The following is a 72,089-nucleotide window of genomic DNA, read 5'->3' as shown; positions in this document are numbered from 1 at the left end:
GTACCTTTTTATTCGTTTTGTTGTCATTCAAGTGTTTTCCAGTGATTGAAGTACATATACTTGTTGTCAGGTGAAAATATCGCATACTGGGGTATTTCCACGAATTCGAACATAGGTTGGTGAATGTACATGTCATTGAGTTCTTTTAAACAAAACATTTAGTCTATATCTGCTAGACCTCGGATGTTCTTCCGATAGAATACGACACACGACCGAACATCGCTATCGAGGATGGAAAGCCCTCACTGCGAACTTCGTTCACTTATAGTATCGAAAGAAAGCCCGAACGTCTAGCAGAAAGACTACCAAACATTATGCACGCGCGAAAATTATCGTTGTTGACGTCTACAGGACCCGTTATCAACTCTGCGTGCCTCAGAATCACGTGTCATTTCACTGATTGAGTGCATGTTACTGAAGCTCCTTTGTTTCGAAACTTAAATAATTCCAAGACATTTCACAGGGTTAATGAAAATTAATCTTCTGGGTTAGCTACACATAAAGATATACAGCTAAGATATAATATTTTAGATGATACAATCATGAAACATATGGATTTAAAAATGTACCTTGTGACACTTATGACATAAGATATTACCTCCATGTACTGGAAAATTCTCGTCTGGTCCCCCAACTTCCAGCGTTTGAGTATTTTTTCTCCTTTGCCTTAAACGGTCCATGTAATAAATCGTTGTCTTTATCATCGTCACAGCTTCCGCAGAATCCAGCATTCTCAAATTTGTAATCTTCACTGCCATAGGAAAAGTATACACTCAGATAATTCGTTCCATATATGGTAACATATGCGCCATTTGGCAAGTGTACCTGGGTAATAAAATCAAACATTATTGGTGAACTTTGAAAAAAAATTTAAAAAAATATGACAGATGGGAAGAAGTAAAGACTTTGCTCTTCTGAAAATGGCAATGAAAGGACGGTAACTACAGATTAGACAACATCTTAGGGAATCCTTTTTTATTGCTAATTATAAGTCATATCAATTTAGATCTCTTCGGAGAACTGTACAAACTGCTTTACTATGTGTTTAAGCTCTCTCGCTCAGGTTCTCTGTTTGTCTGCCTCTGTACCTTTCTGTGTCTGTGTCTGTGTCTGTCTGTCTCTACCCCTGTCTGTCTGTCTGTCTCTCTCTCTGTCTCTCTCTCTGTCTCTGTCTCTCTCCCTGTCTCTCTGTCTCTGTCTCTCTCTGTCTCTCTCTCTCTCTCTGTCTCTCTCTCTCTCTCTCTCTCTCTCTCTCTCTCTCTCTCTCTCTCTCTCTCTCTCTCTCTCTCTCTCTCTCTCTCCACCCATCTCTCGCTCTCTGCTGTTGCGCTTGCAGAAAAAAATAGTTGAAGTTCCTATTTATCTGTAAGAATCCATTGTCTGTTAGCCGCAAGCGATTTTTCCTTGAGTTGCTGTCATGTATTGCAAGAAACTGTGTTCATTAAATCTTCATCTTAAAGATTAACATATTCTTATTGGTGTCAGTGTGGTTGTATCGAACACAGCCGGTGAGATAGGTAGATTGTTTTCTTTTCTTTTTTACAACTTGATCATACATTACCTCATGCATATAACCTCTGTAGTGTCTGGTAAGACGAAATCCTGGTGTCAGTTCTCCAGTTGTCAACACTTTTATCTGGAGAGTGGACGTCGAGTAATAATATTCATATCTCTCTCCTCTCCAGTACCAAACATATATTTTTGGTGTTACTTTGCATCTATCAAAAATAATGATATCGTCTTCAACCCTAACAGCGACACCACAATTACAGGCCACAGTACCACAAGCCGTTAGACGTGTTTGGACCTGTGACAACAAATTGAAAACAGTTTAAAATGCTGAATGTCTCCATCTAATGACCTGAAATACAACCTAGTATTAGCAGTAGACATAGATTTGGTGAAATGTCAATAAAGGTACGTAAGTGGCACAAGAACAGTAGCAAATAGTCGCATGGCATAATATTCGCTGATTTCAAGTTTAAAATTTATTTATTTTCTAAAGCGCCTTTTCTATTCATTAATATTCAAAAGCGCTGTACATAAACCAGATTTAAAAGCATGATAACACAATAAGACAAATAGAACTAAAACATCAAACTGTTTACAATAATTACAAAACTGACAACTTAGTTAAAGATACGTGGTAATTATCGTAATACACCAATACAGTTTATGATATTGTTTAAACAGATGTGTCTTTAGTTCACCTTTAGAACATCAGTGATCAGCTTTAGTTCTACACAGGTATTGAGTTCAATAGCTTTGGTCCGCAAATGACAATCGCTCTGTCATTTACTGTATTATATGATTGAGGTACAAGATTTTGACTATAGTCAAAATCAGTTTAATTAATTAATTAGGTTGGTTTCGTTTCCTGTGATTTGATTTTACTTTATGTGTGTGATTTTATATTACTTGTCCTGACCTGACCTCATTTTATCTGATCTCGCGATCTTATATTATCTTATTTCACTTGATTTCTCGTCTCATCCGTCTCATTTCGTGTTATCTTATCTCGCCTCATCTCGTTGAGTTGAGTTGAGTTGAGTTGAGTTGAGTTTCGTCCTGTCTCATCACCTCTCGTTTCGCCGTGTCCGGTCACCTCTCGTTTCGCCGTGTCTCGTCACCTCTCGTCTCGTCCTACCTCATTCCATCCCATCTCCTCTCAACTCATCTTATCTTCTCTCCTCTCCTCCTTTTCGTGAGGGTCGAGTTATTATTATCCCTAGCAAAGTCTTAAATCTATACCAGGTTCCCAATCATACAGCTGGATTGACTGGAGCACAATCGTATTTCAAATCTTGCCCAAGGACTTTAGCCATTCACAAACAAGCGACTGGGCTCAAACCTGCAACCTGCAGATCCCAAGCCGGCCACCATAACCATTAGCCAATCATGACTCAATAGGTTAGACTCGACATGGCCGGTTGTGTGTTTACAAGATTACTCAGAGTCTCCTTACATTCAGTTATTATAATATGCTGTTTCCCCCCCCCCCCCTTCTAAGCAAATCTCAATAAATACCTACCTCATAGGGATACTTTTCGTGTTTGTAGAAAATGAATTCCCCTCTTATGTATACGTCATAGTATCTAGAAGATAATTGTATGAATATTAAAAGGTTTAGTCCTATTGTGAGAAGTTTGCATTACACCCGACGATAACACAAGTGCTGAAATGACATTATGACGATTCTTTCGCAGGTAGTTGTCTCCTTTCTCATCTTACCTATTTGGCTATGGGCTATTAATATATTTTTGATTTGTCGAATATGTATTAGAATGAGAGAGAGAGAGAGAGAGAGAGAGAGAGAGAGAGAGAGAGAGAGAGAGAGAGAGAGAGAGAGAGAGAGAGGAGGGAGTGGGAGGGAGGGGGGATTTTAATATGTATCATGTTAGGAGAACTAAAAATATGTTCATGGATGATATAATGATGAGTCTGTGGTATTAATAATGTGTTACAAGAAGAATAAAACTAAAGCATGTGTTAAGTTGGACGGAAAAAACAACAACATACAAACAATTATATTTACTTACGCCCCATCACATGTGTGGTAGTGTGGGTCTCCAGAACCGCCACATTGCCTAAATATTTTATCTTTGTCCACTGTTTTTAACTGTATTACAATAAACAAAGTAAACGAAGTAGGTAATTTGGTGTTTAATATTTCTGTTTACTTGACTTCACCTGAATACGATGATGACAAGAGAATGTGTCTTTCCATCGATATCCGATCTTAATGTTCGAAGTGGTAAAACTGTCCTGATATGGGCCTTAGGGATATCGGTAAGGATACATATAAAACTTGACATTCTCTCTGGCCCGGATGCTTCGTTATTAGTATATTGTGTTAGTCACACAGTGAGATACATGGTATCATTCCGCCCTCATCGGCAGGCAGATGGCCATGACGAATTATATATCCTACAGTGGAGAAATTCAGGGGCCAGTAAAAAGCCAAACATGCTTGGACCTCATTTAGTTTGTACTGACTACAGACTTATTAAGTAGAAATAAAATGCAATATAACTGATCTGTCTTGGCAAGACTATAATTACCTTGATCAGATGCAAGAAATGATAGCCAGTCCACAAAGGTACGGGTGAGTACTGTACTGGAAGGAAACCAAGGAACACGGCCCCGTCACCATCACTGAAAAAGTCTCTGCGTGCCTTGACAGATAAGGTGATTTTGTTTCCGGGAGCGGTGTTGTTTGGTGTCACAACAGCGCCACACTTTTCAGTTACCACTGCATCTGCATATTTGCCAAAATAACCTTCTCGATCGGTAATGAATAAAGGTATGACAACTTCACACGATGGACATAATAACGGTACTGTTGATTCAAGTTGAATTTCCACACTAGGTGCACTTTCTTCTAGTACCACCTCCCCCAAAATTGGAGTATTTGCCTGTTGAATAGACAAATATGTGTTAAAACAATGTTCAACGAGTATAACCTATTGATGAATGGATGCTTGCATGCATGCATGGATGGATGGACGGAGGAAGAGAGGGAGGGAGAGCAAAGGAGGAGGCAACAGAAGGGAGGGATGGATGGATAGATATAGACGGACAGACAGACAGTGAGATACACACATATATACATACATATAGATAGATAGATAGATGGATGGATGGATGGATGGATGGATGGATGGATGGATGGATGGATGGATGGATGGATGGATGGATGGATAGATAGATAGATAGATAGATAGATAGATAGATAGATAGATAGATAGATAGATAGATAGATAGATAGATAGATAGATAGATAGATAGATAGATAGATAGATAGATTTCTTATCACGAACTAGCTAGAACCAATGGTAATGTACTTACTTTAATTCCAGCAAAGTAACCGACACTCCTCTTTGTACCAGTCACACTATCACCAACCAAAATATCAACTTGACATCGTATCTGAATAATAAATGAAAATAATTTATTTCATGTTATGATTTATCAAAATATCCAATAGAAAAAAATACAGTTCTGAAAAGTGCTCCTGCAGGGTAATGAGTATGAGTTTGGCATGTATAACCGTCAAACAGTGAGCTCATAGATATCGTATCACCACCGTTTTAAAGATTTCTATTTTTAAAAAATGGAGATTTACAACATTTGGATACTAAGCAACTTCTGAATACAACTCAATTTGAAGTGAATGCCTCCCGTAAGGTACTTTTTTATTACCGTTGTAAAGAGCACCGTAAACGTCGACTATTTCATTTTTACACGGCCATCAACCACTAATTTGCATAGATATCGTCCAAGAAATTACTCAGGCCTTGGTTTACCATAAGGAAAAATAATTATATGAACTACATTTTTTATTTGAATTGAGCAAGCTATTTTTTGAGAAAATGGTGACAGACAGACAGACAGACAGACAGACAGACAGACAGACGGACGGACGGACGGACGGACGGACGGACGGACGGACGGACGGACGGACGGACGGACGGACGGACGGACAGACAGACAGACAGACAGACAGACAGACAGACAGACAGACAGACAGACAGACAGACAGACAGACAGACAGACAGACAGACAGACAGATACTGAGACACAGAAACATACAGGAAACATACCCAGAAACCCTTCCCCTACGGAAGGCAAAATTATGTATATCAAGTCTGCCTCATGCATCGCAGGTATGCACGTCATGTAAGCACTAAACAAGTGGTAAATCATTCACCATAGTTGGCGTACTATGCTACCTGTGCAACTAAGTAGGAGAGTGCTGGCAAAATAGGTATTATACCTAAAGTCGTATAGATTTATTACTTAAACCAGTCAGGCTTGGATATATTTCACAATAAGGGGTCAGCATTTGCACGTGCAAACGAAACAATCGAATTGATACATGATTGATCGTTGATCAGAGTTGTTCAGGTCAAAGATCTAGAGCAAAGGTCAAGGGTCATAGACAAAAGATGTAAATGAATAGTCATGACAATTGTTGACATCATTAGATATGGTCTGTGCACTTACGTCAATTCTTTTTACAAAAATATTTCCTATTGTTTGTCGGTTGCCTTATTCACCATATTGTCAGATTACAGCCTGCACTGTCTCTTATTACTAGTTTTATTACTACTATGGAAACCAAGGTATACGCAAAATAACACCCACACACACACACACACACACACACACACACACACACACACACACACACAGATGGACGGACAGACAGACAGACAGACAAGTAACAAACTTGTCTGTGACACTCACTACTACTATTGACACTCAGTATTTATATAGAGTATGCATGGACGTCATAACAATCGCACTCACAATATTGCTCTCAATTAAATGGTTCGACTTTCACCCCTATCATTGTTTATACTTTCTTGATTACAGGGTGATCATATTCAAACAACGAATGCATCGCGTTGTGTAATTTTCCACATAGCGACAATAGTTTAAGTTCTAGAAGTGTTCCAGGCAGTTTGCCTACAGCTTTCTTTCCCTAGTAGTAAATCTCACTCAAGTGCTGGCTAGATTTTACGCCATAACACTTAAGAGCCCAAATCGAGTCGAGTATTGATCCAAAGTATTATCTACCAAACATAATACAAAGAATAAAAACCGTGGGTGAATAAATATCTGTCATTAAAATGTATGTACACATTCAAAATCAGTTCAAGTACTCTCATCATAATGCTTGAAGTAAACGTATAAACAGAAAGAATTTAAACACTTTGCATTGTCTTACGGTTGAAACAGGGGGGGGGGGGGTGTTTTCACTGCCTATCGTAAGTAGGCAGACTTATATTGACTTCAATTTCCAATTTGATTACACGAGTATCACATCAAGGAGTTCTAAGTACTTGGTTAATTCACAGGAATGGACTAGATTGCAGTCAAACTACGGCTAATCCACTTTTCCAAGACACCCTGTATTCAATGATAATGACCCCATCTATCTATATATCTGTTTTTTTCTGTCTATCTGTCTTTCTTTCTATCTATCTATCTATCTGTCTGTCTGTCTGTCTGTCTGTCTGTCTGTCTGTCTGTCTGTCTGTCTTTATATCTGTCTGTCTGTCTATCTATCTGTCTGTCTTTCTATCTATCTATCTATCTGTCTGTCTGTCTGTCTGTCTGTCTGTCTGTCAGACATTACCTACAAAGGACATTCAATTTTTTGATGAATTTTATTAAGCAAACTGGCAAGGAACGTTAACAGAGCAAGTACTAGTATTCTGGCCATAAACAAAACCCTTGGTATTGACAATCACTTGACTTGCCACCACAGCATAATTCTTCAAAATTATCTTAAAGAATAATTATACCAGTAGTAAACTAAAGCCACGTGATAAATCACACAAAAATTAATACACCAACCTGGCTTCCCATTTTTCCAAGCCATGAGGTCTGGTACAATGTAGATACGGTCGATGTCAGAGTCTCTGTGAAGATTTCATCGTCGTTAGCATACCAGGTAAAGGTGAATGTCTTATCAGAGGTGTCTGTCTCTCCTGTCAGTGTACACTCAAAATTTACATCCGTGTCTGTTGTCACCATTTTTATCCCCAGATCTGTTTGAAAAAAAAAATTGTTCAAATGTATTACTAGTGATCAGACGAAAAAAATGTGAAGAAGTGTGTGTTTCCGATAACTTGACTCGGCTAACTCTATACTAGTTTAACCCGCCGACCCAAAACATTTTTTAAACATTTAAAACAAAAAGATTGGAAATTCGTTGTCGTCTTGACCTTCATGTACGTCTGTTTTCTTTCCCCAGTGATGCCTTTATCATACTATCACAGAATTCGAGGATGTATTCTGATCGGCATTTTGTTTGGTTTTGGGACGAAGCAATATTTTTCAAAAAAATAAAAAAATAAAAAATAAAGTAAAATAACATCCCTACCTACCTACTCTATCTGTTCGTCTTTTTTAGTGATTGGTGAAACGTTAGAACTTATACAGAAACTATAAAGCTTGCCTAGGTACCGGGTGAAGGATTAACTTTCCTAAAATTGCCACATGCAAGCTTGTTCATTGTCCCTTTGAAACGATTTAAAGAAATTTGGTTTATTTGCCATAAAATTAATATGGTATTCTGTCCGCAGCCATACTGAACTCTAAGATGAAGAACAGTATCAATTTGACCTCTAACTCGGAAATTTGTACTTCAGCTAGGTTAACCCAGGCAAGATGCTTTGAGAACTTATTTTGGTATATGCTTTAACCTAGCTACAATAATTGTAACGTTTGTTGTGATTTTGAGGGTTTTAATTCTCTCTTTTTGTGCTTTTTTTTCGTTCCGATATTTAACTTGAAGCAAACGCCACAATTCCTTCTTGGCAAACGCAAATAGATGAGATCAAGCTAAAATGTGAGCGAGATGTCAGCGTACTACCGTTTCAAACTGCTGCTTTTGCCAATTTTGACGGGATTGTGGTACCTTTGAACATTTCTTGGGTCTCAAAGGCTCCGTAATTAATGTCGGAGTTAGGTAAGACGTAATTTAGCAGAAAAATTCCACCCAACTTTGCAATTCACATCTGAATCGCTTCCGTCTATTTGTTACAGAAATTGTAGCGTTTGCGTCCAGGTAAACATTTGAACGGAATAAAAAGCACACACAAAAACCCACTCAAAATCACAACAAACGCTACAATTATTGCAGCTAGCTTCAACCTTTGTTAGATCTATCTTTTGAAGTATTACTGTAAACTTTACCTGTGTCTGCTGGCAACTCGCAACATGGTCCTGTGTAGTCTGATGTGCAGTCACAATAAGTAGTTTGGATCGTTCCACCATTTAGGCAAGTTTCCACACCACATGGCTCTATATCAGTGTAGATTTGATTATTGTACGTGCAAGTCCGAACCTTTTTTGCAAACGGCCCACAAGTAGCACTACAAGTTGACCAAGATCCCCAGGAACAACCAGGTGGCGTGCCAGATGTATCTGTAGGCCCATCTTTAGGCCATTCTGTTGTCGTCTGGCTCTTCGTTACAACTACCAGTAAACTGACAAAGATCAGGCTGGTGACGCAATGCAAAACTTTCATTCTGTTTCGAATCATACTCCCCGTCAAACCGTACAACTGTGCTCGGTTAATCAGACGAACTACACTCTATGCGCCAAATTCGATGTTTTGGCAACCTATTTTCAGATAATAGTTTGGGTTGATCGCGGCTGCAAAAAGTATTAATCGGGAATCACCTTAGTGGTACCGAGCGATCGCCTCCTGTACTACCAGGCTTCAAAAGGATGTACAGGTGTATATATGGTAGAGTGCATTTAGGTGCAGTGACGAAATACCATATATTTGGTCCCTGGCTCTCTTCCAAAAAAAAAACGGTGTTGTTCACGCTTCTTGAACTGGAAACCATAAATTACTTGGTTTTTATTAGTAAAGTAGAGGGTGTGTGTTTCCAGGTTTTCCTAAAGACCTTATCGTGTGGCTGTGGTCCGATTGTCGTCAGAGTGTCAACTTGTATAAATACTTTCAAGACCCTCTGACACTCTCTTTACTGACACTGTCAATTTAGTGTAGTCTAATCGTCACAGTCTATTTCTCATACCAGTATTTTTGAATTGCCATATCATGTTTATGAAACATATACATACTTTATTTCTCGCGCATTTTGTACGAAAATTCGACTTGACATTGAACAATTGCATTTTGTAGCAGACGACACTAACTAGTTGAGACGGTGTGCCTGCAGTGCACGTCATAGAAGTATCTACTTCACTATTTGATCGATTCGTCGGTTCCCTTGACAATAGCAAACAAAACGATATAGAACTAGTTTAATTATTTCACCGAGGTGAAAAGTGTCAACAGTGTTGAAAGTTAGCCTAACTACCTTAACTATGATACCATAGTAACTGTGTCGTCAGTTAACATTTCAAAATAATTTACTAGCTCAATCCACGTGCCAGTGGTAACGGTGTCTTAGATTAAAACATGTAAAACAATTTACTTGTTATACTAACTTCACTGTACCACGTGGTTATGGGATAGGCGTGGTCAGTTAAAGCACAGACAAGTAACACAAGTTACTTGTTTGCCGTTAAAGTATTTCATGATAATTTACGAGCTCAACTCAAGATGCCTGTGATTACAATGTCGTCAGATAGTAATTTTAGATTTGTCATTCACAGTGTAAGTGGTAAGGTAGGCGTCAGAGCATAAAGACCAAATTATATACTCTGGAAACTTTCTCCTGGAGTAGACGTGCGCCCTCATTTGGCAATCCGATTGAAGGTGGTAGTGTAGTACATACATACATACATACATACATACATACATACATACATACATACATACATACATACACACACATACACACATACACACACACACACACACACACACACACATACGCAGTTATGTAATGGAATGGCGTAACTCTGACAATTCTTTCGATTTTTTTTGCTTGTCTTTCTTTTCCCCTTTTCATGACTGTGGTCGAATGAGAAAGAACATTATATTCTTGTTACCATACTATATCTACCTCTGAACGACTGAAGTGGTTAAACATGCATTCATAGTTGCATGACAACTAATTTTCGTCTCCCTGTAGTTAGTGTGTTTCAATGTTATATATTTTATTCCAAGTGATGTGTTTAAGATAAATATCTTGAATATATCTCTCGTAATAAAGTATATAAAAATACAACATATATGGAGTCGTCACTTTAATAAACAGAATGTAGGGACGTTGAAATTAAATGTTGATTGAGTGGGAGAAATTGTCACACACTCATTTACCGTAAAGGTTTTCAACCTCTTGCCCCTTTATTACACGTTTTGTCTAACTCCTCTGTGCAAAAAATCATTTGGTCTACATTGTAATGAATCTGCAGTCATGGCATACCTTACGAACAATTGATCCACTGGTGTCGTTGATGAAGAATAGTGGTTTGTAATCCTGACACTACAAACGAATCTTAGCATTTCATTTGTCATTCTGCTTGATTTCTCAAGTGTAACGTACGTTCATTTCAATGTTGTGGGTTTCAGTAGGACAATGGATGGGCTCGTCGCTTTAAATTGTATTCACTTTTCTCAAACAGAAAAGCCAGAGAGAGCCATTGTCGTAATCAATGAGCCATACAGGGTAATTCCATTATGTGTTAAGTCTAACTGCGACAAATAAACGTATTGTTGGTATTGATGTTTCTTTAGTATTCTTCTAAATAAAAAAAACGTACTATGATGCTATACAGATATAAAAACGGTTCATTCAATTAGGACTTGAGCTCTTCGTAGCACAAACCACAAAATATAATTTCTTCAATCAACAATGACCTTAAATATCAAACCCCTCTAATATTCGATGACTGAGTAACGATAAAAAAAGGGGGAGGAGGGGAGGGCGTCATGGCTTGTCCACAATAAGTAATGAGATTCAACCTGTTTTGGTATTAACAGAGAAGGGGGTGTGGGGTGTCAGAGACTTTTGTCGGCTCGATGGAAAAATCCACCAACCCACCCCATCCCAACTCCAGGCCGCTCACGCTCACGCTCAATTTTAGAATAGGTGGGGTAAGTAGATATTTTATATTATTTTATTATATTTTCTTTTCTGTATTAATGTCTAGTTCAAGTTTTGCAATGTTTTCCAAATGGCCTCTGTGTTGTTTATTTCATCCTATCAGATGTAAAGCCATTACAGATTGGAAGAACATTATTAGGGTGTCTTTTTCCACATTCATTATTTTCGTGAGACTTCACAATTTTTGCGATTTTATTGGGGTTTTTTTCGATACGTAAAACAAGTTTTGGGTTGGCAGTGAAGCTAGGTGGGGTCGGGTAACCGGAACCACACACTTATTTTTTAGGCCTTAGCTTAAGTCTAATAAAAGTATTTTAATTGTAAAATTCCCAGTGTTGCTTTTGTCGGGTTGATTAATTGTAATCACTCTTAATCGAGACCCACAAAAGCCATATTTAAGCAACAAAGATTAAAATTAACAGGGCTACATCTGTACGTGTGTGCAGAGTTTAGATTTGAGTGTCAATTTGAGACGCTACTATTACATTACAAATTTAGAAGCAGAGTGTATTTTCTGGAAAAGGTTAATTCTGAAGAATTAACACAAATATTTTTACACCCAGCTTGCGAAGTAGCAGACTTATCAGTAATCAGTGTTTGCTTGTTTTGTACACATTAGTATGCTACTGGCGTGTCCAAGGTGGTAAATTCATCAAGAATCATGGCCCACCTACGTCGTTGTACTACATCTACCAATCAAGTCTTCAAGATCATTTAGCAAGGGCGCCGCCATGCCGTGTGGTGTCATTAGCCACTGAATGCATTGTTCAGTAACACCTACTAAATAGTGCAAAATATAGATACATAGTAGTACTGCAGAAGTACCTCCAGCTAACGCAATGTTCCCTGTACGTCGTCCCTGCATCCGACTGTTTTCAAGTCCATGGTTAATTGTGCTAAATGTCATGCTTCAAGGTATACTTAGTCGGGGTACTGAAACAGAAAGACCGGTTCTCAATATAGGTGGATTTTTTATTTCCGAATTGGGTAATACTCCGTATAAAGGGTATAACGGAACTATTCAGGCTGCTTACACAGCATTGCAACATATTAATAACCACCCGGATAATGAAGAAATACTGCAGGGATATGAACTACACATGACTTGGCAACCATCACAGGTAAGTGACGTTTACAGATATTCTTACAGCTACAATTTGGAAGTGGGTAGTCCAGCCAATCTCTCTTGAGTGAAACAAATGCGTGCCCTTTAATCATGGCAATTGTTTCAGACCTTGTCGCTACCTATCTTCTTTGCCACAGCTATAGTAAAACGTAATATTTTTATGTCTATATTATTACATAGATATGTACAGTATTTTATAGTATCTTATCTCCCTTGCTAACAAGCTACCATTTACAACAGAAGCAATTAATTGTGAAATTTATACCGTTAAGTGTTTCTATGTGGATTGGATATATCAGCATTTGACATAGAGAGTGAACAACAAGAGGTGAAATACAACAACATTAGTGCTAGTTTGAATAAAATATCAGAGATTGTTATGGGTGCTATTAACGATGTCTCTCCTTATCAAACCCGAGGTATTCTCTTCACAACCTTGAGACATACTTTACAGTTTCGCTGTAACCGTGGTAACTTGGTGTACATATAGGTGTCTATAGTAGAGGCAAGCATTTGCTAAAACTAGATAAACATGCTACAGAATTCGCATCTTGGCAATACTCTTTTTTCAACAATGTTACGTAACGGTTGTGGATATGTTTATAATTGTGATACGATATGTGACTAAAGGTATAATGGGTGACGGAAGATTAGCAAAACAATTGGTCCTACAAAGAATCAGATGGTTTCGTACTCTAAATCCACATCCAGTTCGTACACTAGTGATTTATTGTGAATTGAATTGAACATTTGCATATTTTTATTAACCTGATAAGCCAAATGTCGTCAGCACTAACTCAGACTTAATTTGGTAGACATAAGCTATATTTTGAGGTGTGTCCTAGAGGTATGATTGCTGTGACATCATTTATTAATTTTCGTAGTTCATTATTATTACACATAGGGTGATATATCATCAAATTCCGAATGAAGCTCACAATATTACTGAGTTAACAGGATAGACTGGTGTTATGTCTACAGATGACTTAATCATATGCACATAACAAACCATTTTTTTATTATTGTAACCGAACCTAATCTAATCTAATAGTTTATTGATAACTAAGTGGTCATATTGAATTATGCAAAATTCTTTTAAATGCTAAATATTCTGTATTGAAGGCTTTCTTATAATAGTAATTAGTCTGGCGAACGTTTGCTAAATAAATGCATAAAATACAATTATATAATGACAAAAGCAAATAAATTAGACTGAAAGTAATTGCAAATAAACGTCACGCGCGGCTTACATAAGCGTTTTGGCACGTGTATAAAAGCTATGTTTTTTCTCTGATAATACACAGAACACTTTCATTTTTTGTATAATTTTTTCAACCTAGTACCACACTTAATTCTGTAACATGTCCTGTCTATGATAATTGTTTAGATGTTGTTTTAAAGTGAGCTGTCTGTCTGTATGTCTGTCTGTCTGTTTGTCTGTCTGTCTGTCTGTCTGTCTGTCTGTCTGTCTGTCTGTGTCTGTCAGTCTGTCTGTCTGTCTGTCTGTCTCTTTCTTATGATATACATGATAAATGATATTTTATTATGTTATGAGCACAGTAATATCATTTATTGTATCACATATCTTTTCCATGATGTCTTAAGAGACTTATGTTATGAGTTCGTCTTCTATGATAATATATAAACACATAGCATTTTATTATCTTTCAACCGATTAGGCCTACAAAATATTAGTTGGTTACCCGACCATAAATATTTCCTTCTCGAAAACAACAAGAAAATCGCCAGTGTGAAGTCTCGCCAGAAATAGTCAATGCGGAAACTGACATCAACTTAAAAAGACAATATAAAACTGGCTGTACATCTGATGGGAAGAAACCAATAACACAGAGACCATATGGAAAACAACGGAAAACATTAACTACCTGAATTGACACTCACATATGAAAAACAAACAAAACAATATATCTACCCCACCTTTTCTAAAATTGAGACGTAATTAGAACCACGTAATGTTTCACATTAGGCCTTAGTATATCAACCTCTATTTAAGAATTGTTATGGATCTAGGATTCGTGACTTACTGTAATATATATTACGAAAGTAGAAAAATAATAAATTCCCGATATTTGTAAAAGGAAACTCCTGCTAACATCACGAATGGACAGTGAAAGTTAATTGAATATCGTGGATACATTTAGATTTAAAAAGAAAAAAATGTAAGAAGAATTTGTTTGTAATTATGCTCCTAAGTGAACTATATAGATTTACAGAAAACGTATACACTGTAATTTCTGACAAGGTGAGTGTAGTTACATAGTCTATATGGATATTAACTGTTTCTTATAAGGACTTTGCCAGGGGTATTTTTTAATTTTTGGCGTTAGAACTATTCACTATCCGTACGTTACAATCTAATTAACTAAATGCAGACTAGAGTGCCAGAAACATTGCATTGATATGCAACAAACGTGCCATACAGGGATGTTGCCATAGTAATGAAAATAGGCGTCCAGTGCACGTAATGTAACCCATGAAATAACACCAGTGTACTTGTTTGTGGCAATCAGGCATGATACAAAAGTGTATGCAAAGACATCCACTGTAATTTGCGTCGATAACTTCTCATAACATAAACCACCACGACATCCCGAATCCACTACACTGAAATGAAAGTAAGCTGTCCACCAACGTAGTACGGGGTACCATGAACGCAGTCCTAGAGTTCCGGAGTCCTGCACCCGGAGAACACGGTGCTGAAAGGTTGTACTAATATAGCGCTCACCCTAGGTTCAGTTCCTTGGGAAATCAAGAAACACATTGTAAACAGCACTTCAATAACTGCATGTTGTGAATGAAATTACGTTTATCTTGAGTGAAGTCGCATGAATCGGCAAATCTCGGCTTGTTGTACCCTACTTGGCTGTACAGTACTTTACTGTCTTCCCGTCCGTCCGTCTGTCTGTCCGTCCGTCCGTCCTCCCACCCATCCATCCATCCATCCATCCATCCATCCATCTAAACTGTTACTCACTAGCTTTAATCCATTGGTATTGCAATCCGATGGAAAGGAGAGACATATATCTATCAGTGAGGGTTCATGGCAATAATCATTAAGTGTGATTTACACAGGTTTTGTCAGAAGAATTTAATCAGAAATAACGACTCCTGAAGAATAGCCTGGGTAATGTTCGTCAGAGGGATATTGAAACTTGATTACACCCAATTAGGGAGCTGCCTTAGGAGATCGTGTTCACATAGCCTCCATAATATATACATAGTTTATTAGGACTAACAAGTAGCAATTCATGGTTTGTCAAAAATGTTACGTTGCCTTCGGCTGAAAATGTTATCTGCTGAAAATTGGCAAGATCTATAGAGATATCGATTTCGTGGAGATATACGGTACTCGACTGATGGAATGATGTTGTGTGTTTAATATTTGGTCATGTCAGGGAAGAGTAGACAGTTCTCAGATTACTTCAAATTACTTTAGATTACTTGAAGTTAATTTGCTTTTGCAAATGAAGAAAACCTGAATGAATATAACTCAAGTGTGAGAACAGAATATAGTTGAAGTTTTAAACTGATGCATATCACTCAAATACAGTGGTTGTTTTGAAATATACTGAAAGCTGCACTAGCTGTAACTTCAACGGTTTTAAAAAAAAAATGTTTTGTTAGATGCAATAACTCGTAACATCGTACACCGTGAATAGTATCGCATCACCTGTGGATAATGTATTTTTGTAGCTGTATAAAATAGAAATCACATCAAATTGATTTTTTGGGGTCCGCACCCAAAAACTAACGCCCTCAATGGCTACCACTATTTCAACCTGCTTCTATACTGTTTATTTAAAAATAATGACAAGAATAGACAATAGAATTACGTGGTCACCATATAATCACCACAAAATGTTTTTAAACCATACCAAAACACAAGATCTTGTCATCACACATACACGAAAGCCATATCTTTTCTGTCTTACAGTCCATTGCAAGTTAGTGTTCACTGGCCCTGTTTGATACAACCAACAGAAAACGATAAAAAAAATTGCACGTGCTCCACGTTAAGATAGCAAGGTTGAAAATTAATACTTTTTTGTGACATTTTGTTAAGATGAAATAAACTACTGTGACACCATACGGAGTCCAAATGCAGAGCTAGACATCAAAACACTGACGTCTGCATGTCTACGTCTACTATCCCCTCAAATGGTTTATTTCATTCAGACTAAACGTTGCAAGACAAATTGTGATCTTGTTGTGCTTACAGTGCAGATCCTTACTGGTGTCTGTATGGTTGTAGCAATCAGAGCCAATACAGTGAACACAATCATGAAACTGCTGTAGTACATGTTAATATTCTGAATTTTAGAATGACATCACACAGTCAAATATTTATTGGAGCTTAAATATAATTCCTTAATTCCTTAAACGGGAAGGGAGGATGGTATTGAGGGGTAAACATAATTTACATATTAGATAGGTGTTGAGTAGACGTCAACTGATTTTTAAACTTCATTTGAATATTAATGAGTAACCGTTTGAACAAACTAGACAATGTGATAGATTGTCAACACTTTCCACGCAATAAAACTTGACTCATCTGTTACTGGCCATGGGGTTATTTCCTTATGAACACATGTACATCAGGACTTTTACGATCTTTTAAAGCAAGAAGACTGGTTTTGTATTCTGTGAGAGTTACCGCGACAAGTTTATGGACGGAATATAACTAGAAAGGTGGTAACCTGCAAACGTTGCTGTCGATTAACGAATTCACATGACAAGCAAAGTAAAATCATGTCCTAGAGCGCAACATATGGGTAGTAAGAAGAGGGTTACATGGCACAGCTGGTGCAATGATATCTAGCGTTTGAATCTATTTATAACAACGATTTACCTTAAGCAGAAAGTTTTTTGATTAGTAATGAGAATTTAAAGTAATTTGATACATTTTACTATTCCGTTCGATAACTAAATCTAAAGGGTGATATCTAATGCACTGTGTCATTAACATTCATTTACATCATCAACTCTTCATATCACTTCTGCTGATTTCGACTTCTTAGAGAAGACATGCTTAAATAATGTCGTAGACGAGGAAGTAGCATGCTAGCAATGATACAGAATATTATTTTATAAAACTGCATGTTACCTCTATACTTAGTAAAGATGAATTACAGTTGAATCTATATGAGGAATTTCTTGATTTTTATCTGTATTTCCTCCCAAGATGTTTTTATGAAAACCTTTCATTTGATAAATTTATACCACTGGTAAGCTCACAAAATGTCCCAAAGTTAAATGAACTAAAATGTTTCATCTATTGTTCTTTCAAAATGAGAACCTCAGTTTTCATACAGTGCTTCCATTATTTCTTCTGAACTGTATATTTTGTGTTATATAAGATCTTTGGGCCTGTGGTCTTTATTGCAAAATAAACTATCTATCTCTCTAGGTACTCTCCGATGGGTTATCCGATTCAAAACGTGTTGAAATATGTATCACAACCTGAAAGTTCCAGCATACGTAACTTTAGCAACAACATATCCTTTCACATGGAAAATCACAGCTGTTAAAACAACCAAATCAAAACTTTATTCTCATCCTTCAGGTATATCGTCTTAGGTACCACGCGCTAACCATGTTACATGATACACACAACCGCAAGAATCGATTAACAAATTCTCCCCACTTCTGATGCAGAGCAAAGTCCAGGTTGTTTAATTTGACCTAAATTTCTTTGTTGAATTTACAAACAAGAATATGTTTGTTTGTCTATGAGAGACTTTTCACATTGTAGCCACGGAGGCATTCCTTTGAAATCAATGTTAGCAGTACGTCATAATATAACAGGTATTATTCGTGGATGAACACACTGTCGAGGCGAAGGTGATTCGGTATGCAGTCCACCAATCTCACGAGTATTATTTTGATCTCCTTGCTAACATTGGGGAATGATATTGCCATGGCATAGTAAAGGCACTAATTGTTTGACTCATTTGAATCGAATTTACAAGGAGTACTTTCAGGTTTCATCGCAATTTATTCCTTCACTTTTCAAACACGACGTCAAAAAGGGCATATACAAATTAGGTTTTTACGAGACGTTTATTCATAAAGCCAACATTCATCACTTACGATTGGTTAGTTACACTGTGATTTTTTTTTTATGGAAATCATTGGACGAAGTTTTTGCAATTCAGTCTAACAGGTATGATGGACTTAGATAAATGTTTCAATACAATAATAACAACATAGAATGTAATTGTACGTCATTATGGATACTGATGAAAAAGAAGTGAAATAGGAAGCCCTTGTGAATTGCGTTCAATTTATATTTCTTTTACTTCACATACAAATTTATAGCAAAGCTACAAAAATGTCAATATCTAAATACCCAAGTAATAAGTCTACTACTCATACGGTTACTAAAATAATCTGAGATAATTACAACAAGCAATGATTCTTCTTCGTTACAGTGCAGTGCCGCTCAAGGTCTGAAGGCTCTATTCGAAACTATATATAATGCACCCACAAAGATTATGCTCTTTGGTCCATTCTGCTCTACAGCTGCACAACGAATCGCAGAAACAGCTGAGCAATGGAATCTTGTTACAGTAAGTTTATCTGTCTGTCTGTCTGTCTGTCTGTATACGTATGTCTGGCTGTCTGTCTGTCTGTCTGTCTGACTCTGTCTGTGCGTCTGTGTGTCTATATATCTACCTACCTACCTACCTACCTACCTACATACCTACCTATATATATATATATATATATATATATATATATATATATATATATATATATATATATATATATATATATATATATATATATGAATTTGCACATCTTATCTTGCCGTTTATTCTCACAACTTTTATTACGTCACTTTTCCCTTCACACTTTTCGTCGTTCGTAGCTGTTGGTTTTGTTCTATTAGTCATCCTTGTACTGTAGCTTGGTAAAGGTGTGCTAGACACACCGAAACGTCGCTATCAAGATTTTAACTTGGGACTGGAAGTAAGGACGACTTCGAACGTTTGCTATCTATCCATCGAGTCACTTATACTGTCTGTATATATAGAAATCTTTAAAACATCATATTTGCTTACAACCGGAAATTGGTGAGATTAGAAATAAGGCCACCACAAGTGTTTTAAATTTGACATAATCATTTTTAAGGGAATTGATCATCTATCACAACGCAATAGTCAACTGCATTAAGCCAAACATTAGAGTAGTCGAATATTTCCTTAAAAGGTTTTTGATACTTTCCGAAACGGAAGAATATAAGAATCTTATATAGATTATTGTATTCACTACACATCTACCATAAGTATCAAATAACATTTGCAATCGATAAAACTTACTGCTCCACAACTACAAATGCATTTGCAATATTTAATAACTATAAGTAGTTTTATTTTAAGGAGATTTTATAATGACTGATACATTATGTGGTCCCTTAGCATTTATTCATTCAGTTTTAGTTTCAGGAAATCTTCTTTTGGATTGTCAAGAAAGCTAAAAATGAACAACATACAAAAATTTAATATTGAATCGTTTATTCTGACCTAAAATGTAATATCTTTACATATAACTAAATCCAATATATTGATTTCTTTAAAAATTATTTCTGAATTGCAAATATTGGATTTTTAAACATCTGAAATGGAGATCAATAATCTGTGCTAATACTAAAATCTGAAATTGTTAAATCGTTTTTTTTATCTAAAAGAGGATTAATTGTTTCTCCTGAAATAAAAACCTGCAGGCATCTAACATTTTGCATTTGAAACAATTATGAATCTGCAATCATTGTCAAGGTGACTTGAATCGGGGATCTCTTTAGACTTATACATATCATCGTCGCAAACCACGACCGTTTTACGGTATCGTTCTTAACGAGCCTGTCCCTAGAAGAAATAATAGCTCCAGCTGATTGGCGAGAATGGTAACAAATTAAGCACTGTCTGTAATCTTTGGTACATGATTATATACTTAACAGTTTTATTAGGATATCTCATTGTAGAACGCATAACAGTATAATTATATGGTTTTACACTACACTTATTCGATAACAAGTCGATTTTCTTGGTAATAAGACATTTACTCTATTTCCAATCCCATCTCTGTAGTCGGCCAAAAAGGTTCTATTTATTAAACGTACACATTAACTCTAAGCTGTATAGCGATTGTGAAAGGCTGGTTGTGATAACATAAGGTGTAAATGATGGATATCACAGGTGTTGAAAGGCCAGTAGTAACAACGTATTCAACGTTTCGGAAGGAGTGGGACTTTACATCGCTAGGCAGATTGCATATCTCCAATTATGGTAATCTTGAAAGCAACAAACTCAAATAAAGAGGTATTAAAGAGAAGTTATGGATTCTAATAAGCTTGTTAGATGCACCTAGAAAGGATTAGGTATCCATCTTGCACCTGGTTATTCAATTTCTATTTGCTTTCAGTTCTCCTACGGTGCCAGTTCGTCTTCACTGTCCAATCGTAACCGATATCCACTTTTCTTTCGCACGACCATGACAGCAAGGGATATTCATAATCCAGTCAGACTTTCATTTCTGAAATATTTTGGATGGAATAAAGTTGGTCTTATCACACAAAATGAAGAACTCTTCACACATGTAAGCCATTTATCTCTTTTTTTAAAACGTGTACTCGACGATCTATCAGGTATTTTCTTTAATAGTGCTACTGTTTTAAGTGCCAGATTTTGTTAATTCTCCTCGAAACTGTTTCAAAGTTAACAAAACTGATTAATCTTGCATCTGACATCAACCGTATTCATATATAAGCATCCATCATCCATATTCCTATCAGTTTTCGACACAAGGTGACATCTACCATATATACGTACAGATATTGAAATTCCCCCTAAATTAATATCAGAAAATACTGTTTCCCGTATAGTATTGACTCTTATCTGATATACATCCAAATATTTGTAATGATAATGGAAATGGCTATATATATTTATATTTAAAGACCGATTGTGTGACTCGACTTTATCTTTTCATTCACAGACTGTTGATATATTGTTAAAAGAATTTGAAGGCAATGGAATCGATGTGTTAACAAACGAACTGTTTAACGAAGATCCCAGTGTACCAGTGTCAAATCTTAAGGTATATTTCACTTTCAATATTGTCATACAGATATTTTCTGGATTTTTTGTTTTAAAGATATCCGCTAAAACTATAACAAGTTTTATTTTTTCATAATGGTAACAATTTCACGTGTCATTAATCATTTGCTGTCTTTCAAACATGAGCTTCTAATGATGTATGTCGGTATGTATGTATGTATGTATGTATGTATGTATGTATTATGTATGTATGTATGTATGTATGTATGTATGTATGTGTGTGTGTGTGTGTATGTATGTATGTATGTATGTATGTATGTATGTATGTATGTATGTATGTATGTATTTGCGCACAGAGGGGTGCTATAGATGTTGGGTAGTTGAACGATTGAATTAGTTTCTTACCTTTTGAAAAATTGTGTAAATATTGATTTTATGGGTGAACAAATAATCACATATAGCAAGGAACTAACAAGTTGGTATTAAAGTGAGTGCGTGAGTCAGTCAGTCAGTCAGTGGCAAACGGAATTGAAGAGAAGTCTTTTTATAATCCATAGCATTAAAGCCATTAAAGAGTGATGCCTGCACTTATTGTGAGTCTTAAAGATTTATTGAAAGCCCAACTCGGGAATACACCCCCCTAATTGCATTTTATTGATGTTACACGTTGGAATAGCATCATAGCAACAATTTTAACGATAAGAGTAACGTTTAGCGTAATGAAAAGTTCTCTGGCACAGGCTAAGTGGTCGATAAAACCAATATCATGTTCTAAAAATGTTCAATGAAATAAATCAAACGCATGAACGAGGGTTTAAGAGTCTACATACCTGGGTTAGTACTGAGTATTTAGGTCTTTAAAAAGGTCTGTCATATCCTCAATATATATTCAATATACAAGAACTATTAGATTTTAATATTCTGTGTAAGTTCACTCTAAGTTGACTGACAGGTATACCCTATATTTATACGGTAAAATAATAAGCACCGAAGGGTAATGTTATAAACTATTGTACGAATTTGTCCACTTTCTGATCATAATTATATTGCTATCATCATTGCTAACCACAAAATGAGTGAAAATAAATGTATGTTTCTCATGGTATCTAGAATAAGGACGCGAGAATCATCATCGCCAGTTTTTATCCAGATGTTGGATTGCACGTACTTTGTGAAGCTTACAAACAAGGCTTGTATGGGCCAAAGTACGTATGGATGACGGAAGGCTGGTTCAACGCGGGATGGTGGAAAGCAACAAACCGCAACGTGGACTGTACAGCAGATCAGCTGAGCCAAGTCGCAGAAGGATACTTCGGAACAAGCTGGCTTAATAAAAACCCAGATTTAGACACTATTGATTTCGGAGTGGTAAGAAACTAATGTAGCATGACTAAAGAGTAGAATTAGCTTATAGGTATATCCACTTATTTTAGTTGCTTCACTTTATGAGAATCTATTTTACCTTTTACTGTACCTTTCCCACAAAACTTTAAGAATCTGAAGCAAATTGACCCCGAGGTATGTCAACGTCTACACAAATAGAAAGAGGGTCAAGACAAAGAGATTACGATATTCATGACGCCATCACCTGGTTCTGTCATAAACTTTGAAAGGATATCCAAAGATGGCCGAGGGCTTCTTTACAAGTTGAATAAGCTAACGGTGTGTTATTTTATCACCCAAAATTTCATATAAGCCGATAACAGTAATCACTACAAGTGTATTAAACACATAAACAAGTCTGACTGACTTCTCTGTCGAGATTGGTACTAATGTTCATTTTTGTTGTGCCACAAGATTACTTATAACAATGTCAATACGATTGTGTCGAGCCAGACGATAAGACGATTTGTTTGAACGTAACTGGCATTTTTTGTAATTTTCGTTTGACAGTCAACTACCGTCCAAATGCAGGAATACTTTGAATTCAACAATGATGGCCCATTCGCACCGATCTTATATGATGGCATGTGGGCTTTGGCATTGGCTTTAAATAAAAGTATTGGAAAGCTGAGTACAATTGGCAAGACACTGGATGAATACACGTATGGAGATCGAGTAATTAGTGACATTATACTGGAGTCAGTTTATGATGTAGAATTTATTGGTTACACGGTGAGTATAGCTATCTGTCTTTATATACACATATTGCGTGGCTATGAGGGCAGAAGCAGTTCGTCTATCTATTACCCCGCGGGCTGTTATATATGCAGCAACTATTCCCGAGGTTGGAAGCCGAGAGGAAATAGTTGCTTTATAACAGCATGAGAGGATGTGCTATGATGTCTACTAGTGCCCGAATAAGTCCAGACAATAAGTCATTTATAACATATCACATTCTTCGGCAAATATTCTTTCCATAGTCAAAGCAAATAACTGAAAAGACTCCCGTGCTTCATTACTACACTGTACAATATCTTATCCACAACTCTCTCTGATTTGTATGCTTGGAGGTTCTTTATTTTATAACTTCTTCAATAACCCACATTTCTCAACATTTTAAGCATAATAATTACGTTTAATTAATACGTAACGAAAGTATGCTTAGCAATCAAAAATAAAGTTCTAAATTTTATATAAAAGTGTATTAACAACTAAATTAAATATATACTATGAATAAAACATATTTTAATGTCAAAGTATCACTAACTTGGGTAGACAATGTGTATATGGCGAGTTGTAATATGTAAATTCCTTTTTTATACCTATTCAAATCAATATATATCTCTGACAGAGTCATAACAGGTACATACATTTCCCCTAGTTTCGTTGAATATATTGTGCATGTCTTTCAAGAAAATCTGATGACAAATTTCTAAAATTGCTACTCCTGCAATAAATCATTGATACCAGAACCGATGAAAATGGGTATTCAGAAACCCATCAGTGGCAATTGTACGCTTTGCAAATGGCATAAAAGTTTTTACACAATCCTGTTCACATATGAGATGTGTCTGACTTCAAGGAGATGATGTCCAACGGTACAAATCAGACAGTTGTGAGTAAAATATTGTACTGTGTAATATTGCCTTCGGGAAAATAGGTTAGAACTAGTGCCTCGCTTTATGCCAACTGAGGTCACTGTAGGCCACTAGTCCACACCACGTGACACGATCTAAGCCAATCACTGAAGACTATATGATTATATGTTATGTTATGAATACAAAATTAATGCAGCAGATTTTGGTATGCGTTTATGGTCTAAGGAATTAGAGTATTTCTAAATGCTCATTTGAATGCTGCACATTATATATGTAGAACATACCATACTGCATCGCTTGTCCTCATGACAAATTGGGTTAGAATCATTGATTTCATAATTTGCTAAAAGCGAGTATTGGGATCGCAAATGTTGTAAGTGTGATAAATACAAATTCTACACAGTGTGTCCTATGAACATTGGTAACGAGGATATGTTTCCCCATGACGTTTACCAGCAAGATCAATTTCACAATTGCCTTGGATTGTTATTGCAGGGCCATCTGCGAGTGATTAGTACAGGTAGAGAGGGAATGGTTAAGCTTAGTCAGACACAAGGTAAGACTTGGTGTATTATTTAATGTGCCCTGCTGCCAAAAGTACTTATGCAATGCTCCAATGCACAAGTTAGATTAATTGCTTTTAGAATATGATGTTATATATCCAGTACATTGAACATTTGATATATAGTTCTATTCTATGAAATGTCTAAACGTATTGTTTTCAAGTGCATGAAGTGTTCAAATCGCATAATATAAACAACATTCATGTATCTAATGGATTACTGCTTGATTTGAATCCGTGCAGAGTCGCACATTGGCGATATTATGGTATATTTATATGAAGTAACTAATTTCTTGCTCGTTAATTTGACTGATCACTGATGCGTAGGAGCATCGTACACCTGAGTGGACAGAGTTATACGGCCGTATAGTAACGTTAATTTTAACATTTTAAGCTTTTAAGCTTCAGTCACTGAGTCATCAGTTTGCACTTGTATAGATTATATGTGTATCTGCCATTGCTAATATTTCCTTTCCATTTATTATTTGAGGATCTGTATTTATAACATAAATGTATATGATCTAATGATGCTATGTTAACAGAGTGAAACTAGTCAGAACTTTTGGAAACCCTTTGAGTTGAGATTTGTTGAGACCATCGACTTTGCATATGTGTTTTTGAACATCTAGCATAGCGTGACGACTGACACCAGATACAAATATTATGGTAAAACATTATATACGCAACAACTAACAGTAAATGTGTCTTTTTTTACACCTTTGTCTATGCAAGGTAATGATTTTATAACTGTTGGTACGTATAGTAACGGTCAGTTGCGGCTCAGAGATGAAAATATCAAGTGGCGTGGAGGTGAGTATCAATGCACAATTGAGATAGATCATATTTTTTTCACAAAACAGGAATACCTTTACGTCTGTGAATTCAAACAGATAACAGATAATATGAGAATATAGTACGAATGGAACTAGATATGTAACTCGATTGAATTTACATAAACATTCATAATTACAAGTGGGTGTCATAGACGCACATATATACAAATGAAAGAATATAAATTATATTATGTATGTGTGTCTGTGTCTTTGTCTCTCTGTGTATATGTGCAACAAGACCTCTCAACTACATGGATAAAATTGCTAGAGACATAATCAAAGTAAGAAATTGTGGACCTCCCAAGTCTAATAAGGAAAGACTGAGGGCGCAACATTGTGGACATTGTGATGATGATGATGATGATGATGATGATGATGATGATGATGATGATGATGATGATGATGATGATGATGATGATGATGATGATTGTAACAAATATATTTAACTTAGCTGATTTTTCTTGATGAAAATTATTTTGCCTAGGGGGATTATTAGTTACGATAGTATATATGTAGATTATGTGACTCTATATGCCGTGGCAAATATGACAAAAGATTCCTTTGACCCAAAGCACTGGAATTTATGTAATTATTACAGAAGGTCACTGTAAGAAGTCAGAAATCGTGAGCATGTATATGTAACATAATCATAGTGTTTTCAGTAAAAGCCATTTCGATGGAAGGATTTCATGATATTCTAATACTGGATTACAGGACTATTACAATGTATATTGACGTCCATGAAACTAGGTCCACCGCTTTTCAGTTTTGTTTGATGTTGAAAATTATTATTAATCTCATAATAAGAGCATAAAACTCTACTGTCGATGATTGAACTCTGTACCAGTAAATGCAATTAAAGATAATTACAATTTTGTTTAATTGGAATTATTAATCATGGACAGTGTCTACGGAATAATACAGTGTCGGTATATTTGACCTATATCTAATGCAAGTCATGAAACCATTGGCAGCACTGGCGACCATGCAGTGTGCAAATTGTCTTTTTTTATAATCTTCAACCCCTGAAATGGCAAAATATTAACTTTTTGTAGCTTCAAGTAAGATAGAATACAAGCCAAAATCTGAAACATTTGTATACGTAATTCTCTGTAGACATTATGTATTATTTACACTTGCCTCTTTGTTCATTGTAGGGCAAATACCAAGAGATTCCGCAAGAATTATCAGAATCGATGTGAAAATAAAGCAAGAAGTTCTCACTATCTTTCTTGTGCTTGCGGGGATAGGCATTTTACTTGCAATTGGATTCTTAGTCTTCAACATACGTTATCGTTCAGAAAGGTAAGTAATACTGTAAAAATAATGTGTATGATAGTATTAAACAAACTCAATAGTCCCGTCTTATCTAATGTATATGTCTTATACACATAATACGAGGAAAATTAAAGTGTGGGATATTTAAAAGAATCGGAGATTATAGTTGATGAAAGGTAGGACAGATGTGTCATGCATTTTTTATTGTATAAATGGATATGATGTACGCTTTACTCCTGTCACAAAAATGAATGAATGAATGAATGAATGAATGAATGAATGAATGAATGAATGAATGAATGAATGGATGAATGAATGAATGAATGAAAAAATAAATAATCACATAAACTAAGGCTTGACTGATAACGAAATGTATTATAAAGTACATGTTTTGACATTCTGTCATTTTCTTTAAAAATCTGGAATCTTTTTCGAAAAATTCGTTAATCCATGATCCTCAACGGCCAACTGTATATGCGACTTTCTTATTTGTTTGTGCTGCAATAGGGATCTATTTGCAGTTTCCCATTATCCTGCCTAGACCAGTAGTTAGTTCAAAAATCAACATATCAAACAATAAGTACAGTATAACCTCTCTCTCCCTCTTCCTCCCTCTCTCCCTCTCTCCCTCCCCCCCCCCTCTCTCTCTCTCTCTCTCTCTCTCTCTCTCTCTCTCTCTCTCTCTCTCTCTCTCTCTCCCTCTCTCTCTCTCTCTCTCTCTCTCTCTCTCTCTCTCTCTCTCTCTCTCTCTCTCTCTCTCTCTCTCTCTCTCTCTCTCTCTCTCTCTCTCAGAATTATACGCATGTCATCGCCAAATCTCAACAACGCCATCGCTTTAGGCTGTATAGCAGTGTATTCAACAGTAATTCTACTAGGACTGAACTCCTACATGACAGGTTTACACTATCCTTCAGCGATTTGCAAGGTTGGTTTACCTTTTTGATTAACATAAAACACAGAAACGTATGAATTCTTTATGTCATTACAACAAACTTTTCCATCCGTACCTGCTTCAGTCCATAATAAATATCATCGTATTATTCTATGGGCTCCACTGATTACATGGAAATGCGAGGACCCGGGAATGAAACATGAACCTTTAAGCTATTATTAAGCGATTGACAAATTAGTCAAACTATTAAATGATTTACCTATATATTCATTTCATTGTTATAATCCATCTGCATACTGACTCATTGACATATTCATGTTCACAACGCCGAAGAATTTTTTTTTCCTAGCTGAGAGTTTGGACAATGTCAATTGGTTACACCTTAGCTTTTGGTGCTATGTTTGCGAAGACGTGGAGGGTTCATAAAATATTCACTGCCGCTACGGGAAAAAAGAGATTGAAAGTTGTGAGTACATGTATTGTCATCAAGTAAAGTTATTTTATATTGAATAATTCTTGATTGTATCGAGTCATCATTTTCAGGAATTCGCCCTGTTGAGCTAACCTCATCAATGTAATATTTTAAATTCTGGATATTTTGTAAATTCCCTTTATACAATATCAAATATGGTGTTTGTATTCTACTACATAAGGTATAGATGTATACATTTGACATCAAGTAAAGTTCATTGAGTAGATTTTGCTGCTTCTGAGATATATCATATTAAGAAAGACATACTGAATGTTACGACCTTGTAATCACCGAGTACGTGTGGTAGAAATGCAATGACCTCGACAGCTTATCTAAGTATAATCTATTAGAACATCGCCTAAAGACACCTGCAACATTAAAGTTAAGACTGATCATGATTAGGATTACTGCCGCTTAGCGCCATAAGTGTACAGACATGTACGGTCCATAAGATGCTTACTGTTACCAAGAGATGACAGCCTTTCAGTTTTTAAAACATTATCCAGACATGGTATGTCGGTGATGAAGGAAAGCCACTAAGAAAGATTTAAGATTTGAATGAATCTTTAATATGATTATAAGTGATCAAAGGAAAGACATAGACACAGTAAAATACTATGGTCTTAGTCATTGCAATCAAGATGTCAAAGATGGGCAGGTTTCAATACATTTGTACTAGCTTCACCGCCGAAGCAAAGCGGTTTTGCACGTTATCTACATGGTACCAAAACTTACAGTTGTTTGAATTATTATCATTTATTAAGAAGAGAAAGACAATACTGGTACTTGGTTGCATTTTCTCAAATAAAAGATTGGAGTATATATCGTTTGAACATATTTAACTAAGATTTAAATTCCCCTAAACTTTGTAGTGAATTAAAAATGAAATGGAATATGGACGATGTCTTATGTGTATGTGTTCATGGTTTTTTTTCTAAACAGGTGATAAAGGACGTCCAATTGTTTGGTGTAATTGTCGTATTGTTAACAGTAGATGCTATATATCTTATCGTTTGGGAAGTGTTTGACCCGATGCAACTCATATCATATGTGGAGTCTGGGGTATGTTGAAAATAGTTTACAATTTCTTTCTCGATGAACATGTATCCCTTACATATTACAGTTGAAACATTACGCGAGGTATATACAACAAAGAATATGTAAAGAAATAATTCTCCATTAGAAAGATTAGACATATGCATTTAAGGAGTGTTTCTGATTTAATATTTTCCCATACTCGTAGCGTTATAATTAAAGAAAAGTGGGAAAATAACCTCATTGACTTGATTGCTGAGAAGTTGTGACGATTTTATCATTGCCGAATTGTAGAGGAAAATGGCATTATACCTCCAGAGATTTTGCACTACTGATATCATAGCAGCTAAATTGAGGTTTTTTAAAATCAGTTATTTATAACAAACAATTTTCACTTAAACTACAATTATGTAAGAACTTCACAACAATCATTAAGGTATAAAATATGGACGGGACAAGCTAAAATCATGGATATTTATTGGGTATCATAACATTACAGAACAAAGTAAAACAATCCTCTTTTCTCATCCATGCAGGGGCTAGTTGTTATTGAAAATGAAGAGGTATTTGTTGAGTACACCAAATTTGTGTGCAAAAGTGAGTTTTCTGATTACTTAGCCCTGGCTTTACAAGGATACAAAGGTACGTAGGTTTATGAATATCAAACGGACTTCATTGTCGTCCGTTCACATACATGCGCATTGGGGTCCCGTGTTGGGTAAAACTATACTACCAAGGGACGCTTAAAGAAATCTTGATTTCAATTAATACATTTTGCACATTATTTACAAGAAAGTGTTGGCCACCAATGAACTCTGTAAACCAGCCATATGCAACATTATAAAGTCGAGAGAGAGAGAGAGAGAGAGAGAGAGAGAGAGAGAGAGAGAGAGAGAGAGAGAGAGAGAGAGAGAGAGAGAGAGAGAGAGAGAGAGGGAGAGAGGGAGGGAGGGAGGGAGGGGGGGAGGGAGGGGGAGAGGGAATATTCTGATGGTAAAATCGACAAGACTAGTTCCACTGAACTATTTCCATGGCCCTCACCAGGGAGGGTGACCATGCAATACTAAATTATATTTTTTGTCATGTACATTTTCCCAGTCTAAGTTCTGTCATTCTTTTTGGTGAAAATAAAAATGAGTTACATAAAAATGAGTTACACAATAGGAATAACAACAAATCTACTGTAAAACAGGAAAATCACTAAAAACAACGATTTCAGTTTTGTAATTTTATTTTGATGCTTTCTTAATTATTTTCTATTGATGATTATTCTATTTTAAGCCTATCTCCATTTTTTCTCCAATACCTAGGTCTGTTTCTACTTAGTGGTGTTTACCTGGCTTGGAATACACGACGAGTATCAATACCAGCCTTAAACGACAGTCATTACATCGCATTATCAGTCTATAATGTGTTAATACTTAGCATAATAGGTACATGTACATAACTATCGTCATTTGACAACACAGTAGCTCTATCTGGTTATTTTGGATTTTCACAAGCTGGAGCACAATTTTTCTGCTGACGTAACGAAAAATAATCTTGACGGTGGTCTTGGAGGTGCCGTAAAAGAGGCTGTGATTTACGACGATGGTTATTTTGTTGGCAGATTGAAAGTCATGTACTTCCTAGGCTCAACCAGACACTTGCCATAAATTACTACACGTACTTTTTTCTATCCCTCTGTAAAAAATAAGTGGACCAATCTTTACACAGTATAAAAACACATTTTGTTGATAACGTTGAATGTCAAATGTGAACGTGATTAACCACAAAATGGTGTGTATCTGACTCCCGGCGTTTAAAGAGGAGCTACGACATGTACGTATACACAGAGTTCAGACGATAAATATAACGTAGAACATAAAGCAAAACATGACAATATATTTAAACTTTTTTTTGTTTAAATGTACGCACTCATTGATATTTGTACAACCATTGCAAAAATATGGCGATTTTACTTTAAATCAAGTGCACATATCGATCGGTCTAATGTTTCCTCTTTTCCAGCACTGTTCGTTGATAAATTTATAGAAGATGTCACAGTGAGATATTTGTCGATTTCAACCGTGTTACTAATAGCAACGACAAACACAATTTGCCTTGTGTTCGTTCCAAAGGTAATTTTTCTCATCGAATTACATTAGAATTTATATGTTTTCAGCAAACTGTTTAGTATCAACATTTCAACAACATCGGTGGTAAAATAATGACTTCAACATTTTCGCGTAAAATGAGACAAATTGTGTTGTCATGTTATAATTGCAAGAGTATCCAAGCGTACACACTCGAGTTTCGCGAGATCGTCATATGACAGGGCTAGCAAGAATTCAACTGCAGCTATTTGTGGAGATGAGAGAGAGAGAGAGAGAGAGAGAGAGAGAGAGAGAGAGAGAGAGAGAGAGAGAGAGAGAGAGAGAGAGAGAGAGAGAGAGAGAGAGAGAGGGAGAGAGAGAGAGAGAGAGAGAGAGAGAGAGAGAGAGAGAGATATGAGAGAGAGAGAGAGAGAGAGAGAGAGAGAGAGAGAGAGAGAGAGAGAGAGAGAGAGAGAGGGGGGGGTGGGAGGGAGGGAGAGAGAGAGAGGGAGGGAGGGAGGGAGGGACGGACGGACGGGCGAAGAGCGCTACAGGGAATTATTTTCTTAAACTTGTGACCTAAAAGTAAGGTATCACTAAAAAAAAAGATTTTCACATTAATTAAAAGCAGTTTACATGTTTTCTCACCTCGCGTATCTAAAATCCTGTGTATTTGTAAATGGTAATTTCAAACACAATAATGTATTTCCCGTTTAGATTACTTCACATTGCCGCCCATTCTCTGATTCTGAGGGACAACGCAGAGTATCTACATTGACGACATCAGAAAACTATGAAACGAGTTACAATCACAAATGTGGTACCAAACGTGTTATAAACAGAACACTGGTACTTGAGGTATGGTGAACAGTTTTGTATTATTTTGATAAAACAAATTAACTCAGGCTGGTAAATTAGTTGAAGTGATGCTCCTTTATTTTTAAATCATTTCCCTTACGTACAATTAGAAATATTTACACGCTTTGTTTGCAATAATTGGGTTAGACACACACATAGACAGGCATGCATGCAGACAGACAGACAGACAGACAGACACACGCACACACACTCTCACTAATCATTCTTTGTTGATTCACTTGTTAGGAATGTTATTTTACACTCCTTGCAAATATGAAATATAAATTTAAAAAAAAAAATTGATAATCATTTTTAAATAGAAGAACTTTTACGTTAGGTGATAACTGGGATGATTTTTTTGATTTTGTACATTGTTTAATTTTATATCATTATATGTCGTTCAAGTTCGAACGAAAGGTGTTTCGACCAGACTATATAGTATTATATATATATATATATATATATATATATATATATATATATATATATATATATATGTGTGTGTGTGTGTGTGTGTTTGTCTTTGTATGTGATATGTATATATATATATATATATATATATATATATATATATATATATATATATATATATATATATATATATATATATATATATATATATATATATATATATATATATATAATTGGATTGGATGATCTAGGCTGGGATATATCCATAATCTATTTATCATCTATCTTCCTTCTTTTAATCATCTATTAAACAATATTTCAGAAAGAGGATGAACTTGAGCGTTTACGCCAACAATTGGCATTTATAGTTACACGTGGAGGTCAACGTGACATTGACGGACATATGTGTGGATGCTGGATATCAATGAAGTCAAAAGAAAGAGAACGGGGCTTGGGTAGACATCTACAATGTGAACTAAACGACGGCCAGATGAACATTAAAAGATCATCAAAATTGTAAATGATGAAACTGGTACCAAAGGCATTGGTACACTACACTACACTACACTACACTGCACTGCACTGCACTGCACTGCACTACACTACATTATGTTGCGCCACGCCACACCACACCACGCCACTCTACACTACACTACAATACACTACATTACACTACAATATACTGCACAATACTACAAGACACGACACGACACAGGCACACAGCATGCAACACTACACCACAATATACTATATGCTCTGCTATGCTATGCTATGCTATACTATACTATACTATACTATACTATACTATACTATTCTATACTATACTATACTATACTGCTCTGCACCACATCATACTACACTAGACTTAATTTTATCTTACGAATTTATCACACAGTGCCTAAGTATGTTACATGCAAGGGTCGGTAAGAAACACAAAGCAAAGTTGTGTCAATTGAATGATGACCTTTGACATGACACACGTCTTTGATTTCACTTAAATTAATCATATCTATCATTATACACATACCTTTTGAATACATCATTTAGTAATATAGCTACTATGATAAATTGTGTCATGTATTCTATCAGTAACAATGGAGCAAGGGAGCCGAGGTACCTGCAATTTGATTACTTCAAGTATTACATTTCTGTTTGTAGAGTGTAGACGGTACGAATTTACTTGTAAAAAAACGTAGGTTGACTATCATTAGTGTATATCGGCCATGCACACTTTAAACACGGTAGTTGTCACCCGTAGTAATTTTATGGGCGAAATCAAAAGTTCCAATACAGGATGAAAAAGTAAATTACTTTAGCTTAATAGGCCTCAGATTCCACCCCTCCCCTCCCCCACACCCTGAACTGAAAGAGTTGAGTTTTTTTAAATCCTATATTGAACTATATTGATCTCGCCTCTTATTCGTTGTGGACTGTTTGATCACATGGTGCTAATACACTAACTAACTACCTGAAATCCTTCACGGAATGAATTGTTATTATATAGTTATTAAAGAAATAAAGCAATGTCCATATTTATGTCCAAAACAATTGTTTCTAGCATTTTTTTCTTCATAGACCGTGGTATTCTGGATATCATTTGCATGCCATAGTATGCTAGGTCCTGGACCAGTAATTGAGGAGGCAAATTTAGACATCTGATTGGTCAAGACACCATATAATCCGGAAAAAAGTCGTGATGTAACATACTTGGCACACATCCAAGTGGCCCGGATTGAGTATACTCATTTTGGTGTTCTTCTTCAACTCATGACAACACTCGACTCGTAGTAAACAGGCCCCTTATGTCACTAGTATAAATTGTAGGCAGGAAAGATGAGACCGGATTTTAAAGATTTAGAATAAATATATTTTGGTCAATCGTCATCTGCATTATTTTGGAACCTAAACTAAAGAAATCAATAGAATGACGTGTTTCTATAGAGTTACGTATAAGCTGACAGTCAAGTAGAGGACCGTTTTACCTGTACACGTTTTCCACACTTCTTTTATACAGCGTTAACACCATTCAACCATGATGTATTTATACAATATCAGTTACTATTGGTTACTACGTTAGGCATAAAACATGTCTGATAACCCGACCGACCCTACCAAACCTACAACTTTTTAAAAACCTTTTAAACAAAAAGATAAGAAATTCTTTGTCTTTTTTTTGATCTTCAAGCACGTCCGTTTTCTTTCCCCAGTGACGTCTGTACATATTACATCAAACCATCACATCCGGGGTTTTAAGACCGACGTTTCGTTTCTATTTGGAGCGAATCAATTAAAAATTAAGAATTAAAGATATTGAATAAAATAAAATCGCGTCCTACCTACCCTATTTTCTGAGGCAATGTTATCGGAAACACAATTATTTTTCCCTGCACCTTATCAGCTGTAAAGCTAAAAGGGCGTAGATATTACCAATTGGTATCGGGAAACTGGTTGATTAGGCTGGAATTTTCTTACTTCATTGATTTCCCTAGAGTTAATTACACGTGTATGCTAGTCGTGTAATAACACCTCAAGTTTGTGCTCCGAAGTTGCCGAACGAAAGCAGAAGGATGAAAGTACTCAGGGCGCACAGCTTATTGATGCCATGTACCCTTCAGGTGCAAAGCGATATTCGGTCGCTTGCAATATCGGAAGAAAAGCCCGAAGGTATATAGCTGCTTGATTACATATACGCCTACATATTATAAATATATCATACTATCACTAATGACTTCAAGTTCCTGTTACTGTAGAGTATATAGCTACGTCAAGTCAACACAAATAACTATGAAGAATTTTATTTTATTTTATACTTATTATATGTGGCCTTGGATTATCTCTGGCTGAAAATTGGTCACCTGTGACATTTGTTCAAGCTATTCTTCTGACAATGACAAAGACGTAAGCTAAGTCGTTCGAAACACACCATGGTAACTGTTGTCAAGACTACCAGTCCATACATGCATTGGAATAAATACTGTAATGTTAAATTATAGAGAGAAATATTTATTGGAATCGTTGTGGAGATTAGAATTGACATTCTCGCAAACCAGAGCTGTTATATATTCCGAGACACTGCGAAATAACCTGTTGACGGGTTTTGGAAGGTGCCGTAAAAGAGGCCGTGGTTTGCGACGATAAGAATTTATAGCTAAGGGAAGTTCATCGTTTCATGTGATCACAAGCATTGAACACAGTAGTACAATATGTGCTCCAATCATATTTCAGATAACGAAGGCTTGAAATCTGTACTCCAATCATATTTTAGATAACAAAGAATAACCACGGGTTGAGTTCCAATTACATACAAATTATCAAATATAATATAATGCTATGCAAGAAACAATTATTCCATTTGTAAAATAATTTTGATCTCGCTCTATAACAAGGTACGTAATTGCAACATATTGCAGAGTTTCCCTCCTGCATGAACACTAATACTATAGTGGTCTGGTTAGGGGAAGTCCATATAGACAGGCCACATAATATCGACAATTGCAGTTTTGTCGGTGCTCGCGTGCATGTTGGGGTTTTGTCTACATAAACTTGTTCAGTCAAACCTGGGAGTTTATTGCTCTTCAAACGCCAAGTCAATTCAAAATTTGTCAGTCATATTTGTCAGAAAGAAGGCATCTTCCGACCGCAAGAGGGCGGGCTTCAGTGCGCGTTCTCATAGGGAGTAGTGGAATTGACTAAAAGAGATTCAAATTTGACACGACAGTGAAGTGCTCAAATCTTTTATTCGTCACTGACAACTTTTAAAATCTCAATACAACTGAGAAATATATGCTCTAACACAACTCTAGGTCCAATAAAATAAGAACACATTACAACACAACAAAAGTCGACACGTTTTTTTCATATACAACACAACTATCAACACAACTTGACTATTTTGGCAATATACATGTACATGATTGTATATTTAGATGGTCTTCCCAATATTTGTCTTCGTTCAGGAAAACTATGAGTGACATAAGGGGGTTTTTATCACTACAAGTCGATAGACTCGCAGTGACAACCCTTAATTCACGAGTATTTTCCAGATGATGAAGATCAATTTGGAGAATAACATAATTATACCAGCACCAGTAATATCAAAGAAAATTATGGAACGTAATGGCAATTTTGAACACTTTGACTCATATTTCAAACACAGCAGAACCAGTCATGTAGGCAAACATTGTTGTTACATAGACGTGCCTTGTCGTGACGTAGAACGACCAAAGTAGTATTCCATATGTTTTGTTCTAAATGGCTCGAGCATGGTATAAAGACAATTCAACATAATGGCACATGGTGATGAAAAGGCACTATTATAATATTTTAATGGTAAATGCATTCTTTAGAATTTGATGATAAAGGCGCTGCTTTAAATCTAAAATGAACAAAAGTTGACGTTTGCTGTGTTGCTCTCCCATTAGGATTAATATTCCCATGGAGAGGAGTTTGAACTCTTATATTTCTTATTGTCGTATCACAATTAAAATCACAAAGGAGAATAGATTGAATTCTTACATACATTTCAGCCCATACCAGAATAAAAACATGTTCACATTTGTGATGGTGCTATTTAAAAAAAAAAAATATTAGCAACAAATTTCTTCCTGTGCATTCATTTCACTGGGGTCCAACACTATGAAATGGATAAGGTGTGTCACATCATAGACCCTACACGTATAGGGTCACATGTACTGTCTAAAACGACAGTTTCATAATAGCTGTCCGAGTGTTAGTTTGAAAGGTATGCCGTGATAGAGTGCCTCACACTTCGGTGAGGGCAGAATGACACGACATATCTTACAGTCTATCACTGGGAATCACACATTCAAAATCCTTCAGTAGAATAAGTGATTAGATGAATAATCTGATGTTATTCACACTGGTATACAGTCGGTATGACCGTTTAAGTACATAATACAGTGCAACATAATGTCAGTATGGAACACAACGTGTTGTAATTCAATATATAACAATGTGAGACGATGTCACTGTATGGAATACAGTCTCTTCTGATGATATATATATATATATATAATATGACACAACATTCCGATATTGAGAACTGCCATTTCCAAATTATCACACCACTCCATGACGCCATGCATTTATCTTGTTTGTTAATGTTTCAACAAATGAAAACAAGTGTAATAAAATATATGATACTGTACATAATAAACCCTACTGTGAAAAGTCTATGGATACATAAAACTGGTTAATAACTTACAATAAATTACTTGACCATCAAAGCTAAATTCTATTATTTTACAAGCCAAGTTTTGAAATCTAGTTAAAATATGGCAATAAAAAAATAGTGTGTACTCCCTTGTATATTCAATGTTATACATCAAAAAATTACCTACCACAAAAATGTAAGCTTCAGTAGAATAACAACAACAATAATAATGATGATGATAGTTTTTATTAAAATTAGTACCCCTGTCAAGGACATCAATGGCACAATTGTCCTTTACAACTGCCTGCACAGCATACAACCCATTGCAGTCTTTATACCAGGTCCCCAATTATACAGCTGGGTTGACCAAGGCACAGTTGTGGTTCAAATCTTGCCTAAAGACTTAAGCCATTCAGAAACAAACAGTTGTGGTGAGGCTTGAACCTGTATATTCCAAGGCAGCCCCTCAAACCATTTGGTAATCACAACTCCAGACAAGATAAGAATAAATACATTACATACGTGTCTGATTTACATATTTGTATGAAATCAACAAGTAATAATAAACACCAAGAAACACAATAAATAAGATACAGCTAGATTTGTATTCAAGCTAACTAATACTAGAAAGACATGAGGCAGTCAGGTTTTACAGCCTATTTTACATGTATGTTACCATTCACCTGCTGTTTGATACAACCAAACAGAAACAAATAAGAAACTGCACATGCTACACTCAAGATCGAATGAATAGTTTCTTGAAATATTTTGCCTATTAAAATGAAATGAACTACTATGCTACCATGCAGACATGATATATTGGAAGTTGTGTTTCTTTGTCTAGTTGCAGTACGTTTAAACGATTTATTTCATAATAGACAAAATGTAGCAAGAAATTGTGATCTTGCTATCTTGGTGTAAAATATACAGTTTTGTGTTGTTTTCTAAATTGTTGCAAAAAACAGAACAGGCAACGTGCATTGAAAAGGACAGTAAATTAATCAGTGCTTAAAATGCTAGATCAAGCATGCATTTATAAGGCCCATTGATAAGAAAAATAACTCTCCACTCATTCAAACACACATTTTACAAAATTAGTTTTATCTAAATAAGTCCATTGAATTCATTATAATCATTTACTTTATGTCAGTTGTCTCAATGTCCATAACATACATGTATCCATTTCAGACTTCATGTACACTGTATTGTGTCCATTGATTTCGAGACATGTGTTTGATCATAGCTATGATGCAACTTTACCAAGTAACTATTGCGGATACAAAATGACAGTTTGCAGACTGGTGTGTTTGGCAATGAAACAAAAGTTTTGACTACTGTGCAAATGTTGCTGACTCCATGTGTGTGTCCACTGGTGAAGGCCTCCAAACAGGTGCATTTGAACTTGGTAACGGTGTCTTCCCACGAATCATATCTGCTGTCTTCTCTGCTATCATGATGGTCGGGGCATTGAGGTTTCCACTAGCAATGCTTGGCATGATTGAAGCATCAACAACTCTGAGATTTTCAACACCATACACTCTAGCTTGACTGTCGACAACAGCCATAGGATCATCCTCTCTCCCCATCTTACAAGTGCATGAAGGATGATAAGCACTGTCGGCTTTTTCTCGTATAAATGCATCAATTTCTTCTGTAGTCTGGACTCGGTCACCAGGTTGGATTTCAGTGCTTCGGAACTGATCAAACGATTTCTGTGCAAAGATGTCTCTAGCAGTGCGGACACACTCTCGCATTTCTGTTAGGTCACGTTCCGTAGAAAGATAGTTTGGTTGGATTATGGGGTGATCTTTCGGGTTTGCAGAGCGAAGTTTTAAGTATCCTACACTAGTTGGACGCATTGTTCCAGCATGAACTTGATATGCATGGCAGTGTCCTGGTTTGCGACCATGATCATTCACAACAGAAGGCAAGAAATGGAACTGGATGTCAGGATGTGCCACATCATCAAGCTGACTTCGAATGAATGCCCCAGCTTCTAAATGTGCAGATGCACCTTGCCCTGTGTGGAAGAGGAACCACTCCATGCCAATTTTGACCATATTGAAAGGAAATTTCCATTGCGCTTTGTATAGTGTGATTGGCTGTGTACACGCTTGTTGCACATACACCTCAAGGTGATCCTGCAGATTTTGGCCAACTCCTGGCAGGTGAGCAACAACTGGAATACCTAGTTTCTTCAATTCATCTGCATTCCCAATTCCGGATAACATGAGAGTTTGAGGAGAGTTGATAGCACCTCCACACAGGATAACTTCCTGTGTTGCTCTAACTTTATGACTTTGACCATTTTTTACAAATTCTAGTCCGGCAGCTTTAGTACCTTCAAATATTAGTTGTGAAACCATAGTCTTGCACTCTGCTGTCAGGTTAGATCTATTAAGTGCTGGTCTCAGGTAGGCTTGAGAAGTACTCCAACGTTTCCCCTTATGTATAGTCATATCCATGTATCCAAAGCCTTCCTGTTGATACCCATTCATATCATCTGTTCTTGGATACCCAGCTTCAACCCCTGCTTCAATAAAGGCTTCAAAGAGAGGGTTACCTTGCTTACCTCGTGAGACATGCAATGGACCATCTCCACCTCGATAGTCATCTGGTCCAAGCTCATGAGTTTGTGCTTTCCTGAAGTAGGGAAGACAATTTGCATAAGACCATCCCTCAGCCCCTTCCCTTTCCCATCTATCATAATCATACGGATGTCCACGGACATAACACATTGCATTTAGTGACGACGATCCACCCCATACTCGTCCACGTGGCCAATACATCTTGCGGTTATTCATAGATTGTTGAGATTCTGTGGTATAAAACCAATTGTACTTGTCATCACAAAGATTATATACTAATGCTGCTGGCATGTGAATTTTCCATGTTCTGTCCTTTGGTCCAGCCTCAAGGAGCAGGACAGAGTTTTCCTTGTCTTCACTTAGACGGTTTGCTAAGACACATCCGGCAGAACCAGCACCAACAATGATATGACTATATGATTTGGAAGACGATGGTATATTGGAAGATCTGGATGACGTCGAAAAACTCCTGGTGGATGTTGAAAAACACATAGCAGTGACTCCCAATCTCGGATCATCTTGATATCTAGCAGACTGAAATTTCAGATGATTCAGATGGGGGTGTTCAAAGACATGTTCTTGTTTTTGATTTTCAAAAACATTGAGGATGCTATGAACATCATTGACAATGAAATCTGCTTGTGGGAGAAGATCATCTTTGGAACAGATACCGGTCAGAACACCAACAACACAGCCAAGACCTGCTGCTCTTCCCATACCGGTGTCAGCCTTTGTGTCGCCAACAACCATGGCTTCAGAGGGATCAACTCCAAGTTTTTGACATAACATTATTGCATTGTGTGGGCTAGGTTTAGCTACTGAATCTGGATCATCTCCACAGACGATTTCATCAACAAAGTCAGTAACACCTAAAATACTCAAAGTGTCTTCTGTGCCTTTTCTGGAATCTGACGTGCATACAGCAATTTTGATACCTTTATCTCTAAGAGACTGCATCAATGATCTTATATTACCATGTGGTACAACAACCCCATCTGCTGTGTCACACTCTTCCCAAGTTTGATTTATGATCTTTTGGGCTTCTTCCGGATTCTTTCCTTCTCCTTCAATCAGTAATTTCTTCAGTTTTCCTTTAATGATTGGCATGGTCGAGGATGCCAACAATCCTGGTTCGACTTGATCTTTATGTTTGTTGTAGCTAATCAAGTCAAAGAATTTGTCTTCTAGGTTGTATCCTGCTGCAGTTTGAAGTCTGTCGGAACAAAGACACAGAAAGGGTGAGATTCAGTACAAAGTAAAATGTAAATTCCTTGCAAATCCCTAAACTCGCGTCATGATTTTGAATTGAGTGTGGAACTACAGAATTATATTTTTGACGTATGCCTTTGTATATATGTCTTTGTGATGCTTGTGTTTTTAGGACCTGTGATGCCAAAAGAAAATTTTCCATATGTTTTTAACAAATGGACAATAAAGATTATTATTATTATTATTATTATTATTATTATTATTGTTCACAACATGAGTATGCCATTGTAAGTATTTCATGGCTTTTCTGCATCAACGCAGCAAACTCTACATATGTACATATACAAAGTCTATCACTGCTACTCTGTATACATTGTTCGTTGTCAATAATAGTCAAGAACAAAAAAATAGCTCTCCGTACTTCAGTGAAGACAACTGCACAGCCAATCATGAACAAGTAAATTACATCTGCCCCACATACACACAAAGTACTAAATAAAAAGAACAGTAACTGCCATAAATAGTAGACTGAGTGACAGGTTTCTTAAGAATTAAGAAAAAAAAATCATGTCGTCACACTATTTTAGACAAACTGTCTTGACCAGAAACAATTTTTTTTTAAAGTTAAATATTGCAAAACATGTTAAGTATCATTCACCTGAAATGAGTGTGTCGTTGGGATGGTAACAATTATTTCAGTAAAAAAAAATTGTTGTTCTAGTTAAGCAGAAATTGCACCCTCTCTGGCCTTAATTTTAATAATTTGACAATATTTAGGAATTCATGTTTATGAGCACAACACAGCATTACTATTTGTACACAGTAGTACAGTATAAGGGTACTGGGTACATTACATTTCATACTTGGCATACTGTGTTATCACTAAATTTGTGGTTGTCCTGTGATCTGTTTACAAAAGGAGTTGCAGTCACAGTGATCATGTGAAACAAGCAAAGATTACAGATTTGATCAAAGATATTGTAACCAGAATGCTAAGTTAGTAACAGGTGACATATAATTGTATAAATACTGATATGTTTAGTGTTGCAACCCTAGGTTTTTTTGGGGTCATTTGACACACATTTTTTGGACCTGACCCACAATTTTGCAAGTGACGGGTCATAGATGACCCACACTAAAATTGTATGCAAATACGTTTAGCAACATGACCACGCCTATAGTAACAGCTAAGTGATCGTCTATATTGCATAGATAACAACAGGGTTGGATAGGCAACTGCATAATCATTCAGCAAATATCTAGCATGGATCGGCATGTGGGTAAATATTTTTAAAAACTGTACAGTTGTGCCACAACACCACTGGCACTTTTGTTTATAATGTCTCAAAAAAATTTATGATGACCCAGATAAATGAAAATCTCAGGACACTATGTCCCACTCTTTGAAAAGGCTGGTTGCAACATTTGTTTACAACTGATTTTATTACATTACAACCAGTGTATGTTACAACTTACTTGTCAGCTGTTTGCCTGATCCAGGGACACCACTGGGAATGAAAACACACAAGGGTTCCATCTTTATCAAATATCACCAATGATGGTTTCTTCACTTTCTCATCTTTATTACTAGCAACAATACCTGCAAGAGGTTCCTTGATTCTGTTACTATTACATGGTTGCCCACTCAAAGACAGTCTATGGCTGTCCGCAAACCATTTCTTTAGACCAGCTGCTACACCTGTAAACCAATATGTAGAAATATTGATATTTCATGAAAATGATCTTTACTAGTTTCTCTATTATATGTAACAAATTAAACATAATGGGATGGATGGTCAGATGAAAAAAAAATTTAAAAGGGGAGACCTGTAAGACATACAGAATTTCATAAAGGTGACCTTTCTATAAACTTATGTCTCTACATGTATGTAACACCTGGAAAATGATGGGGTGATTGGTTAGTTAGAAAAAACAGGGTAAAAAGAGAAGCGTGTGTGTACAAGTATGTGGTGATGGGGATTCTATTTGAAACCATATTTTAATAATGCCTTGAGATTATTCCAAAAATGACAATTGTGGTCAGAAAAATATGTTGTACCATTCAGAGCTAATTTTAAGGATGTACTTTCCAACCCACTCACTAGTCTAGACCTATCTGCAGTGTCAAATCTCTTCTCGAGGAGGCTATTGCATTGCTTCCTGTTTTTTTCAAATCCTGCTACAGAAAGTCATACATAGCTATGAAAAACAGAGCCAGTCAGTTTATGAGGAATAGTTTAAAACAGAGTATTAATAATAAATCTTTTTTTATCTTTTTAATCAATGTAAAATAATTTTCTAATAATTCATGAAAAAAAAAATGTGTTTATCATAATAACTAAATAAGGTCATCTTTAATATAATACTAAAATGAGATAGAATCATGTAAAACAAGCTCTGTGGCTTATGTCTAAGCCAATTTGACGCACTATGGACGCACATAATTTCTGGTGACACACCAAAATGGTGTCCCCCTATCTTTTACTATGTGGCGATTCACAAGAAATCTCGGTTTTCTCATTTTGACTCACAACAAAATTTAGTTAGCTATCATTAAAGGGCACATTGTTTATGTGACTGTTTTGGTATATTGAATTACATGATGTACATTGTATGTAGATTTATCAGTCATGAATATTTATCACTTGACAACAATGGTATACATATACAATAACATTTATGTATTGTTGATCTGAAGATGTTCTTAGGGTGAAATGTACATACAACTAAAATGATGTTGGTTTGGTGTTTCACTCATGGGACATCACATTTTTGACACAAAGAGAGACATCTTTCAACTCAGACTAACAATAACACAGACACAATAAACACAGCAGGATCCTTTGCCCAATCACATTGAACACTGATAAGCATTGCTATTTAATTCTTTCACAGTGCAGTAAAACAGGCTTCTAATGAAAACATTACACATAGACTTGATGATGTTAATGGCTTCAATTGTTTACTTTACAGATAACTGATAATCAATATAATTATAATATTTCAATATATTCAACTTGAATACTTCTACAACCCCACTGTGCATGGCACCTACATGTATGTATGTAGTTTAGGTGGGGTTTTTTTTGCATAGAAGTTGTCTGAGTGTGTGTAAAAAATGTTGTGTTACATCAGTGAAACACCAAACCAACACCATTTTAGCTGTAAGAATATACTAAAGTTTAGTTGAGACTCGAGTTTTAATTTTTCATTTATATATTATAATCTATACATGTCTGAACTGTGACAGTGAAGTGGCTGCTTAACAGACCATGTATTCATATATTGAACAGTTCACACCACCCCTGTGACAGTAAACTGAGTGTGTGAAAATTGAGTGACTTTACACTGACAACTCCTTTAGAAAACTGTGCATTCACATGTTAAATAGGTTTACATACATGTAATGTAGGGTCAGTAAAATGAGGCCACTGACCAATGAAATATTGAACGTTAGTGTGACTTGATTTTTGCATCAATAGTGATAACATGATGCCTGTACATGTATGATCTGGGATACATACATGTACATACTGTACACACGCATGTAAAGTTTACACACAAAAAAAATAATAAACAAATAAATAAATAAATAAATAAAGAAAGAAAATCATTAAAAAAAAAAAAAGTGTATGATCTGGGATACATAATAATAATAATACATACATAGATTGTATGAAGTTAATAAATACAAATTTAATTTCCTAACATGCCAGTATGATCCTGGAATACATAATTTTACATACATGTACATGTGAAGTTCAATGTCATGCAATGTTAGTACATGTACTTTATATATCATTAAAACAAAGTTGGTTTCCTAATAGCTCCCGCAGCGCCCGTATAGCAGTTAAATGACTAGTACGCATGCTTATGGGCTTTGCCGAGTTATACGTGATCTTAATATATGTCTGTTTAATGGAATGGCGATGCATACATCAAGTGATCTAAGACTACAGTCTACATGTTTTGTGGTTTCAATATATTTCTTTTTCAACTTCATGAATAAAGTGAACAATTCTCAGCTACAATGTATTTCAAGACTTTGTTGCAAATCACAAAGAAAATTGACTGTGGTCAAACACAGTTATTCCTATACTGAGAGTAACCAGTACCTTGCCATCATTTAGGGCCTCTTAATCCTGATTCCCCCCACCCCCACCCCACCCCGTCCCATCCTCATAGCAAGATGATTCATTATCACATTAAGAGTTTAGTAACATCACAAATTCATTCTTTCAGCATTTTACAGAAGGGAATTTCAAAATCCACAACACTCAGGCAAGAATTTCAAGAAGAGTACGAACCCTGCCGTTCAAATTATGAAATGTTGTTCATACTGTGTTACATGGTACACATAAACACTGAAGCAAATTTAAATATACATTTTGTACCATGTGTATATTGTATAGACACACAGTGACATTCTATGTTAAGTGAAATGGAAACAATTGGAGTACTGGTCATGGTTTGCATCCTTGCGTGACTAAATATAACAGCTGTTATACGTAAATCAGTTATTTATTTAACTGTCAGATAGTCTGTACAGTTGTAGGTAATTACAAATACCTACATACCGGTATATAACATTTTGAGATACTGTACACAAGAATGATAGATGCCGGAGCACATCTGTGCCACAATAGACAACTACAGCACAACTGTCTCTACATGTAGTGAGTCTTTGTTGAAGATACTGCCCCCTACCCCTACTATTGTACTGAGCCCTTAACAATAATTGTGTTGTTCCCATTATGTTCAAGTTTAGAATAAGTGGGTATATTTAGGTAGACTTTTTTTTTTTCATGTATGAGTGTCTAGTTCAGGTAGTTATGTTTTCCACTGATTTTCCATATGGTCTCTGTGTTATTGGTTTCTTCCCATCAGATGTACAGCCATTACAGATTGGGTCTCTGTGTTATTGGTTTCTTCCCATCAGATGTACAGCCATTACAGATTGGGTCTCTGTGTTATTGGTTTCTTCCCATCAGATGTACAGCCATTACAGATTGGAAGAACAGTTTATGTTGTCTTTTTAAGTTGACATCAGTTTCAACATCCACTATTTCTCACAAGACTTCACAATTTTCACAATTTCATTTTTATTTCAAATACATAAGAAAAAGTTTAGGGTCAGCAGCGAAAAACTAGGTGGGGTCAAGTAACCAGAACCAAACAATTTTGTTTTTAGGCCTAACATGTATATTTAATTGGGACAAAAATGGTCTTTCTTCTAACAAGTAAATGTATGTTGTAGAATGGCCCCTTTCAGGCTTGAGCCATTGGTGGCAAAAAAGATGTACAGTTGAACACTGTGACTCTACAATGACAGATGGTAACTTAACCTCTACTCAAGTCAATACTCTTATTTGTGACTCTGTGATGACAGATAATATAATAACTTAACCTCTACTCAAAACTCTTATTTGTGACTCTCTGATGACAGGTAATATAATAACTTACCTCTACTCAAAACTCTTATCTGTGAAGCCATTTTCAGTGATATCTTTGGCACATATGTCTTTATATCCACACGCCGCCGTTTATCAAACTTCACGGTGACAATAGCACCTACAATAAATAAATACACAAAAAAGTGTGAAAAAATACTACCAATGGATAGTGACACACAACTGAATATACATTTACAGTACTTGCAGTGTTTTTGTTATGGTGACAAGTAGGTAAAACCATGGATGTACATGTATTAGTGGCGAATTAACATGGTAAAATTTATCTGGGTTTCCCCAGGTACTTTCAGGGGTTCCCAAAGAAAACTTTGGTTCAGTGTATGGTGATCAATGCTATTTTTATTACATTTTCTCCTTGTACCGCAATTGCACTGTATCAAAATGGTTTGATTTAAACATAATTATTTTTTACTTATAAACTGCTGTATTGTAGTTTTTGTTTGCAAACAAATACCGCTGATGAAAAGAGGACTTAAGTACAAAAAAAGTTATGTAATATACATGTACCTTTAAATGATTGGAACTTTGACTTATAGAATGTACATGTATGATTATTTAGTAATGGCCCATATCATATCATATATTAATGTTAAAATAGAATCAAACTTAGTACACATCAATTTGACAACATTCTTTCAACATCACATAGAATCAAAGTTAGTCAACATCAATTTGATGTTTTCCAAAGAGACAGAGACAGAGAGAGAGAGAGAGAGAGAGAGAGAGAGAGAGAGAGAGAGAGAGAGAGAGAGAGAGAGAGAGAGTGAGAGGGAGAATGAGAGAGCGAGAGAGAGAGAGAGAAAGAGAGGGGGAGAAAGAGAGAGCGAGAGAGAGAGAGAGAGAGAGAGAGAGAGAGAGAGTGTGTGAGAGGGAGAATGAGAGAGCGAGAGAGAGAAAGAGAGAGGGGGAGAAAGAGAGAGCGAGAGAGAGAGAGAGAGAGAGAGAGATAAACCTATTAGTTTACCCACCTGTACACTACATGCCAATGTGACTAAATGCACTACCCATATGCATGATGTATACTATTCAAACAAGGACTATTTTATCAAACTTTGAATATATATTTACATATGAATTGAAAAAAATTTGCAATTAAAAGGCCATACAAAATATGAATACCATATAGTGTAATATTCACATACAAATGTAAATTTGTCTCTTTTCACTTTAATTAATTTGCCTGTTGTGACATGACAGTTTTGTTTATGATATGAACTATTTTTATCAATACAAGAGACATATTGTTGTCATGTGACATACATGAGCAATGCTACTAGTAAGCATGACTGACAGAAAATAAAACATGTTTTCTCTGGTCTGTCATCTCACCCCAGGCACCCTTTTTATAGTGTTTTCACTAAGCAACAGCCAATAGCCATAAAGTACTTGGCTACTGTCCTACCCAAGGTTATATGTTTAATGTTTATGTCACTAAAAGATAACTTTTTCTGACTACTTGTGACTAGTGACTTTCAGTGTGTGTATACACACTACCCTCCCAATAGGCAACATTTGTGTTTCGCCATCTTGAACGCCGCACGGGGTTGTGGGATTGCTCTCGCAATGTGCCACGGGAAATTTGAAGACGACTGTGGGGGTAGAATCAGTCGAAAGCCATCTTTACTATGGACAACACAATATACGAATACCGCACATTGATTACCGAATTATTTTGAATTTCAGTAATAGTTTGAAGCGACAGCCACTCCAGTAGCTCAATTTCATTGTCTTGAATGTACTAAGAAGTGTTTTTTTACTGTACGTCGTCATACAACTAAGGAATTAATCAACACGAGTACGGCTGTAAACGCTATTTGTAGCATCACCGTATCATGTGTTCCGTTATTACTTCTGGTAAATTAAGCACAATTTCGGTAATTTCTTTGTCTACAATGTCATGATTTCAACATTTTACTGCTATATTTTGACGAAAAATACGGAAGTGAACGATCACGCACGAAAACATGAGTGGCGTGTCTGGAGAGAAATTCTGATTCAATTCAATCATTGCATGGCTTCCTTGTCAAATATACTAAAAAATAAATTTATATAATATATACATTGTATAAATATTGTCTCACTATAGTTCATTGCACATTCATGTTGTAAAACTCGTACAAATAGAGAGCAATACGACATCAGAATACTGATTGTAAGTCGAAAACGCGTCATAAAATGATGTAAACAGCATTCAATTACCACTGGCAGTCGATCACAACACGTCCAAATTGCTGATCGTAAAAAAATGTCTTGAAATGACGTTTGGTGAAAAAAAAAATCTTGGTACATTAAAAACGATAAAAAGAAGCTTATGGAATGGTTATCTCTTCAAACTCTCACGGAAACTCAAAACAATTCGGTAATCAATGTGCGCTATTTGTATGGTGTTGTCCATAGTAAAGATGGCTTTCGACTGATTCTACCCACACAGTCATCTTCAAATTTCCCAGTGCACATTGCGAGAGCAATCCCACAACCCTGTGCGACGTTCAAGATGGCGAAACACAAATGTTGCCTATATACTAGTACATGTAGTACTGATAATATCATTACCCTGGAGTCAAGTGGTGTGGTATAGTTTGACTATTAGTAAGTGGATAGTCCTGCTTGCAGGCAGTGCATGGGTCTAGATTATACTGACATGACCCTCAGCACAGGCACAATTGTCAGAATGGAGTCCTGAATGACTCCGTATGTAAGCAGGTCTAGGGAGTGGATAGCCAAATTCACCAAACACTTTACTCTTGGCTATTAACTACATTGATTTGATGAATTAATTTGCATAATATTAGCCAGTATTAATGACAGTACATATATGTATATCGATACAATGTGATAAGTTGGCTTACATACAGCTCTGTATGTATAGTCTTGCTTGCAGACTGTGTAAGTCAGGACTTAATCGACCAAATATCCCTCACCTTCTCCGGCCATTACAAAGATGTACCAGAATTGAGTCCTAACTTAGTCTTAGTCCGTCTACAAGCATGAATATGTAACAACTAACATCACATTGCATCATACATTTATTGTCATTGATATTGAGTTTAGGGAGAATGTCAGAATCGAATCCTCTATACTATTATCCTTCTGCCATCAGGACTATACCATACACATACCACAGACTTGGTCATTACAAAAAGTGAACAAAATAAAAATGTAAAACAGTGGGAAATATTTGTTACTGTATATAAATGCTTAATGTACATAAACTAGACAACAGATAAACATCCACATATCATGTCAGGAGGCATTGTCTATTTCGTCATGAAAATACGACTACTACTACTAGTAGTTCTGTATGTATATATACAATCGTGGATGTATTAGTAATACATCCATGACACAAATTTGACAAGGTTTTTTTGGTCGTTTTTTAACGCTATGGATTAGTCTTACCTTTAGCACAATATCCCTGCATTTTTACTGCCGATTAATAGCGCCCGATAAAACGATAAACTGAAGTTCACCTCTGTCGCTTCTTAGTTTAAGAAGGCCGTTCGATTGCGTATGTAGCTGTACTGTACTATACAGTAAATGTCATTGTATATTCATTTGACTTTCACGTGGATAGCATGGGACGACCTTTTGCAGTGTTTACCCCTACCGATTGTATAGCTGTAAATTGTAATGTATTCAGTGTCGGCCGGTCATTTGAGTAATTGATGTTACATAATTTCCCCGCACTAATAGTACTTTAGTAGTATGTACTGAGCTGAGTTGAGGGAACGGCACTCTGAAGTGCATGTGTTGCACTCTCGTACATCTAAGGAAAGTTACCCGTGTAACCGTCCTTGGATATGTCGTTGTTCGACTAACAACACAACAAATTAGTGAAAGGTCTGATCATACCAACAACCCTTTCAACCAAACGCATGCGCATTTCCCTGGCTATCGTAAAACTATTCTCCATCGCGCTACGCGATATCGGAATGCCATGCAGGCCATGCCATGCCATGATGGTGTCTACTCGCGGTCGTGGAATGAGTACGGATGGCCTCTACTTTGAATTTGACATCTTGGTTTACGCTTTACCTAAACTTACAGGTGAATGGACTTACAAATGATCTTATCCCACTGGGGATGGATGAAAACACAGGCGTTCACTGCCCAATTTAATCAAATCAACTTTTTGGCGGTATACTATGATTTGACGAATGTCAACAACATCAGATCATAGCACCGATTTCCACTTCGTCTTCACATGGAAGTAGAACCCCGGGGTTCTACTTCCATGGTCTTCATAACTAAATCGAACAGGAAAAACACAACGTTTGGGAACTAAAATACCTTGTTGGCTAGAACTGTATTAATAATTCTTACCGTAAAATTGTCATTTCCTTCATAAATCTACGTGAACAGACGGAGATATAAGTGGTGTACACCAGCAACATTGCAGTTGCCGCCACGCGACGAGCGTGGCAAAGTTGTCTGAACTTTGTGGAATGTGTGGTGTCACTTTCTGCCATACGAAATAAAATTTATGGTTATCCTGTTTCTCACACTTTATTCTAAATTAAACATTTTGGCTTACATAAGACCTGGTTATATGCCGATCAGTTCTTTAATTTGATTAGTATAATGTTATTGTATTATTCTTCAGTTTTGAATCTGTCATCATTTACCAAAGTTAAAATATTCTGGTTTTATTTATGTATCTAATTTATTAATCGTACGCGTATTTGTCGAACTTTTTGTAGAGTATAGTGTGTTCCCCGACGTACTTTGTGGGCGTCTTAGGTATACAGAATAAAATAAATAAATAAATAAATAAATAAATAAATAAATAAATAAATAAATAAATAAATACACATGAACAAACGCAAATATAGATAATCTTGTGATCAGTTCGGTCTTTTGATAAATTTGATCAATGGTTTTCTCAACTTTCCTATATATTTCCGCATTCCACAAAATGCTTAGTGCTACTCTTTTGAGAAATGTATCGACGCGTGAAACTAAATTTTTCACGTGTGTGTCCAACAAACAATCACAAAATAATAAACCGACGGCGACCAAGCAAGGCATTCATCTCGTGAAATGATAGTGATGTGTTTTTAAAATATTATTTAGTTGTGTTGCTTTCATTTTTTTAAAAACTACAACTTATGCATACAATTCCTCTGTTTATCATCTGGGTTATTTATATCATGAAATAATCGGTGTATTTTACAACCACAATGCATCATTCTTTATTAAAAATGGCTGCGCCCATGTTCTGATTAAAAGGTAGCGAACATGAGCCGAGTGTGCGCTGTGTTCGGCGGATCGCGGGGAATTGGCGGTGCTATCTCCAAAGCATTTGCCAGAGAAGGTGACAATGTAGTTGTTTTGGCGAAAAATGCGGAGAGAATAGAAGCTATGCTGCAGAGCTTGAAGAAAATAGAGGGCGGAGGTAAGACTACGAGTCCCCATTTCATTTCATACGTAAATACATGAATACATCTTGGATCTCTTCCGTCGAAACATTGTTACAATTTAATTGCCCATAGACAAGGAAAATAATAAAAAACTCATCATATTTTTGAATCCCAAATAATACACCGTTCATTCTTTTTTTTCTTTTCTCATCACCAAGGAAACCACTCTGGACTAGTGTGTAATATTTCAAACGAAACCGAAGTACAGACCAGACTTGCACAGGTCAAAGAAAAATATGGTCAGATTGACATTTTAGTGAACAGTGCAGGATATAATAAAGATGGGTTATTACTAAAATCAACAAAAAGTGAAATAATAGGACTGTTGCAATCTAATTTAATTGGACCCATGATCACATCTCAAGTGGTTTTGAAAGATATGATTCGAAGACACCAGGGCTGCATTATAAATATTGGTAAGACTATTATGCATTGTCCTAACAATGAAAAAAGAAACCTGTATATATAGTTTTATTTACATACTACTGTATTGACAGAATATCTTCATTTTTATCTACTGAATTTGTCGTTATTCCTTCAAAAGGGGTAGCATTGTTCATACGTATTAAATCTGTACATATTGTATACTTGTACAGGTAATTTTGTTTTTTCAGAATTTGTTGTCATTTTGAAAGATCATACACTGTATATGTAAGTTTGAACTTTGCAACTTTACACAATATACATATATATCTCATGGATACATATATCTCATATGGTATATATTGTACATGTATGCTGAACTCTACAACGTTTACACAAAATACATGTATATCCAATGGTATTGTACATGTCTGCTGTAGAGTAGATAAATGTACTTACAGTATTATATTTCAAATACATATGCAAGACATACATGTAGTGTATGCTTCACTATACATGTGCATGTACATGTACTTACATGTATGTACATTTATCCAACTTTTCATTTGTACATGTATATATATATATTACGTGGTGTGTACATATTACATATATGCATTCAATTGTGAATGTACATTTGTGTTCCTGTATGCTATACGTACAAAATGTGTGGATACATGTATGTGTAGTGACATACATTGTACGTGTATGGTCCTTTATATACATGTATTGAAACAGGAAATTTCAGTATAAACTACATTTATACATGTATCACAGTGGATGTAATAATGTCAGTAGCTAAATGGTAAGACACAAATGTATCTAGTTACAATATAGACTGTAAGATATGTCTTGTTGCTCTTACCTCACCGGGAGAGGGGTTGACTGATGTGTGATGGCTCCTGTCATGGCTTACCTTACCCTTACAGACTAGTTACAATACTGATATGTATGTGTAAGAATACTTTGACACATTTAAGTTACAAAACACATTTCTCACAATTCCATGTACTTGAGTACTTTTTGTAACATTAGCAGGAATCAAGAATGTCTCATTCAGTAATATAACTGTTTTGATCTTTTTCCACTTACAGGTAGTATTGTTGGTTTTAAAGGAAACATAGGTCAAAGTTCATATGGTGCCAGTAAAGCAGGTCTTCTTGGCTTCACCAAGTGTTTAGCCAAAGAAGTTGCATCCAGGAATATTAGAGTTAATCTTATTGCCCCAGGTGAGCTCATGTATGTTTCATTTTTAGCCTTGAATGGGCACAGCCTGGCAGGGCCTAGCCTATAGGAATTACCAATGTTTGTTCATCCATACCTGAATACGTCCATCTGTTCTTAATAAAACTGAAAATGTTCTATATGCTCATAAACAGATATTGCATCATCATCATTAATTAATTAAAGTCGATTTCTTCCCCCTGGCAGGGGGTCACCGACTGTCCTTCTTTCCATGTGGCAATCACATTCCTCCATTTTTGCCTGTTCCCATAGTCATTGATGTTTAATCCAATCTGTTTACATTGTCCTTCCATCATACTCTTCCACTCATCTTTGGTCGCCCTCTCCCTCTTTTTCTATCCACTTCCAGATTCCATGCCCTCTTCACTCAGTCCTCCTCCCTCATCTTTCCTCAGCACATGTCCACACCATCATTACAATATTCAAAACACATACATAATTCAAGCCTAGAGTCCCGCCATGTGGGGATTTTCACTCTCGTTATTCCACTACCACGCCTGACATTTTGATAGTAGCCATTTATTCCAACCTGAAATGAGAGTATAATTTACCACGACAGCGGTAATTTTTATGTTAAATTATTGTACAGGTAAACTCTCTGAGTTGAGTGAAATCACTTACTAATGCTATTGATGTCATCTCACAACAGGAAAACTTTAAAATCCAATAAAAATGTGTGCCTAATTCCTGGCCAAAGCTTCAGTAAAGTAAAGGACTGCTAGTGAAATGCCAGGCAAATAGTGAGAGCAAAAATTGCCACTTGATTCTAGGGTAATGTAGCACAAACACCAATAAAAACAAAAGATATGTGTATTACATAAAGGTTGAATGAAGAAAATAATCGTTATATAGTCTTAAAACAGTGCCAGTACTAATACTCAGAATTTAAATACTCACTGTTTCTTTGATCACTGTGATTACTTATCACTTTTTACAGGTTTTACAAAAACAGATATGACTGGTGGTAGTCAATTTCTGCACATGGAGAAACACATACCAATGGGAAAATTTGGTGACCCAGCAGAAGTAGCCCAAGCAGCTGTATTCCTTGCAAATAACAACTACATCACAGGACAAGTGAGTTACTGCAATACATCATATTCTGGTTGCCAACTTTTCAGCCATTATTAACAGTAACTTAAAACTACTACAATGTGTGTGTGTGTGTGTGTGTGTGTGTGTGTGTGTGTGTCTGTGTCTGTGTCTGTGTCTGTGTCTGTGTCTGTGTGTGTGCGTGTGTGTGTGTGTATGTGTAATATTTGTGTGTATGCGTGTGTGCATGTGTGTGTATGTGTGTGATATTTGTGTGTATGCGTGTGTGCATGTATGTGTGTGTATGTGTGTGTGGTATCTGTGTGTGTGTGTATGTGTGATTGATATTTGTGTGTGTGTATGTGTGTGTGATATTTGTGTGTATGCGTGTGTACATGTGTGTGTGTGTGTATGTGTGTGTGTGTGTGTGTGTGTGTGTACATGTGTGTGTGTGTATGTGTGTGTGTGTGTGTGTGTGTGTGTGTGTGTGTGTGTGTGTGTGTATAACAGCTTTTCCTTGACTGTAACTGGTGGATTTAATACATTAATATGTTCATAACTTGTTGATTCTTGTAAACTAAAGTGTTACTTTTTCTCCCTCTTGTCTCCTTTCCCCAGGCAATTATTGTAGATGGTGGATTACATCTCTCAATCTAAACAAGTTATCAGTGAAAGAAGATATTGCTGGCTAGTAGACATAATTTACTCAGACTAATATAAACAAACAAATTGAAATGAAGTATATATACATGTATCAGACTATTCTTTCATCTTACATGTACAATAGTGTTCAACTGTATCTCTTACCTTGTCTCAAGCTGTGTTAAACTACCTACTAGCAGAAAGTTTTTCTATTGATCACAGTATAATCTTTCACTTCTGGATGTTTAATTGTAAACAAATTGTTGATAATAGCAAGACTGGCTAGGTACTACACAAATAATATGACACACATACACACATACACTCACTCACTTCACTCAGATGGTAAACAAACAACTCCAACAATTGATGGTAAATTAGCAACTAGAACCCAATACAACATTGCAACTTTGTCATTATACCTTGTTGTTGGTTTGTCATTATACCTTGTTGTTGGTAGGTAGTTTTAGCACTGCTTGAGACAGGCTAAGCGTTGCAGTTGGTAGAACATTACTTGAACTCTTGAAAGAACACATTATACCATATGTAAATAAGTTTGCTGGTTAGTGGATGCAAGAAATTTGGACTGATTAATCTTGAAAAAAGTGATATAACATTAGAAGTAGCAATGTACATGTACTAAGTACGAAGAATATGACAAATTATTGGAGAGAAACACTTTGGTGAGCATAAGAATGTTTTTTGTGTCTGCTGTGTTCTTGGAAATATATTATTTGCTGTTATAGGCACAAGTTAACATATAATTCCATATAATGGAAATATATCCCATAATATAATCAATGTCAACTTAAAGTGGACTGACACTGGTAATTTTGCATAGAAATTCATACTGAAAACTTTTCATTCCTTCAATTTTGTATACTTTCCCACAACAGTAAAGGCATAGAGGCCTCTCAAAGTCACTAGGGTTAGACAGTCGAAACATGAAAGAAGTGATATGATAACGTGCTGTAACCTGGCTCAAAGTGTAACTGGGTAGGATGAGATCAGTTGCTGTGATTTTCTTAACAGATGTCCAATAGGTATGCCATCACATACAAACTGAGATCACAGCTAGCAAAGCTATGACATCACTTCCAGTTTAGCTTGCTTTAAAGTGGCTATATGAATGAGGATTGGGTATTTATTTTGGATTTTTTAATTTATAAAACAATTTTATCATGACTTCCTACTTGAAAAATCAATGTGAAACAACATATGCCAAGTCCTTGTTTGTAACTCGATAAATTCCAAAGGCATAATAAATATGTAAAATGTTTGTTAATGTGCATACAAATAACAAACATTTATATACTTTTTTTAGCTTATTGTCAATGTTGTTTCACATTTATTTTTCAAGTAGGAAGCCATGATGAAATTGTTTTATAAATTAAAAATCCAAAATAAATACCCATTCCTCACCTTGCATATGGCCACTTTAAGACATTTATTTGTATACATGTACATTGGCTGAGGGAAATTTACAATAATTAACTCAAAAGTTTAATTTTCATGCTGAAAATTCTTGGGTATCAGTTCACTTGTTATGTTTTTGTCTGGTGAGAACTGAAGATGTATAGATATTGAAGCAAAAGTAGTCAATACTTTTACAGAATTTTCACTTTTTTTTCAAATCAGCTTAGAAAATTTGGAATTTCATTTTAACATTTGTACACCTTCAAACAACTACCCTGACTATTTTTGTACCATCATGTTTTAGTATCACAAAATATTTTACATGATTGCATACCATCAAGTCATACGATTCAAACTAACATATCTATAACATTTTCTGGCACAGTTATGGAAACACTGAAATTAGAAAGCATTTTCTTGAAGACTTTAGAAAACATATTACACATCAAAAAATGTTTTACAACATAGGTAAGAAAAATATTGTATGATATTAAAGATTTTTAAAAACATATTTTGAAATTGTTTTATTGCATAGATGAAAAATGTATTCTTCTTTGGAAAACACAAGTTGAATTTCGAACATTTTAATTTGAATGGCACACCAGAAAAGTGGGTACCACAATTGAGAAAATAGTTGTGATACATATGAAAATAAGGTATAGTGGAAATATAATATAAGTTGCATAACACAACTAAGTGAAATTGTCAAGACAACATCATGGTACAAGAGATCATGTGACAACAAATATTTCTAAGCTGATTTGCAATATTGATATAAGGGATAGTTATATTTGGACAATAGACAGGCAGTTATGTAATCCTCTCTCTCTCACATACACACACACACACACACACTCTCTCTCTCTCTCTCTCTCTCTCTCTCTCTCTCTCTCTCTCTCTCTCTCTCTCTCTCTCTCTCTCTCTCTCTCACACACACACACACACACACACATTTTTTACTTTTAATTTCATTGGAAATTGATAATCTGCTTTTTATTGAGAGGTAAAGTAGTTATCAAACAATGGCTGAAATTGTATTATTTGTAACATAACAATTGTACAACTCAAAGCAGGTCACTCATAAAATGGAAAAATAATTCTTGTTTATAATTTCTTTCAACCATAATGACATTAAATTGTTGTGTCCATGAATATGTAACATCATAGAAGTATAAAACATATTTTCATGAATTAGTCAAATTTATTATGTTAATGTCAAGGGTTTCAGAACAACTAATCTAAAAATTGTATATATTATGAATAACCACAACATAAAGCAACTGTTTCTTGGAGAGTATTTTTAGGGGTGATATTTACTGTATTTGAACCCTAGTAGGAGAAGAAACCATATGCAAATTTCCAAAGCTGCAAGAAGTCAGCAAATGTAACAGAGTCTCTTGTTTGCTTAATGCCATTTCACTGTATAGATTGTACATTGATGTAGTATTGAGAATAATTGGTTTGTTTGAAGTGGAACATTTGCATATGTCCCCCTCCCCCATCCCACCCCCAATCCTGTATCTAAAATGTGGATTTTAGTTATTATGGTAATTTTGAATGAACCTGCACGACCTTGACTTCTATGAAAGAAATCATGTCAACTTGTTATAATGCCATAAAGTAAATTGTACAGTTGATATCATGATCATAGTTGCTAAGTATTGTACATTACTGTATTACCCCTGGCATCGATCTTTATTTGGTGTGATAATCTCCCAGAAATTAAGACAGAAGGTAAAGTAAAAATTAGTATAGATGATAAGGTGAGAAATGTTTTCATTTAGATAAGTAGATTTGATAGAAGAACGGACATGAAATGTCTTTGTTAGAGAGTGAATATTCAGCCAAAAAAAAATATTTGTAGCCAGGAAAACAGACAAATCAGTATTATTCCATCAAATTATAAAGTCAAATCGTTTCATTAATCGCTTTTTTTGTTCACAGTTTTTAGATAAGTTGGGCAATGCAGAGAGGGTGAGAGAGTAATTACTGACATCAACTAAAGCAGTTAGGATGAAATCAGCCTCATTAACTCTAAAAGTATATGCATGAGGAGTTTCTAAATGTGAATGGAACAAGCAGCAACATGCTATGATGTGTGAATGGTTAGAGTGGCTGCCTTGGAATCTGCAGGTTGCAGTTTCAAGCCCTGTCACTGTTTTTTTTGTTTCTGAGTGGCTAAAGTCCTTTGGTAAGATTTGAACCATGACTGTGCCTCAGTCAACCCAGCTGTATAATTGGGTACCTAGTAGGATAGAGGTTGCAATATAAATGCTTTTAGAGGCTGCAATTGATTGTATGTGCACCAGGGAATTCAGGATGTAAGGGACAATATAAAAAAAAAACCCACACATTATTAACCCAGATTTCAGCTGTAAGTTGTTTGCTGTTTTATGTTAATTATTGACCTCTAATAAATTGAATTACATGTCTTCTACTCAGTAACAAAACTATGTACTCTAGCATGGCATCCATGTGTAAACAATATAATAAACTGTTTTGAACTATTTAGGTGTCAAGAAATCAGTCATTTGGTAAGCTAACTTGGAATTGGTCACAAATGCATACATACATACATACATACATACATACATACATACATACATACATGCATGCACGCACATACATACACACAAGCAAGTAAAACTAAATGAATTAATAAAAAATACTGACATAGTGTTAGTAACATATCTAGATCTCGTCACAGTTATCTGGGATTTTCTGTATTTTAGAGTAAGTACTTTGACTCAAACATAACAAACTTCATAGCCAATATTATGGTTCTGTGTAATTTTTAATGCCTCAAATTATTCAATTCAGTGTAATGAAACTTTCTATGTGGAATGTTATTAGTTTTAAGTTCATGTTCAATGGGTGAGATTTTCTGAATAATTTACACCCAGGTTCTTCATATTTTTCAACACCCTGTGGAAGATAATAATTCAATAAATTAACTTAAAATAAAGTTTTGGTGTGGTTTTGTAGTATTTCTTCCTTGCTGGTTAGAAGGGAAGTATCAGGATATGTCTTGGTCAAATGGCTATGTTGCATGCTCCATTGTCGCGTTGCTGTGGATTTGTCAGGGTTTTCTCAGTCAGTCAACAGTCTATCTTGGAGTCACCCAGGCCAAGCAAGCATAGCACCTGTGGACTCTGTGCAAGTATTCATCCCCAACTGTTTGAATCATAATTACTCCTGGAACCCCCCACCCCCCACCCCCACCCCAATGTTGCCATCCTGAGGACAAACTGACAATGATAACAGTCCCAAACCTGAATGGATTCTGTAGAAATATGTTATTGTGACAGTGTGTAAATGTGTTATTGTGACAGTGGGTAAATGTGTTATTGTGACTGTGTAAATGTGTTATTGTGACAGTGTGTAAATGTGTTATTGTGACAGTGTGTAAATGTGTTATTGTGACAGTGTGTATGCCTCCTGGCGGCGATCACTCGGTACGAAAACAAACAACACAAAATGAAGGAAATAGAGGTACATAAAGCATTTAGACGCTTTCACCACATTGGATTTTAATAAGATTGCTATAAAGTGCACCCTCTTTGCAATCTGAATGATTTCTTTCGTTTGTAATGACAAAGTCTGTATTTCTGCAGATTTTCAAATAGTGCATACAGTTTATTTTTATGATCATGTTATCCTCAACAATGTTTGTTTCAGTTAATAATCTAAAAGAAAAATAAGAATAAGAACATAAAACTGCAAAAATAATGTTCATTTCCGAAAATCTGAAGGTGCTCTAATCTGCATGTATGACGTATGACATGTAGTGATGGGAACCTTGGACGTGGAACAACCTGGTGCCTCGATTTCGTTATGCAGCGATGACGTCAGAAGGCTTCCCCAAGATTCAAAGATGGCAGCGGCTAGCGGTTGGACAGGTTCAAAACAAACAGAATTGTAAGTGAACGAACTTTACTAACTTGAGTATATTAAATTCTTGTATCTCCATCAATATCGAATGGGTATTTTACTCCGTTGTATCGTTAAGATTTTAAATTCCAAATAACAGAAGATGACTATAAATATACAATTTACAAAATCAACAACTAACATTGAGCAGTTCAGCCCCGAGTTGCCAAACTGTTTGGTCGTTCTACTTCTGCGGCACGCGTCACTAGGCGCATGTACCGGTAGACGTAGGACGTCCTACCTCAGGCAGTCCCATGTCTTACATTAGGTAGAATAGGTATTTGTCTACAGTAAGTTACGTCATAGACATCCCACGATCCTCCCTGAACCCGTCCCAACTCGCTCCTGAATGTTACTTGTTTACATTTATTTTGACACGCACCATCCAAGAAACCACAATTTGCGACTGAAAGAAGATGGCATAACCCTATTCGTTCCACAGCAAAACAAACCACGTGTGTGTGTGTGTGTGTGTGTGTGTGTGTGTGTGTGTGTGTGTGTGTGTGTGTGTGTCACTTGCCCCATGGCATCTACACGGCACTAAAAATCCTACCTGAGGCACAAGACTAGGGATACATTTGTGTGTATATCTATATACAAATGTATGTAGGTTTACTGTATGATTCATGATATTATATTGCTTCGAATTTATGCAGGAAAATGTGTGAATAATAGCCATGGCTTCAGATACTTCTACTCCCAATGGTGTACGGAGACGAGTTGACATTTGGTCAACAGCCAGGCAAAATTACAGTACAGGTAGTCCTCACAGGATGAGTCCACCAAGTCAGGTAAACATACATGTAACTAATTACATTGTGTACTATATGATATACATATAAACAAATGAATGCTGAATAATCTCAATATAACATTGCGAAATCTTTCCAATTACCTTGACTAACTTTTGCCCTATTACAGGACATCATAACAGTCATACCATGTATATATTGATCTCTATCATCATTGATAGATGATTAGTGTGTCTGTGTGTGCGTGTGTGTTTTTGGTGTGTGTGTGTGTGTGTGTGCACGTGTGTGTGTGTGTGTGTGTGTGTGCATGTGTGTGTGTGTGTGTGGCTGTGTGTGTGTGTTTGTGTGTGTGTTTGTGGTACATTGTGTGTGTTTGTTTGTATGAATAGATTTATGTAGTGAGACATCAAATCAGATGTATTGAAGACAAACATTGTGAGGAAACATGAGTCACATAAACTGAAAAGACATTAAGAAATCATAAATTCATGTCAAATGTAACTAAAACCATACATAATACAAAAATACCTGATGCTCATTGGAGCAAAAAATTGAAATATCTCTATATTCCTTGTAAATTTATTTGTTGATGTCACAAACAGGTTAAAACTAAAGAAGAGACAGTTGAGGTGAAGAATGTGAGGGAAACAGAAAAGACAGACAAGGGAAATGTGGAGGAGGTCAAAGGAGGAGGTTGTGATTCAAAGGTAATTAATTGTCACTGATGTTTTCACTACATAACTGATTATTTTTATCATGACTAAAATAAAATGTAGTAGTCATGGGAAAGGGTACACCTGTCTGTTATTTTGAATCTGCATTTGATTTATTTTTGTGTACAGTAATGACACTACACCTACTGATGTACTCATTTTGTCTACATTACAACCATTTGTCTGTGTGTGACATACTGAAGGGGCATATGCAAATCTCCTTCTTTCATAACACTATCAAATATGATTGAATAGTAGCTATTTTTAAATTTTGGGTCATGAAAATATTATTACTAAGTACTATAAGAGATTCTATTCAGCTGCCTACCCCTGTCGGGGCTAAACTTTTTTGTGAAAACATTTTACCTTCTAGGTTAGGTGCAAATAACCAAGCTATTTGTTGATATCACGTTTGCTTTGTTTCATTCAAGTATTGCAACTGTCTTTCAAATCTTGTGCAAAGGTGATCTGAGAACTAGTGACGCACACACACACACACACACACACACACACACACACACACACACACACACACACACACACACACACATACATACATACATGCATCATTTCGGTGACCTTTGAAGTTTAATGTGTATTTACATTTTGCTGAGTCATGAATGACATCATGTTTGATGTCAATGTTCACTATTTGTACAAAAGATATAGAGACTTAATTCAAGTGTATGATACTCTTTATGTTGTCAGTTGTGATCTTTCTGTTATCATTATACATGAGGTTGACATGACCGCAATCTGACTAAAATCTGATGTAATGAACTTGGCCTGATTTCTTTTTTTACCTCCTACTTTTATTGTTGTTTGTTCTTTTCTGTTCTGTTAGCACCTTGTACCTACATCTGACACAATACCATAGAAGTTCATGTACAAATCTCATACTTACAAATAGCCAATCAGATTCCATCTTACAAAATAACACTCGACAATTGAAATTGAAACAAAGAGAACCACTGAACATTAAAAATACACTGTAACATCATTGTTTGCACTTTACGCTCGAGCTCTTTTCGAACAGAGCTTTCTGAGTTTCTGTACCCCTATGTTTTCGTGTATTACGCATTCTCATTGGTTGAGTAAATCCACTCAGCACTCAAGATTTGTATGAGAATGCCTATGGTATTGTGTCAGATGTGAGAAGAAGGCGCTAACTCACACAACACAAAAGAATGTAGGAAAGATAGGGAAACAAAGAAATTGCACTACATCAGATTTTAATCACATTGATATGGCCTTGACCTTCAGGGCCTATGATTAAAATAATAATCCATTTACTACTATCAGACAAACAGAATTATTTAGCTGAAGAATTGGGACTGACTTTCAGTGTGTAATTTTCATCAAAATTAATAACCATCAAGTTTGTAAACTCTACAAGATTATCTCCTCTCTGTTACCTTAGCATAAACTTCAAGTGATCCTTGGCTAATCCTGTCTTTCAGGTTGATGAGAAGCAATCAGGGTTAAGCAACAAGTCACCTACTTCTTCCACAATACAGAAACCCATCTATGCGTACACCAAATCCAGGAGTACAACCTATGCAAGTACTAAAACAGTGGCTCAGGGATTCCTTAACATGTCATTGCTATCAGCCAATGCAGGACAGTTAAAACAAGTACTGAAACAAGGATCAGAGGGGGATTTCTTTTACATGCTGCTGGTGATGATTATTTTGTCTATGATACTTCAACTCAGTGTTAGTATTCTGCTAGCTCTGAAGGTAATTTTACTCATTCTGTTATAAATCATATTATGTGAAGTAACTGATATCTTATATCATTGGGTACTGAGTTCATGTGCTTATGTTCTACAATATAACATAACAGCAACCCATGCTGTGCAAAGGTAGCATATTCTTTGTATTTGCATGAATGCTTGCAGTGTTCTTTGTGGAAATACTTCCATAGTCGATTTTCCGGTTCCAAGATGCACTGTGTGAGAGGACCTTGCTTATGTTGTTAGGTTTAGTCTTGTTTTGTCTAAATTACATTTGAAATAACATTTTCATCAAGAAATGATGGAAAGACATGTTGACCTCTTTAATTATGGGTACGGGTGATTTTATAGAACAAAAACTGAACGCCATCGATGACAGAGTGGGATTTTACAGGTAAACCCAGGGTACCGTCATATGACAACCATCCCCCTAAGTAGCACGTGCAAACCCCTCCGCGCATACAGAATACATGGCATTTTCTGGAGAGACGCGCAATGCATCTTGGAACCGACAACAGGACTATGAGTGTATTTAGTGAAAATGCTGCAAGGACAAGTGCAAATACCCCTAACTACCCACACTAGCACTCATATGGCATGGAGCTCTGTTATTATTACATATGTTATCCAAAACAGCAATTACTGTGCGGTCTGTGTAATTTTGTGTCCACAGAATGATTGCAGATTCATTTGCATAACATTTACATAAAGGTATGCAATAATATCTTCGGTATTAGCTGCAGGGCAAATACGACTAGTATGAAAGTGCACCGTTGCAAGTAATCACTGGTACACATGTGTAATAATGCATATAGTTCTATGGTGTAAAAAGTTGACACTGACAATAGTTATGTAATTAACAATGATGTAGAGTTTAGTTCAAACCCTAAATTTCTACACTATACTTTAACTAAATAGCTTACTTACTTAGTTTACTACTTTCAAAGTTTCTGAATGTATTGTTGTAATTAAGCTTTTCTCTTGCATAGTAGAATGCAAATATGTGATGTACTGCACTAAACCACATCCCTGTGACTAAACATTGTTGTGGGCCAGAATCACAGTGTTGAAACAGGCAAGCTGCTGTTGTTTTCTTTTGTTATATGTATTTACACATATTATTAAAAACTAGAGTTGTGCCAATTCCAAACACTGGAACTGGAAACATGAAAATGACAGCCACTCAGTAAATGTAACTTGACAGGTGGAATAAAAAATACTTATAAAGAGGTGCTTTCAGTACGATAGTCTAACACGTATAAATCTGCATTATCCATTATACCACGCACGAACCAATTTGAACAAAAAATATGGAATAACATACTCTGGTCATTCTATGTCATGACAACGCACGTCTACAGTATGCCGTGACAATGCGTGTCTATTTCACTGGTTCTGCTGTGTTCAGAATATGAGTCAAAATGTTTTTAAATTGCCATTGCTTTCCCGATCCCATATTTGTCTTTGATATTACTCGTGTTGGTTTAATTATACGTTATTCTCCAATATCCTTCTTCATTCAGCTGGAAAATATTCATGACCTTGTATTTTCCTTGGCTGAGCGAAGAAAAATATTGGGGAATAACATCTAAATATATTTCAGTTGTCAGAGAGGTAACAGATTTAATAGTTTGGCCACTAGGGTGCTGTTAACAAGCTATTTTGAGCCTTGATTGAAGTGAGTACCAAAATAGTTGAGTGGGGTAGTGTAAAGACAGCAGACACAAAATTACCAGTGAGTCATTTTCCGTGTTGCTGTCATTTACACATGTACTGTTTTATTAGCAATCAGTACTCAGAATATGTCTAACCACTACTGTAATGCTCTTCTAAGAACACAACGAGTTCTTTTACCACTGTTCATGGCTTTGCATATTGCGATATGGTCAATGGCCATGACAAAATTTTAGCTCTCACTTTGCCAATTTGGTGCGATCTTGTTGTTGTTGTTGTTTGACTTTATTTAAACTCGATATATTGTTGAGCCAAAGGCTCTTCTAACACAATGTCGAGTAAATTGCAATTCATATGAACAAAATGACCAAAAGTTTGGGAACCAGAATATGGCGTACTTCATTTATCAGAAACGTGTATACATGCTATCCTTATATCATCATTATACCTTATCATATCATAGCGCTATGGATTTTACCATATCATATCAGAATAATATATTTATTTTTTATGATATCATTCCGTTTTTTGAAGGTGAATGGATAAAGAAAATGACAATACTATGTACTAGTTAGTTAATACATTAGACACACGGTCACACTACATGATATTGTGTGTTCTTTGTAGATCAAATAATCAATATCGTAATTTTCCTTATGTTCTATTTCAGTATTTTATGGATTTTGATGATGATGGAATTGATGAAGAGGAGAAGGATAAAGCCATGAAGTATAATACATTTGCCACAATACTTGTCATGGTTGTCACTGCTTTGAATGTTATCATATCTGTTTTTATTGGCTGAAAAGAATCATTGAAAGTGATTTTATCCACTGAGAAGAATCTATTAAAATAGTTCAAATGGTACATGTCGTGTAGCCCAGAGAATAGTCTTTGTCATTTTTTAATTGTTAAAGTGGCCATATGGATGAGAACATTGCAGGCATTCATGCAAATACCCCTAAGTATACCACATTTGCAATTGTGTGTCATGGGATTGTTACATATATTAACATATGTATGCTTGTTCAGATCAAATATCTGATTCTACATTAGCTAATAATGAATAATACTTTTAGTACATATATATGTATACAACATTTGTTGGAGTCATATGCTTCTAGAATTATTGACTCCCAATGAAAATAATTTACAATTATTTGTATTTTCAGATTTTATATCCCCATTTTGAAGTTTTCAATAAGTAAATTTTCTTGAAAATTGTGTTTTGGTGGGTTTTATTGTTACTATTTTTTAATTTGTCAAATTGTATGACCAGATTGTGTCAAGAATTTCTTACTGCCAAGGTACCATTGGGTTGTTTGGTATTGATATTTTTTTAAGATGTATTAATTTCTTTGCTTGAAGAAGTGACAAGACCATGGTTAATTTGTATCACAATTGAAGTGACCATGTGGAGGGGAAATACAAATACATTTTGGAGCTTTGTTTTTCTCCCGCCAAAAAAAAAGTGAAACATCATCAACCAAGTCCGTGTTTGCATCTCATTGTAATAATAATTGTTGCTGGTGTTTTTCTCTTGCAGAGAATGGTTCATTTACATTGTAATACAATTGCTGTGTCTGTCTTTTGCAGGGTGTAATTCATATACATTATAATACAATTGTTGTGTCTCTCTGTTGCAGGGTGTGATCCATATACATTGTAATACAGTTGTTGCATATCTTTATAATTATAATTGCAGCAACTGGAAAATTTGTACGCAGTTTGTTTACAAATCACTGCATGAACAATGACAAAGTTTTTACGATCATACCCTGCAATAGACGGAGGCAAGCAGCAATTGTATCCGTTCTGACTTTAGTACCTCCACGGCTTACTTTCTTATGCTGCAATAAAATTTGAACATGGTAACTTTGGATAAAATGTACGTACTTGTTCATCAGCTGATTCGGACTAAATTGAATCACATAATCTTCTGCTACTCGTCTTGTCTGACGTAATGTTTGGAGGGTGTGAGGAAGGGTGTTTACCACTGACGTATCAATTTAAATTTTGTTTTCATAAAATTGTGAATTTCCATATTTTTGTGCAGAGTCAGGAGTACTGACGTGCCATAAACACTTACTTGACTGACTTTAAGTGGATAAAACAATCTCTCAATAAGTATGAATAGACCCTACACGTGTACCTAGTGTCTATTGACTTGTATGAATATCGAACGATGGCACTCCATAACATAAGTTGGAATTCCTCTACATGATTGATGACCACTTATTTGAAACGTTAAAATCTGAATGTTAGTTTTTAATCTGTAGCTAATATTTGTGGAGGAGAGTTCAATTATTCCAAATGTAGCAGCTGTATAAATTTGATTCTTCGATCATATGATGTATTGTATATTGTCAACAGAGATTTTCTAATTTGATGGATTGTGATGTCACAAATACAGATTGAATGAGAAGAGAAAGTGACGAAACCAAAATAAAAATCCACCCTTGACTCCACATATGTACAATCTGCAAATATACCCATTGATATAGCTGTGAATGCTCACTTTAACTTCGAATTGAAAATTCTCCGTGTGTGTGTGTGTGTGTGTGGATGTATGGAGTGTACAGTGTGCGGCGGGTGGGAGGAATACCAACGGGAAAGGAAATTTTTATTATTGTCAATACAAGTAGAAGAAAACATGAGCCTTTAACATTAGCAGCAATAATAGTAATTTTCATTTTTTTTCTAGGGGTGTGGTGGGGGCTCATATAACTTTCAACCTGTCTCTCGTACATGCCCTTTACACAGACAGACAGACTTTCACACGTCACGTACGTTAAAGGCAAACATTAACAAGTTTTCTAGAAAAATAAATACAATCCTGAGACTCAAAATATTGCTTTTTGGTCCTATAATTTCTCCTCTCCCTCCCTAATACTAAATGGTTTAGCCCTTAGCAATCAAAACCTAGTGAAGACTGGTTTGTTTTCGTTGTTTGACTGGAACCTTTACGATGTATTAAAATGACTTGTGGAATAGGTAAGTTTGGTTACTTCGTATTTAGAAACATCGCTTATATATAATTTATTCGTTAATACGTATCTCAGTATACTTTTATATTCAATCTATATACGAAATAAGTTATATAGGCATACGTTATTTGCATATAGACGTGTACACAGCACTGCAATGGCACGCCAATTCAACTTATTCTAAGTTCCATTACACACACACATATACATACATACACATACATACATAAGTAATCATTTAGTACATCATTCAAGCTAGATCAAATTCATTTTCCAGGTCGGCTTAGATGGAAGAGTTGTACATGTAAGTTAGTCGTCCAACTGTTTGTCATTGGAATGGTATGTACAATCACAACAATGCTCTTCCCGTTTGAGAAAAAAGACGACTCTTTGGAAATTCATAGCCAAAATAGCTTACCTAGGGTGTAAGTATTCAACAACATTTCGAAGATTTACGTAGTTGCTTCCTAAAAAGGGGGTGGGGGGTTAGAACGTCATTAACATCTAAAGACAGAAAAATAAAATAACGGAAAGTGTGTGTGTGTGTGTGTGTGTGTGTGTGTGTGTGCGTACGTACGCATGTATGTGTGTATGTATGTATGTATGTATGTATGTGTGTGTGTGTGTGTATGTATGCATGTATGTATGTATATGTATGTATGTATGTATGTATGTATGTATGTCAGATCATACGGACATGTTATTTGCTGTATGTGTAAAGTATATGTCTATGTGTGTTCTGGTGTTGATGATAAAATTCTAATGTACTACATTTTTTCCCGGCAGAAATGAGGGTACCCTGATAGGTAGTCCAACCGAAAATTCTGAGAGATCCTGTCGCCCCGTGCGCAATTTCGTGTTCCTTAAAACTATGAAGACAGGTGGGAGTACAGTGGCGAGTATTTTATACAGATACGGTCTACGAAACGGTCTTATAGCAGCTATCAACCCCACGGGTACAGCTGCCATTCTACCGGACAAATCAGACATTGAACCCGGATTGAAAATCTTGCGATACAACTGCACTGATTTCCCCGGGTATAACTTTATGGCCAGTCACGTTCATTACAATCGTCTTGCTATGGACGAAATCATACCAAATGCGAAATACTTTGCGATTCTTCGCTCACCTTACGAACAACGAAGATCTCAGTTTTACTACAGTGATGCCGATATGGATTATCCAAACATTTCTAATCCATTTGCGGCTTATCTAAGGGATATAGAAGATTCGCATATTTTGAACGGAAAACTTATACGCGTAATGCGGAATGGCACGAGTCAGTTTCACACTCTCGGCTTCCTGCCAAAATACCATACCAATAAGACAGCTGTAAATTTAGCGCTTCAGTTACTTGATAATGAACTGGACTTGATCATGTTATTGGAGTACTTCGACGAATCACTCGTCCTGTTAAGAAAACTGATGTGTTGGAACTTTGAAGATATCATTTATTCGCCCTGTAAAGTCCATTATGAAAACCAAGCGCCGATCACACCAAAAATGAAAGAAAGCCTCGCGAGGCTGAATCCAGGTGATGTACAGCTTTATGAACACTTCAATGCTACCTTTTGGGAAAAAATCAAAAACTATGATGGCGACTTCGACGAAGATCTAAGAAGATTTCAATATGTGCAAGGAAAGATAACGACGCAATGTGCAAATACCAGATCAAATAAAGGGCGCTGTAGGTATTTGCAATCGGATACTCACCTGATTCGAGCTGTTGTATCCTCAACTCAATCGCAATGGATATGTAAATGAACGTGAAGACATGACGAGGGTGTCATCTTTGTATGTGAAACCAGTTTTTATTTCCGTAAACTGGGATTTTATCAAAATTATTCCTGTAATCAGACTTATTGCAGCATTTACAGTTTTGGGTAATCATAATTGACCGATCAATGAACCTCACGTACCAGCCTCGTTTTGTATTATTTGAAAGGGCTAATTTATTGAATTGAAGGACGCCAACTTTTACTTAGCAATCGAAATCCGAGATAATCCGGATCCGATAAGCTATACAGGTATCAATTTAAGGCTTATAAGCATATACCTACCTTTAAATTTATGCAGACAAATAAACCAACGCCAAAAGAGAATCATTTTGAGTAAATATCAGGTAATTCTAGTACCAATAGTGCTAAGGTAATGAAGACAAACGATTGTATATTGACAAATAATTAAGAGTAACAGGCTGTGTTGGAACGTGTGTGTATTTTTCGTCGTAATTTAAAAAAAAAATATATGAAATGTTACATGGGTGTTTTGGAGTTAACGTTGAAAATGTGTTTCCTCAAACTGAGCATCCCTGACCCAGCTCAGTCCTATATGAGCAAAACTCATCCGTTCTGAATCAAGCGGTGTTTCAGAATTGATACCCCTCCCCAACCAAAATACCACTTCTCAGTCAGTTACAAATGACCAGCCTCCAAGCAGCAGTAGTCACTCTGGTAGAACTCCACCATAAACTGGTATAATGCCGCATTTATATTTTCTCACATGTCTTTTTATTCTTAGTGCTTGACCCCAACTCAAATGATATACAGAACTCTGAAACATTAATTTGCTTTGAATTATAACCTTCGGTACCAA

The 72,089-nt window shown here is 35.9% G+C and overlaps 5 protein-coding genes across 6 annotated transcripts in view; 3 read left to right on the top strand and 2 right to left on the bottom strand.

Annotated features, from left to right (window-relative positions):
* Positions 1–9,259, bottom strand: part of LOC144445634 (von Willebrand factor D and EGF domain-containing protein-like) — a 14,445-nt gene extending 5,186 nt beyond the window's left edge. The window contains exons 1-8 of the mRNA XM_078135260.1: positions 8,710–9,259; positions 7,366–7,559; positions 4,849–4,929; positions 4,062–4,415; positions 3,540–3,619; positions 3,032–3,095; positions 1,562–1,807; positions 599–825 (exon numbers count right to left, since the gene is read on the bottom strand). Coding sequence (XP_077991386.1) covers positions 599–825; positions 1,562–1,807; positions 3,032–3,095; positions 3,540–3,619; positions 4,062–4,415; positions 4,849–4,929; positions 7,366–7,559; positions 8,710–9,058 — 1,595 coding nt within the window. The 5' untranslated portion in view covers positions 9,059–9,259. The remainder of the gene's footprint in view (positions 1–598; positions 826–1,561; positions 1,808–3,031; positions 3,096–3,539; positions 3,620–4,061; positions 4,416–4,848; positions 4,930–7,365; positions 7,560–8,709) is intronic.
* A 29,985-nt stretch (positions 9,260–39,244) lies between these two features.
* LOC144445717 (choline dehydrogenase, mitochondrial-like) lies at positions 39,245–51,983 on the bottom strand. The gene is made up of 4 exons (XM_078135360.1): positions 51,908–51,983; positions 47,577–47,684; positions 43,590–43,812; positions 39,245–42,117 (listed from the first exon to the last, which is right to left on the bottom strand). The coding sequence occupies exons 2-4, from the start codon at positions 47,605–47,607 to the stop codon at positions 39,648–39,650; spliced, it is 2,724 nt and encodes a 907-aa protein (XP_077991486.1). The 5' UTR covers positions 47,608–47,684; positions 51,908–51,983; the 3' UTR covers positions 39,245–39,647.
* An 817-nt stretch (positions 51,984–52,800) lies between these two features.
* Positions 52,801–56,333, top strand: LOC144446002 (carbonyl reductase family member 4-like). The gene is made up of 5 exons (XM_078135669.1): positions 52,801–52,979; positions 53,163–53,420; positions 54,462–54,596; positions 55,550–55,689; positions 56,263–56,333. Exons 1-5 carry the CDS (start codon positions 52,823–52,825, stop codon positions 56,299–56,301), a joined length of 729 nt encoding a protein of 242 aa, XP_077991795.1. The 5' UTR covers positions 52,801–52,822; the 3' UTR covers positions 56,302–56,333.
* Positions 56,334–61,548: 5,215 nt separating this feature from the next.
* LOC144446056 (uncharacterized) lies at positions 61,549–69,479 on the top strand. Of its 2 annotated transcripts, none has more exons than XM_078135747.1 (5): positions 61,549–61,620; positions 62,289–62,423; positions 62,987–63,091; positions 64,558–64,836; positions 69,412–69,479. In XM_078135747.1, the coding sequence occupies exons 2-5, from the start codon at positions 62,310–62,312 to the stop codon at positions 69,430–69,432; spliced, it is 519 nt and encodes a 172-aa protein (XP_077991873.1). In that variant the 5' UTR covers positions 61,549–61,620; positions 62,289–62,309; the 3' UTR covers positions 69,433–69,479. The 2 variants fall into 2 exon arrangements, with proteins under 2 accessions (XP_077991873.1, XP_077991872.1); XM_078135746.1 differs by lacking the exon at positions 69,412–69,479 and adding an exon at positions 67,177–67,460.
* Positions 69,480–69,780: 301 nt separating this feature from the next.
* LOC144445830 (galactosylceramide sulfotransferase-like) lies at positions 69,781–71,258 on the top strand. The gene is made up of 2 exons (XM_078135469.1): positions 69,781–69,797; positions 70,280–71,258. Exons 1-2 carry the CDS (start codon positions 69,781–69,783, stop codon positions 71,256–71,258), a joined length of 996 nt encoding a protein of 331 aa, XP_077991595.1.
* The last annotated feature ends 831 nt before the right edge of the window (positions 71,259–72,089 follow it).

The sequence above is a fragment of the Glandiceps talaboti genome, chromosome 14 (assembly GCF_964340395.1).
Source record: "Glandiceps talaboti chromosome 14, keGlaTala1.1, whole genome shotgun sequence".
Classification (NCBI taxonomy): Eukaryota; Metazoa; Hemichordata; class Enteropneusta; family Spengelidae; genus Glandiceps; species Glandiceps talaboti.
Note: the sequence above shows the minus strand (reverse complement) of the source record. Positions and strands in the feature narration are given on the sequence as shown.

Coding starts and splice junctions, on each gene's coding strand:
- LOC144445717 (XM_078135360.1), bottom strand. CDS start 47,607: ATGGCTTCACAGATAAGAGTTTTGAGTAGAG. Junction 43,813..47,576: donor GATAAGAGTTTTGAGTAGAG/GTAAGTTATTAT, acceptor ATTGGTTTACAG/GTGTAGCAGCTGGTCTAAAG. Junction 42,118..43,589: donor ATCAGGCAAACAGCTGACAA/GTAAGTTGTAAC, acceptor TTGTTCCGACAG/ACTTCAAACTGCAGCAGGAT.
- LOC144446002 (XM_078135669.1), top strand. CDS start 52,823: ATGAGCCGAGTGTGCGCTGTGTTCGGCGGATCGCGGGGAATTGGCGGT. Junction 53,421..54,461: donor GGGCTGCATTATAAATATTG/GTAAGACTATTA, acceptor TTCCACTTACAG/GTAGTATTGTTGGTTTTAAA. Junction 54,597..55,549: donor AGTTAATCTTATTGCCCCAG/GTGAGCTCATGT, acceptor CACTTTTTACAG/GTTTTACAAAAACAGATATG.
- LOC144446056 (XM_078135746.1), top strand. CDS start 62,310: ATGGCTTCAGATACTTCTACTCCCAATGGTGTACGGAGACGAGTTGAC. Junction 62,424..62,986: donor GGATGAGTCCACCAAGTCAG/GTAAACATACAT, acceptor TGTCACAAACAG/GTTAAAACTAAAGAAGAGAC. Junction 63,092..64,557: donor GAGGAGGTTGTGATTCAAAG/GTAATTAATTGT, acceptor CCTGTCTTTCAG/GTTGATGAGAAGCAATCAGG.